Source organism: Dipodomys spectabilis, unplaced genomic scaffold (genome assembly GCF_019054845.1).
Source record: "Dipodomys spectabilis isolate Male_0828 unplaced genomic scaffold, ASM1905484v1 ptg000197l, whole genome shotgun sequence".
NCBI lineage: Eukaryota > Metazoa > Chordata > Mammalia > Rodentia > Heteromyidae > Dipodomys > Dipodomys spectabilis.
The window spans coordinates 246,783-307,730 of NW_024870874.1; the positions used below are offsets into that span (position 1 = coordinate 246,783).

General features: G+C 37.0%; 1 protein-coding gene and 1 non-coding gene across 3 annotated transcripts; one reads left to right on the forward strand and one right to left on the reverse strand.

Moving 5' to 3' along the window:
• Positions 1–22,572: 22,572 nt before the first annotated feature.
• LOC122121904 lies at positions 22,573–22,683 on the reverse strand. The gene has a single exon (XR_006150056.1). It is a non-coding gene; the product is annotated as a small nucleolar RNA SNORA44 (small nucleolar RNA).
• A 10,746-nt stretch (positions 22,684–33,429) lies between these two features.
• Tac1 (tachykinin precursor 1) lies at positions 33,430–41,559 on the forward strand. 2 transcript variants are annotated; one of them, XM_042696051.1, is made up of 7 exons: positions 33,430–33,446; positions 33,889–34,020; positions 34,948–35,044; positions 35,517–35,561; positions 36,037–36,060; positions 37,491–37,544; positions 41,034–41,559. In XM_042696051.1, the coding sequence occupies exons 2-7, from the start codon at positions 33,898–33,900 to the stop codon at positions 41,081–41,083; spliced, it is 393 nt and encodes a 130-aa protein (XP_042551985.1). In that variant the 5' UTR covers positions 33,430–33,446; positions 33,889–33,897; the 3' UTR covers positions 41,084–41,559. The 2 variants fall into 2 exon arrangements, with proteins under 2 accessions (XP_042551985.1, XP_042551986.1); XM_042696052.1 differs by lacking the exon at positions 35,517–35,561.
• The last annotated feature ends 19,389 nt before the right edge of the window (positions 41,560–60,948 follow it).

Below are 60,948 nucleotides of genomic sequence, written 5' to 3' on the forward strand. Positions count from 1 at the left end.
ATAATCACTTTGTAAGGAAAGTCAGAGACAAAGTTTTAGTTGATCTGTCTTAGGTTCCTTCCTTTCTCCAGACTTTTGAGTTGATAAATACTCACTGTTGTGACAGTACTTTGATGTGTTTGTGTCTCCCCCCACCCCTACATTATTTTCCCTGCTTTTCAAGTTTTCTCTATTGGAAGGTAAGTTCAAAACACTCAGTTTTCCACTGCAATAAGTAGAGCCTCAGCCTAATTGTTATTCCCTAAGTTCTCATGACAAAAATGGATATATCATTTTTCATGTTATTTATTCAAAATGTAGATAAATTGCCTTAATGATAAAACCACTAAAAACAATGCTTATGAAAATATTTTGATGATTTAGAAATGTTCTCAAAATATGATTAATGGGAAAAATAAAAATAACATAAACACTACAATATTAGTTACCTATGATACCTAATAGTGCTAATTATCTGTGAATTTGATGAATTATTTTAATTTAGTTTCATAAACCTTTGGTAATAAACATATAAAGCAACATAAAATATTAAAACAATATTAATATAGTGCCTGATTTCAGTTATATTCCAATCATTTGCAGTAACTTCTCCAGAGCTTTAAAAATGAACAATAACATACAAAACTATTCACATAATGCAATTAAATTTATAATATAGTGTTAGGTAAATACTGACTTCCACGTATTTCACTTCCCAGTTTCCCTTAATCTAACAATCACCTTACTAAGGATGATTTTTATTTTATCTTTTGAAATCTATGTGTAGTCTCTCTCATCTCTTTTCATCTCCATTTCTTTCTATCAACTTCTTTCTATCACAACACTGGCACCGACATACAGAGTTCTAAAATATTATTAAGTGTCTGGGTAATTATCATAGAACCTAGTGAGCACTCAAGTTGTATCAAGTATTTTGGGAGAAGAAAAGAGATAAAGCTGATTCTTCTCTCAAGCAGATTGCAATCTAACTAGGTTCTAATATACATATCTATGAGGATTTGGGGTAAGCCTAAATTTTATATAAAGCTATAAAATAACAATCTTAGAAGAGAGGAGATAGTGAGATTTGCAACTGCTATGTGTAATTTCGTGAAGAAAGTGGATTATTTCAGTTTAATCAGCATTTGAATTGTGTGATGAGTAAAGAGAAAGACGAGAGTTTAATAGTTCCGTTAATTAACATTTAATTAATATCCTTAATTAAATTTATTCCCATCATTTCCCTCTCATGAAAATATTCTATGAATAGGACTCCATGTCTATCGATGTCTCTTGATTAGCCAGGTATCACATTGACATCTGTGATACTCTGTCCTTTCAGTCAGGTCCAGGTACAGCTGTTAGGCAAAAACTTGACCTTGTAACTGTGGATCAATGGAACATTGCTCATATGTATCTTTTAAAATAGTCACTACAAATGTTTTGACCTGCAGGGATAATTATGAAACAGACTGAATGGTTCTACTTAATTTTTGTTGTAAAGAATACCAATTAGGTAATTGACCTGTAAAGGATTTTTCTATCAATATAAATGAGTATAAAAAGAATTCAAAGCCAGGCACTGGTGGCTCACACCTGTAATCCTACCTACTCAAGAGGCTGAGATCTGAGGATCACGGTTCAAAGCTAGCCCGGGCAGGAAACTCTTATCTCCAATAAACCACCAGAAAACCGGAAATGTCTCTGTGGCTCAAGTGGTAGAGACAGCACCTAGACCCAGAGTTCAAGCCCCATTACTGACAAAAATAAAAAAATAATAATTCAAGTGGAATCTGTTGTAATATGTGAAATATCTTAAAATAAATAATTTGTAATCTGATTAGTTGCTATTGAAACTCTCCTAATTTCACATTCTTACTCAGGCAGGAGTTTGAAGAACTATTTTTCGAGAAACAGAAACAACAGTATTCTTTCTTATGAAAAAAAGGTACTAAATTCATTCAGGGATGTGAATTGTTCTAGTAAGTGTCAGAGCATTCAAATATATGGTAGTAATTTCCCTCCATAAGCTAAATTATTGATTGCTAATGAGTGGGCTCATTAGAAAGAACACAAATGACTGTTAAGAATCCATATTTATGTCACTTCATCTTGTTACCAACACTCCCTGAAGTTTTCTTCCAAAGATAGGCTGTTATAAGAAACATATAAATTAAAGTCTCCCAGATTACAAGGCCAAGGACATTATCTTTGTTACTTTAGCAACATTACTACTGGCTTACAGCAGGTACTCAATAAATAAGAAATGAATGGATGTTCTAGCTTCTCCCAAAGAAGTGCCATGGAGTACTAGTTAAGCGAATATTACTAAATGCTGAAGGAAAATAGTGTTTGTCATCATTTAATTTCTGTGATTCTTGTTTAGAAAAAAGCAGTAGATTTTTTTTTGTTTCCACTCTTTTTCTTAGGTGCATAAATCTATAAGGGGAGAGAAAACAAATACTGTGTCTCAAATCTGACTACAGGATACTTTTCCTCTCATGGGATAAATTAATGAATATAAGTGAAATACTATCTTCACTTGAAATACTCCCAGAAGGAGATCCTAAAACAAGCATGAGTATCTTATTTGAAACATGATCCCAGAATGCACCAGTGGAGAATTAGAGTGAAATGGGAAAGGAAAAAGAGTAAAGAAAAAGCAAATTCTAAAAGAGGTTACTGATTTGGGAAATTAGGACTTAGTTTTGCTGGTTATCTTTGTAATTTTGGAAGCTCAATATCTAAGCACTAGATCCTGAGACAAAGGATTCAGAGACATTAGCATTTTATAATTTATTGCCTGCTTCCCTCTAAAATGACTGTACCAGTTTACAGTCCATGAATACTCAGACACCCACACCCTTGTAGTACTCTTAGCCAGAAACACAACAAATTCAAGCTACTTTATTATTTATGTTGCATTTCTAATAGGCTAGACCATCTGTATTCTTTTTTTTTTACTCTGCTAAGTACTCTGCTTATGTTAGCCTACTATATATGTTAAAAAGAGTTTTCATATTAGGGCTGAGAATGTGGCTTAGCAATAGAGTGCTTGCCTAGCATTCATGAAGTCCTGGGTTTGATTTCTGAGTATCACATAAACAGAAAATGCTGGAAGTAGCCCTGTGGCTCAAGTAGTAGAGGGCTAGCCTTGAGCACAGAGAGGCTCACGGACAGTGCCTACACTCTGAGTTCAAGCTCCAGGAGTGGCAAAATATAAATTAAAAAAGAGTTTTCATAGTTTGCTTTCATAGTTTGTTAATGTGGTTTGTTTATACTTAGAATGGTCTGACTGATCTACAGCCTTCTATGAAGTCCTACTAGCACAAGGAAGAGTACATTTAATTGCGTGAATTTACAAATTGTTGACTTTATAAAATCCTCTTAGTTTATAAATGCACAACAGCTGTTTTCATACTAAGTACTGATTGGTTTCCATCTGCAGTTCCTTTTACTGCTTTATACTCAAATCTGACCCAGCTGGAATTCAGGGTATTGTGCAAGGTAGAAAAATCATACAGTATGATTCTAATTTTCTGTTTATCTATACCATTGAAACAATGTGACATGTTACATAGATTCTAGATTTCATTTTCACTTACAATAATAAATTTTGAAGGCAAAATATTAAAACTTATATAAGGACATTTATCTATGTTTTAATTTTTAAAAAACAAAAGAGATGCACATAAAATTTGAGATTTATGTGTTGAGTACACAACTAACTGTTAGTCATCTCATCCTCTGGACTTTTCATTATGCCTCAAAATTTCATACTTTACAAAATATAAGCTTTAAATTTTGAGGCAAATGACCTCCTCTGCTCTAATATCAGCTCTGCCATTCACTGCCCATATAACTCTCAGCAAAACCTAATTGCTTTCTGGATCTTTGTTTTCTCATCTGCAAAATAAATGTGTTGAACTAAGAGGCCTTTAAACTGCCTTGCACTATTAAAATTGCAGATTTTGTTAATTTTTAAGCATTGAATTAACTACTTATTTTGACCCATTGCTCTGGGAGAAACTCAGAATATTAACTTGAATATGCAAAACCCTCCACAGAGCTCTGTGACCTCAGACAATTAGCTCAGCTCAGCTCAGCTCAACCACTATAAACTGATTTCTGAAGTCTGAAAGTAAGAATATGCTAAAGATTCTTCATGACTATAAACTTATGTTCCAAAAGTTGAAGAAACACACACACAAAACACACACACACACACACACACACACACACACACACACACACACACACAAATAGAGCCATCATCCTATAGAAAAGAATAAGAACAATACCTTTATGAATGTCTTGTAAAAATCTGTGTATACCCTTAACAGGATCCAAACTACAACTCAATTTCCTGTTGTTCCTTGACACAATTGATGGACAACTGATAATTTAGGAAATGTGACAAGTCGGGGTTGGTAAAGTACAGAAGTAAATTGATGTCATTTTTCTATTGCAGACACCAAGCAAAGTCTAGATGAAAGGGATATGCTAAAGTCAAAGATTAAAATGAGTTTCCTTAATAGATTCACAAATACAACAGCAGTTAGGTAGCGTTCCTCTTTCCCTCTAGATGTACTTTGTGTCTTTAAATCCTTTGTTTCAAGTGTCAAGAGAAATGAATTTCTTGGCTATATAATGTATTATTTATAAATATTTCCTTATACAGGATATAGAAAATAAAGCTATATATACTAATCTCTCTGAGTTTTCAAACCTTCTGACATATAATGCTGCTGTTCCAAAATGTGTTTTATGCTCCAATTTCCAGTAAATGAATCTATGATTCCAAGGAAACAGGGTTGCTATTAGTATTAACTTTTAGTGCTTTTCTGGAGATAACCATCCACATTCACTACAATGAAAAGTTTGTGAAAATAGTATAGTATGCTACAGCTATATGGTAAGACATTTCTCATGATTAATAAATCTATTTTCAAAGGTACCAAATTTAAAACATTATTCAGTGAGGGTATAATTTATCATCATCTTAGTCACATTGGCTGGAAAACTCCAGAGTATTTGATGAACTAGCTTCATTATGCATGTTCATGTCCTTTCCGCTCAAAGAGAAGATCTTACCCATCAGACTACATTTGGAAGCTAACTTTGAGAGGAAACCACCATGGTGAGGACCATCATGTTCTCCAGAGATACCAATCCCACCCCATTAAACACCTACTTAGTATAAATGAAATGGTAGAGACTTGATAAGAATATGATGGCAAAAGCACAGAGCATACAGCTGACATGTTCAACTTCCATGATAACACCATAGACAAAAGTACAGGCATTTAGGGCTTGAATCCTACCTTCACCACACATCATCTCTGTGGTTGATCTTAAGTAACTTACCTAACCTCCTTAGGCCTCTGTTTCCTCAACTGTTTTTCAACTGTTTCCTAAATGTTAAGTGCACATAACTACTATCAATTGTTTCTAGAGCTGATGAAAGATTTTGAGTGTTTTCATGTCTAGTATTTCATTCTTATAATCATCCTCTTAAAGAGCAATGCTTGTTCCTTCTCTGGGTAAGTATCCCACAGCAATCTGGCTGCACTTTCCAAAGTTCTGACTCCTCCTGCAAACAAATTCTCCATATTTCCTCTTAGGCTCTATGGATCAGGAGAAATTTTTCACCACCACTACCCCACAACAAATAGTAGCATGTTAGAAAAAAAGAGTTTTAAAGACAAGATATGCTTTTTACTGTCCATTGGATTAACTTGCAGATTTATAGACATATTCTAGTTATTACAAATGAAGGAAACTAGGTAGCTTATGTTTCTTTGGGTCTGGCTTACTTCACTTAATATAATCTCTTCCAAGCCTTTCCATTTCCTCACAAATGGGGCAATGTCATTCTTTCTGATGGAAGCATAGAATTCCATTGTGTATATATACCACATTTTCTTGATCCATTCACCCACTGCAGGACATATGGAATGCGAATAATTACACTTGGATGTGATTAAATAGCACTTTAAGCATTCTCACAGTAGAAGTAAGGATATTCTTAGGAGACATCACAATGGCTCAATAGCTATATGCATATGACCATACAAAAAGATCCTTATTTAAATGAACTGCACAAAATGGAAACAAGATTTTTTTTATTGTAGTGCTTACAGTTATTTCTTTTTTCTTTTTTTCTCCATTAGTTTATTCCCTGTTGCTACTGTTTTTTATTTTACTATTTTTTATTTCTGTACCTTTTGTCTTCTGTATAAGTTTATCTGATTTGGGGAAGGGAAAGGGAATTACAGAAACAGTGGGACAAATGGTCAACTATTTCAACAGTGATACTCTATCTTGGAAATGAACTTTACAACTTGGGGGAGGGGAGTGCAAAAAGTGGGAGAAAATGAGGGAGGAGGGTAACACCTGAAAAAGAAATGGGCTCATTACTGACTTATATAACTGTAGCTCTTCTATACAACACCTTTACAATAAAGTTTAAATTAAAAATATATATTGTATTTTTATAATTAATTCACTCTGTTGTTATTGTAGAGGTGATGTACAGAAGTATTAAAAACAAAAAACAAAAAGAAGAGAAATGCCGAAGGCAAATCCATGGTGGTTCTCTGCAGGTATTGTATCAACTCTGCAAATTTTTTGCTGCTTTTCTATACTATCTACAAAAGGCATCCTGGGCAAACATCGGAAGGAGAATGAAGATCTGAACGAGCACCTGAAATTTAGATTACATGTATATTATTAAAGGGGAGGTTTGTGCTTTTTGCGTCTTATACAGCTCCCGCTTTCACATGCCTTCCACAATGCCTGTCTCAACAAATATTTGTCAATTGCCAAAGCTAATGAAATCAGAGCGGAGGGGCTGGGAAAGTGGCTCAGTGGTAGAGTGCTTGCCTTAAAATAAGAGCAGAAACAAATGAGAATGAAATGGAAAAAAGAATGATATCAGAAGAGAAGGGGGAAAGAAAGACAGTCTTTCCATATAAGAGACACGTATCCCAACTTCTGCTGAACACCAGAGTAAATAGACTTTAACGCTTGGTTATGGAATGGCCAGGTGATGAGTCAGCTGAAGTTATAATCAACTTTAGCACCAGATGTCCCTCTCCCTCCTCTCATTTCTACCTCAAGAATCTTGTAACATAGCAAAGAACACTCTTCCCTCATCAAATCTTTTGGAAACTTCCCACTTTGATACATCCTCAGCAAGGAGGAAGTTGTAGCCCATCAAACCACAATCACAGATGAAGCATCTCTAATTGACAAATTTGCTTTGAATAAAGGTATAGCTTTACTCCATATTTGTTACCAATGCATTTTATCCTCTTTCACTACGCAACTACTCACTAGGTATTAAAGAGATGAGGCTGGTCATTAGAAAACATTAAGGGATAAATTTTTCTGCTTGTTGCTGACACTCTCTCCAGTTACCTCTGTGCCCTCATGAAGACACAACACAGCTCAACAGAGAGTTTATTACATTTTTTGGCCAAATAGGTAAGAAACTCAAGGGAGAGGCCAAAGATAAATATATACATCTAGGAGTCATCTACCTAAAGATGCTCACTGAAACACTTAAAGGAGATAAGTTTTCATCTGTTCACACTTCCATAAAAGGTGATTATCAGAGCTGTCATGGCTCGCAGAACTGTAGGTGTATCCGTTGGTGGCTCACAGCTAAGAACAGTGATATTCTATCAAAGTAAATATCTATGACTGGCCCCTGACATTAAAGGGATCACAATATATTGCTGATATCTTCAACCAGATACAAGTCAGAACTGAAAGCTAAAGCTCCATGAATATCTTACTGGCTTCCAGCTGAGAGGGACCACCTGTTGTGGCCTGCTAACTTATAAACAAACTTGTTGGCCCTAACCAGTTTTAAAACTAACTTGAGGTCTCAGTTCCTGCCGTGGGTGATGCAGCAAGTCATTCTTCTTGATTTACTCAGTGGGTGGTTGACACACTGTCTTGTATATATAAGGTACTACAGGAATGGTGAATCTGAAGAATTACTCATCTTTGCAGTCATCTAATAAATTTTAGAAGTGCATCCGGATGGAGAATAAAATGGTAGTTCAAATTTTCTTCATATTCTTTTCAATTTTAACCAAGATAAAGCAAAAATAGCAAAGCAATGTGTTAGAAAGAGCACTTTTCCACCAAATACTCTTTCTTCCCTTCAATATTTGATAGCTGGCCATAATCACAAGAAAGGCTGTTAAAATAAATAATAACTCTACTTTGTTAGGCTTTAAAGATAATATTCTAATTTTCTTAAGGAAAGCCTTATAATAAATTATCTCTATGGACAATATGTATTTATGCACTGAAAATATTTATCACAATATTGGGCATGCAAATATTAATATTAATGAAGTAAAATAGAAATAACTTCCCTGATTACAAGTTATCTCTCTCCCAGGAATACAACTACTCCCTTCTTTATGCATATATGAATCATTCCCATAACTTGTAAATTTGCAAAAAATAATTTAAATTTTGAAAGCATATCTTAACCAACTGTCTGTGAATGAAGTTATCAGATTCTGATTTGTTATGCGCTCATCTGTGAGTTTGTTTATTGGTTCCATTCTGCTTTAAATATGTTTTTAACACTTCCTCATTTAGTCCAACCATACAAAGATAATTGTTTCCTCAAATGTATTCATTTTCAATGTTATATTGAAACATTATATCTTTCTAGGATAAAATCCTATTTGGGAAAAATAAAGGTAAATATAACATAAATTAAATCCCCCTGGCTTTAAAAACTTGAATAGCGGGCTGGGAAGGTGGCTCAGTGGTAGAGCACTTGCTTTGCATGTGTGAGGCCCTGGGTTCGATTCCTCAGCACCACATAAGCAAAAAGAAAAAAAACCTGGAAGTGGCGCTGTGGCTCAAGTGGTAGAGCGCCAGCCTTGAGCTAAATTGCTGAGAGACAGTGCCCAGACCAGAGTTCAGGCCGCACGACTGGACCCAAAAATAAATAAATAAATAAATAAAATAAAAACTTGAATAGCACAAAGATTTTTGTCACAGATATTTGCATGAAGATACTATTGAGAATCTGAGTACATTTAAAGTACTAGATGACAAGGTATTCTGAGCACAATGGAATCTAGATAATTCTATTTCATTACTCAAAACTACACAGAAGGAACATATAATAAATTGTTTCGATTAACATTCACCAAGTCTATACTGTCATTGTCTTTTTCAAAGATAAAAATGTATCAAACCACATGCTTCTAGAAAAAAAGAGAAAGCTTTCTCTTCTCTGCATGATAATTTCTCTCCTCCACAGTTTTCAAAATGTTGATCTAAATATAGGTTTAAATAACTTCTCAGATTACCTGCTGCATTCCAAGATATTATCACACACTCACATTTTTCTTATATCAATATTAATGGAAAATGGCCCAAAATGAGACTTTAATTATAAACTAAATAATAATTATTATTATTCCAAAATACTAACATGTATCTGTCACTGGTGACTCAATACTAATGAAATTCATATTCCACTAGAAATAACAGAAAATTAAAACATGCAGGTTTACATGTGAAATAAGTGAAATAACAAGATAATGAAGCCAAAACCATGAAGTGACAAGGTGCACATTTTATTATAAGGCTTCTAGAAACACATATCACTTGATCATAACACTCAGACCAAAAGTTCAATCAATTTTGTGTCCTGTCTCAACAGGAACAACAACAGTGTCTCTTGGCATGCTCAAATCCACTTATATTTTAAATCAGGTACAGCATTATCTATTTGATCCCTCCATATTCTCTTGTTATCTCTGACTGAACTCTCTTCATCTATGATTTCTGACCTAGTAACTAGATAGAACGTTTTTCTATCTTCCATTAAGAAACTTGGGAGCCTGTTAATTTCTACTTGAGACGATAAGATAAAGGATAATCATGAGGAAAGTTATGTCCCTGAAACACCAGACATTGACCTAATGAACTGTGTTATAACTACATGTGGAATCCAGGCACCAGCGGCCTGTAATTCTAGCTACTCAGGAGGTGGAGATCTGAGGATTATGGTCCAAAGTCCATGGACTCTTATCTCCAATTCACCACCAAAGAGCTGGAAGTGGAGATGTGGTTCAAGGGGTAGAGTACTAGCCTGGAACAAACAAAGTTCAGGGACAGTGATCAAGCCCTGAGTTCAAACCCCAAGACTGGTGCACACATTCGCACGCGCGCGCGCGCACACACACACACACCCTACATGTAAGCAGCTGAAAATTGGAGGAAGCATTGAAGCCACACTACAGAGGACATCTACTCTCCTAACTTTACATAAAACCCACTGTAGCATTAGGTGATGAGACTGTGTTAAGAGTTGCACTCCTTATCCTTTTATTTCCTCCATGAGCCATGTTAACACCTACGGATATGAAGCTTTAGCTCTGCACCAGCAGACATGATAGTTAATATTGGGAGATTTTTTTTTTCAGTTGTGGGGCTTGAACTCTGGAGCCTGGATGCTGTCCCTGAGCTCTTCAGCTCAAGGTGAACACTCTACCACTTGAGCCACAGCGCCACTTCCAATATTGGGAGATGAAAAGGAAGCTAATAAATGACACAAGATGTATAGGAGTCAACTTTGAAGACTTGAAAGGTCCTACAATACAAGATTTTGAGGACAAGTGAAGACAGCAGATTCTACAAATTTTCTACTATTAGGAACTACTAAAAATGGCACAAAATAGTATTCTTTGTAGCTACAAAAGTAGCAAATCAATTTCTCACCACTCTTACGCCGTTTGGCAATCCCATGTTCAAGAAGCTATTGAGTCGTGGTTTTCCTGAGTGTGAAAAGTGATGTGATATGAAATTGCTCACAAAGAGCTGGTCAGTCACATAGGTCAAAAAAATAGAATTCACAAAATTCTAATGGAATGACATGTCATATCCTATTAATATGGTAAGTGATGGCTGAAATAATGAAACATCACTATTAAATTTGAACAAAATCCCATTATAAGAAATATTTCTATCCATTTACTCAAATGTTTCAGAGAAAAAATATTTATATTCTAAAATTACTGCCTTACAATGAAATGATAAGATGATAGCTGTACATTAGGACTTAATTGAATAAGAAAGAAAAGAGTGGTTAAGGAGGAAAAGGAGGAGGATGAAGAATAGGAGGAAAGAAAGGTCTAGAGATCTTGAAGCACCTAAAATAAATTCAAGAACTTCCACAAATGAAAGAAACATGATACTTGTCTTTGTGGGACTAGCTTATTTCACTCAACAGAATGCTCTCCAGTTCCATCCATTTTCCTGCAAATTACAAAGTTTTATATTCAGTCCATATCTGTAGTAAAGGCAAATTTCCTTCTTTGAAAATTCTAGAAAGGTGATCAGCTTTCTTACTTGCCTTGCAGGTACAAGAGACACTGAGAGGACTCTAATGTACTGGTAGAAGTCAAGCTTTCTAGAAAACTTGGAAATGGGAGATGGAAATGAAGAAAAGTTGTTAGGCAAACTCTGTGATAGGGAGGCAATGAATACAACCTGATGTTCTAGTGAACAGTCTACCTAGTCCTTTACCTAGATCCAGTAGGAGGAAACCGTCTTAGAAACAGAATGCTGAAAAAATAAACTCAGTTACAGAGTACATATTTATAGAGCTTATGTTTTTCCTTAAATAGTGGGGTTTGCTTTCCTTTTAATACAAAGTATAGATAAATCACACGGTTACATGACATAAAGCCTTGGTGAGTCCCTCAGGAATACTGATAGGACTCCGTCTCATAAGAAATAGACTAAATTGGGGGCTGGGAAGGTGGCTCAGTGGTAGAGCGCTTGCTTTTCATGCCTGAGGCCCTGGGTTCGATTCCTCAGCACCACATAAGCAAAAAAGAAAAAAGCCTGAAGTGGCACTGTGGCTCAAGTGGTAGAGCGCTAGCCTTGAGCTGAAGAGCCGAGGGACAGCGCCCAGGCCCAGAGTTCAGGCCCCACAATTGGACCCAAAAAAAAAGAAAGAAAGAAAGAAAAAGAATGGACTAAATTGATCCTGTAGGTGAGTATTTTACCATTAACAATGACTGGCCGCCCTCATAAATATGTCAGAAATCATTCTTTGGCTAAAAAGGCAAAGCATACAAGAAGAGAATTTTAGAAAATGACATTTCTTAAACTGAAAGATACACAGAGAGGAATCTCTGTCTGTGTCATCTCCAGCAGACCATTCATACGAATGATAAATAAAGCATCACTAAACCTCATTCACCACTCTACAAATTTTATATTTTAAATACTGAGTTTCAGAACAAATAGAAAGCCCAGAAACTCCTTAAATATAATCAATAAAGAAAAGCAAGAATATAATTTACAAACACTCTGGGTGGCATGTCTTACACACAGCTTTTTTTCAGCCACAATTGCCCTTAGACTGATTTTGAATCTCATCTACTTCTTTAACTTTAGTGAGGATTTATAGTCACAAATTTCAATAGGCTTATCCATCAGACTGTGCTTACTAAGCGAAGCATAAAGTCTAAAGCCATGAAGTGGCCTTTGTTATAGAAAACAAATGTGGTATTCTACAAATACACTGTACCTCCTAGTTTTATTAGCTTTCTAGTTATCTATCCAATATACTTCCCATAGATCTAACGATGTGCCTTGTCCTCTCTTCTAGTTTCCCCCATTCCTAGCCTCCCTCTTCCTGCGCTTCTCCCATCACCTGTACGTCCTTCACAAATCATACTGCCCCTAAGTCCAAGGTCTCTACCTGATCTGCTTCCGCCATAGCATCTTCCACCATCTTGGCATATGCATGTCTATGTCTCTCCTCTCTCTTTCCTCTGTTTGTGGCCATACTTTGAGGTTGGCCAAATATTGATAGCTTCTGCTCTTTGAAGAAGAGAGACACTTTCAATCAGTGAACGAAATGTTATTGCACATAAAAACTGGGCCCAAATCTTATGCACAAGTTTTAGAAGGACTGTGAAGGTACTTTCATATTTCCAGTCCACCTATGACAATATTTTATAAATTTTATAAATAGCTTAGAAGGGAGAAACTTACAGATCCCAAACACAAAGTAATATTAAGTAGATGGACCCATTAAATAGCTTGATCAGTATATATGGCATACATGCATTGCAATAACACACTGAATCTTGTAAATTGGCATAATTGAGTCAACCAGAAGTGTTAACTCTCCAGATCTGATCATTGCATACCGTGCACATGTATTGAGTAACCACATGGTGCCCATAAATTTGTCCATTTGAAGTAATTTTCAAAGATCAATAAAGATACATACTTAAAATGTTTAATTTCCCTATTATTTTTATCCCAGTAATGTGATATATAAGTACTGTCAACTAGGCTTGCTTTGGCATTACATGTATATAATATATAAACATATATATTATTGTAAAGGTGGTGTACAGAGGGATTACAGTTACATAAGTAAGGTAATGAGTACTTTTCTTTTTGAACAGTGTTACCCCCTACCTCATTTTCTCCCACTGCCCCCCTCTTCCTATCCCTCCTAAGTCATAAAGTTCATTTTCAACATAGTGTCTAGTGAGTATCACTGTTGCATTGGTTCAACCTTTGCCCCGCTGTTTCTGTGATTCCTCTTCCCTTCTGCAAATCAGATCATCTTACCTACAAGACCGAGAGTACAGAAATCAAAAGCAATGACAACAAAGCATAAATCAAAGGAGAAAAAAGTAATAAATAAGAAAGAACTGTGAACAGTAGTACTATATTATATGTAATATATATTATATATACACATATTTGCCTGACTAAATATTTTTACATCCCCACAGTTGTCGGCAATCCATAGCCGACTTCTCTGGTCCCTGCTTCTTCTGCCATTTATGTTAACATCCTACAAGCAAGTGCATCTTGGGATCTCCTAGTGTAGTAATGTGTGGCTATAGTTGGTTCTCTAGAACCACTGTGCTAGCCCCAACTAAGCAGTACCACATTTGTGAGTACAGGAAATAAATTTTCTATAACTGAATCTCTATTTTAATTCTCCATTCTAGCTGATCTCAGAAGGATGTAATTTGACTGCAGTTTTTTTTTTGTTTTTTGTTTTTTGTTTTTTCTTTTCATTCATGGGACTTGAACTCTGGGCCTGAGCACTATCCCTGCACTCTTCACCTCAAGGATAGGTCTCTACAACTTGAGCCACAGCACCACTTCTGGTGGTTAATTGGAGATAAGAGTCTCATAGCCTTTCCTGCCCAGGCTGGCTTTGAATCGCAATTCTCAGATCTCAGCCTCCTGAGTAGCTAGGATTACAGGCGTGAGCCACCGGCACCCAATGACTACAGCTTTTTCTTTTTTCCAATTAATTCAGGGTTCTTTCTTCCATCAGAAAACAACACACACACACATAAAAGAAAACAACACAAAAGGCAGGAGTGCTTTCTGTTTTTGTTTCTATACTGCAGACCTCTGCTCATCACTGTCTTGCTGGTGAATATCAGTTCACCTGGGCTGAACTTAGCTGTCTACATCCAGGGTCTCAGCAACTGCTGTTCATAGGGCACTTCTACCTTTGGTGGGCTTGAGAGTTGTGACTCATCTCTGTTACGAAAGTGGCATTTAATTTTTCTATCACAATAAAAAGTGACAACTTTGCTCTTCATTTCTTTTCTCTGTTTGGTTAAACTGATATTCAAACTCAGGCCACAGCCATTTGCATGGCTGGCAATGAACCTCTTGAGTCACTCTATCAGTCCAACAACTCTGCTCTTCTCTTACTTGCTAAGACAAACACTATCTCTTTAAGTTCATATAAACATGTAAAAGCTGAATAATACAATGCTCCTTTATACTAAAATACATTTTAAAAGATTAAGTGCAAGGAAGCCTTAAAGGAGTATAATTAGGAAATATTTTTCAATAACATTTCTTCCTTAGCACTAATTTTTAATACTTTTATCCAAATGATAAATGAGTGTGCTGGTTATAAACAATATTCCCTGAGCCCATCCTTTTCTCTCAACAGATTTAGTTGCTAGTGTTCCATGCTCCTCTCCATGCTTACAGCACATTTATCAATGCTTATTAAAATTCTAATGATATACATATTTTATTAATATTGATTGAAAATACTTGTTTTCTATGTGTCTTTCATATTATGTGCAGTCTTCACACATTTTTAATATTTAAATGAATCAGTATTTAGTAATATGTATATTTTATAATACTTAAGTGAGCTTTTAGGAATTAGTTCTTTGTTTTATCAATTCTCAATTCTTGGTATATTCCACTAACTTCCTACTACAGTTGATGGAGATTTATGCCACTGTACAATCATGCACTTCACAATTTGTACAGTTTTCCTTTTTCTTCATTATTGACTTTCCTGGTCTCTTTGACTCTTGGACCTCACCTTTAGCGCCTAGCTTTTTTAATTCTTATTCTTAAAGTTGGATATTCAAGCTTAGTCACTACTTTTCTGTTCTGTAGCCACTGACATTCGGTTGCTAAAGTGTACTAGAAATTAAAAATTGTGCTCATTACCTTACTTATGTAACTGTAACCCCCTGTGCTCTATTTTTACAATAAAAGCATTAAAACTGGAAAAATTGAGACAATTTACACTTTATGACCGTGTACAGATATTTTAATGCAAAAAATGTGAAGATTGCATTTCTTTTCTTCTTACTTTTTTTAATCTATGGCTGGGTTTAATTGCCTTAATGAGTGCTTCCTTTTTCAGAAAAAAAAAAAACATCATGTTTTATACATGTCCAGTGCCCAGGAGAGCAGGCTTTTATCTCTCTGAGAAGAGAGTATTGGGATTATTTTGCTTTCAAAGTTTGGTATATGGTTGATACACATTGACAAAGTAAAATTATAATACATAACCTTAGTTTAGTTCTTCAGTTTATCATATCAATTTCACTTTCTAGCTGCAACCCTAACATATTTAAGCAATTCATTACTTTGCACATTTAAATATTTGTTGCGCTTAAAATTTTTCTTAATTAAATGATTAATTATTTGAATTCCATTGACAAATTTCATAATCAGTATGAACTATATGTTCTAAAACAAAATTTAAGGAAGACAATAAGTATATCTCACTTTCTTAAACAACCTAATTATTTATATCTATAATTTTTCTGGCTTTTCAGCTGAGCAGCAATTGCTTAAAAGTCAAAGGAGACAGCAGTGGCTGCAGGCTGGCAAACCCCACCTCACAGGCTTGCAAAGCTCTCTGTACTTGCCCTGCAACAAAATTTAATAAACCTGATGTGACTAAGATTGAGAAGAATCAATAAGCAGAAAGTACAGAGGGCAGAAATGAAAAGAAGAATCCACTTCCTTCAAAAGAACCGATTGAACGGGAGAAGCAAACAGGTGAATTACAATGAGGTATTCGTTCCAGAACATATTGTATATTCCGCCAACACTGTCTTTGTAGCTTACTTCCTTCAACTGCTTAATGTTATACAGCACAATGGGCTGCATCAGGTTTAAATGACTGCATTTCCCTTTTAGGAATCTGAAAGAACTCAGAAGTACTCATAACACAAATCTCTTGTGTATGACACTCTGCTTACCTAGCTGGCAGGGGAGGAAAAATACTTCCACTTAGGTTAAAGAAGAAGCTGTTTATGGGCTGGGAAGGTTGCTCAGTGGTAGAGTGCTTGCCTTGCATGCCTGAGGCCCTGGGTTTGATTCCTCAGCACTATATAAGAAAAAAGCCGGAAGTGGTGCTGTAGCTCAAGTGGTAGAGCGCTAGCCTTGAGCTGAAGAGCTGAGGGACAGTGCCCAGGCCCAGAGTTCAGGCCCCACGAACGGACCAAAAAAAAAAAAAGAAGAAGAAGCTGTTTATTCTAGTAAGCTAGAATAAACACCAACCTGTTACCAAGTGTTTTCAGGTTATTAAATGTCATTTGATGAAACTGCTACTCTATTGTTATTCAAATGACTTTAATTACTAGAATGTATGATATATAATCATAAAAAATTTTCACTTGAGAAGGTGAGGAATTCAAATGGTCACTAGCATCACATATGTGAATTCACTTTATCCATGAGCACTCAGCAAGGCAAGAACTGGCACTGATGCAAAAACACATCATTAGTCACGGAAGAAGTTGTGCTGTAGTTCCAGAGTCTGGAAAGATGGTACATAATAAAGAATAAATTAGTTTTAGATAGATGATGTCTCTTTCTACTATCATTGTGAGCTTCTGTTAAATTGATCTTTCAAGGCCATGGCAAGGGTAGACAAATGAAGAGAAGAAGTCAAACATTCAATGCATAGCCTACAAAATTAAGAAAAGTGAGGGGAAGGGTGGATTGAGAGTGATGGGCGGGAATGTCCAAAGGGGTGACATTTATCAAGATGCATTGTATTCATTAACTGCTTTGTTGAATGTCAACTCCTTTGTACAATTACTTAAAGATAATAAAATATATTTTTTAAAAAATCCTTGGCTGGAGAAAACTAAAAGTGGACCCCAGCCTATCACCATGCACCAACATCAACTCAAAATGGATTAAAGACCTTAACATTAAACCTGAATCTCTGAAACTACTGCAGGACAGAGTAGGAGAAACACTTGAACTAATAGGCACAGGAAGGAACTTCCTGAACAGAGTCCCAGGGTCACAACAAGTTGGAGAGAGACTCGACAAATGGGACTACCTTAAAATAAAAAGCTTCTGCACAGCTAAATCTATCGCAACCAAGCTAGAAAGACAACCAACTAATTGGGAAAAAATATTTACCAGCAATATATCAGACAAGGGGTTAACATCCTGTATATACAGGGAACTCAAGAAACCTCCCAAACCTAACAAACCAATTACTAAATGGGCAAGGGAACTAAAGAGGGACTTCTCAAATGAAGAAATAAAAATGGCAAAGAAACACATGAGGAAATGTTCATCATCCCTGGTGGTGAAGGAAATGCAAATAAAGACAACCCTGAGATACCACCTCACCCCAGTCAGAATGTCCCACATCCACAAATCAGCCAACGACAAATGCTGGAGGGGATGTGGAGAAAGAGGAACCCTATTACACTGCAGGTGGGAATGTACACTTATACAACCACTTTGGAAAGCAGTCTGGAGGGTCCTTAGAAAGCTAAAGATTGACCTCCCTTACGACCCAGTCATACCACTTCTAGGCATCTACCCTGAACAACAGGAACCAGCATACAAGGACACATGCACCTCCATGTTTATTGCAGCACTGTTCACAATAGCCAGGATATGGAAACAACCCAGATGCCCCACCACAGATGAATGGATCCAAAAATTGTGGTATCTATTCACAATGGAATATTATGCAGCCATTAGAAATGACAAAATAATGGCACTTGCAGGGAAATGGATGGAGCTGGAAGGAATCATGTTGAGCGAGGTAAGCCAAGAGCAAAGAGACAAATGGTACATGGTCTCCCTGATAAGTGGATGCTAAATCCAAAATGTTAGGTGATATGACAAAACTAACAGGACTTAAGAAACAAAGAACTCCCACTCATCTGGTTGAACCACTACTAAATATCCCCATGCTGCTGATCACAAATATGGTATATAACATGTGAACACCGTTATATGTTACAGACTGTGATAGACAATTTGCTCCAGGAAAGTTAGAATGAACTTGTGACTTTAAATGAGCATCATTATTCCACAATACTGTGAAATTCCGGAAATCATGTAATCACTTAATCACAATCAAAAAAAAAAAAAGAACCTCGGGGAAGGTAGGGAGGGAGGGGATGGTAGAGGGAAAACAATGGAGGGGGTAACAATGTTCAAGAGGAAGTGTACTCATTACCTCAGTCATGTAACTGTAACCCTCTGTATAGTATCTTTACAATAAATAAAATATCTATTAAAAAATCCTTGGCTGGGTTGTCAGTAATAATTGTATTCTAACAAGAAGACCACCAGGATGATTAAACAGTGTGTAAATTGCATAATAGATATTCAGGGTAAGTAATCAGTAGAAACTATCACTAGTCTCCACTGTTCACATTTCTTTGGGTAACTGCTACTGTTGCCTTGTGCATGGGAAAGGTTAATATTGCACCATAGAGCCAACCCCTTATCTTTCATAAGACATCACTGAGTAACAGATTCAGATGTAATAATAAGAAATGAGCATTTTAATAAAGATTTGTGTTGTCTCAGTTGTGTTGTCCTACAACTATGTGAGAAATCTTCTCTATTTTCCCCCAAGAAACATCTCTCTTGCCCACGGCTGACACATCCTATCCCTCCTCCCTGTGGCATCACAAGAGCTCAAGAATTACCTGAACTTGTCTTCTTGGTCTCATTAGTCATCAAAGGCCTTGGAGAGAGGAAGTAGGCTCATCCTGCTTCACCTATCTCCTCATCACCAGTGTCAATGTTTTCCTAAGACTGTCAGTATGTAATAAATCAATTTTTTAAAACAGAACCGTATTTTAAACATTTGGAAAAGTTTAAAATCCAAGTCAAATGTCACTTCTCTTATAAATTGTCCTGAAGTTAAGAGGAGCCAGGCCTAAGAGAGTTGATTAGAACTCAAGAGATCTGTTCCTTCCAAAAGCAAGCTATGTATCCTTAGAATCACCTTTGGTCATTGGTCTTATCATCTGAATAGTGGCAAGATATCTTCGAATTCTAAAGTTCTATCATAGATTTCTGCAAATACAAGAGGCAAACAGCGAAACAAATCTTCCCTTCATTTCATTTTCAAGATATCACTCAAATCCATTTGTTTAAAGTAAGCTATGCTTTAATTATGCTATCTAAACTCAGTAAGTTTGCATTCATAAGACAGAGGTCAGTGTCAAAGGCTTAGATACATAATAAAGAAAAGTAAATACATATTGGGTGTGCTTTCATTTACCGAAACTGAGTATAAACTAAGTGAATTTCATTTACATGTGAAGATAAAACTCCTTGCTAGAAATCTTCTCCATATTATGACATGACTCTCAGTGAGATGTAAATGTTTTCCTGAAACATGTGAATACTACATTTGAAGTAAATAATACTTATTTAATCATGACTGTACTTGAATAAATGCTTATTTTTCCTAGGTACATTACTATGTGTTTTGCAATGTAATAGCATACGATTATAATAATCTACAATATGGATATATTACATATTCACATGTGTTCACACACACATACACACATGCACACTGAGAACTAGATGTTAATTGTATGCCTGAGGTCAAATAAGCTAGTAAATGATAGAAACCAGACAATAAAACAGCTCCATCTTCCTATAATATTTATCTTTCTCTCAATGCCTAATTGATATTATGTATGTATATACACATAAAATTGATATCATTTTTTCTTCTTTATGTTTTTTATTGTAAAAATAGTATACAGAGGGGTTACAGTTAGATGAGCAAGGTAATGAGCACATTTCCTATCAAGCATTGTTACCTCCTCCTTTGTTTTGCCCCTACTATCCCTTCCCTCCCGACCTCTCTCCACCCCCAATTTGTAAAGTTCATTTTCAACATAGTGTCTTGTGCATGTCATTCTTACAATGGGTCAACTTGTATCTTTGTTTCAGCATTTTGTTATTTCCCTTCCCCTCCCCAAATTAGAAAAATGTGTGTACAAGATGCAGGGCACCGACATCAAATACAGTGAAAACAGGGGTTATACCATGTGGGAAGAACATACAAAAGAAACAAAAATAATTACATAGTACATTTTAGATATGTTAAAAACAATAGCAAGAAAGAAAAAAACAAGTTGGGTCTCTATCTTGGGGTTCATTTCACTTAACATCATCTTATATGGTTATATGTACATAGTAAAAATTGTTATCAATTTGAAAACATATGCAATGAATGCCTTAAAGTATTAAAATCTCATTCAACTAAAGTGATGGAATAATTTTTCTTTTGTATTTCTAGCACGGCCTTAAGAAATGTTGTTGGGACAAAGTTGAAATGAATCTACCACTAGAAAAAAAATTTAAATTAGACATGACTAAACTTTTTTTTTCTCTATGAAGTTGTGTTCTGACAACTTACCTAGAATGATGATGGGACAGTCCAAACTGAAGTCAATGGAAAAGAGATTGGTAATAAACTTTTAAAAGGTGCTCTGAAGTCCTAGTTGGTGATAATTTGATTTATCATTTAATCCGAATTTTTTGCATTCCAGTTAGCTAGAAAAGAGGAACTCATTTGACTTCTTCTGAAATTATACCCTGATAATTAAAAATCCATTTACCCATAATGCTATCATTTCTCCTGGTGGCTACCATGAATGTAGAATAACAAAGTTATAATTTTATATAAAAATTAATCCAGGTAATTGCCTCCAGGATAACTGTATTATTGGGATGGCTTTCTGACTAATTTTTATGTATTACTAACAATGATTTATGTTCTATATAAGAACCAGAGTGGATGGCTTCAGGCCTTTTTATTTTTGTTTACAGGAAAACACATACATCAGTGTGTCACATTGCTTTGTGGTTTGAGAAGTCATGGATCCAGGGATTGAAGATTATCACAACTCTATAGTTCTGGGTATTTTCTCAAACAAGAATTTATTATTTAAGTCATTACAAAATTAGCAATTTTCATTACCAACGTTTGAAACCTTTTTCTATCTCTACCTATAAACGAGATCTCTCCATGTCCAAAATCTTGGAAAAAAAACCCTGCATTCTACTAATAAATTACACCAGGCCTTTCCTGGGCTCTGACTCGGTGCTTTTCTAATGGGTTTTCCTGTTGGTTTAACAGTGAGTCCCTGATTGTGGTCCTTTCTTCATTCCTTGCTCAGTATTCCTTCCAGACAAGTCTACTCAAAACATCATACGGTGTGGCTCTTTTAAATAGGATTCCAAAACTTGCTCTTTAATTAATTACCTTTATACACAAACACATCAAAACAACTAGTTTTGTAATTAAGGATACATACTCACAGAACGTTTCTTGATTCTAACAATGGAATTGTTATTATCACAATTGTGAAGTTTATTTCTTCAGTTTTTATTAATGCTGTTAAAGATGTGCTACAAAGTACTGTTAATACGTTTAATTACTAAGGATATACTAAATTATGGAATATACCTTAATAATAAGTATGTTCTTTCAGGACTTGAACCCAGGACCTTGTGCTTCCCAAGCAGGTAGTCTTCGACTTAAGCCACACTCCAGCCCTTTTAGCTTTATTTTTCAAATAGCATCTCATTTCCTACCCACCTCTCAACCCATCAAGACCATGCTCCTATTGTGTTTCTTTTTTCTTCTGTGCTTTCAATCTTGTTTGAAACAAGCCAAGAGCTAGCCTCAGTAGCATTTTCCCTCCTTTCAATCACCAAGACCAGCATTCAGATCCTACGGGAAAGGAGAAAGGGTCAAGCTCTTTTAAGTAGCAAAATTTTTCCTAAGCCTATCCAGCATGAAATACAGAACAGTTCCCTTGGAGTTTTCAATACCAGACACTATAAGAAAACACAGGGGGAAACCTGCAGAACAAAAGGTAAATATGAAAACAAAATGTAGACTGATCCATCAGACCCACCGACGTGAAAGCTGCTGGGTCACACCTGAACTTAGGTTCAGTCTCCCCACCCCAAGTATGAATATATTATAGGAAGGGTGAATGGCAACTACAGACAGTCAAAGTCAAAGTCTCTCCAAGCTGTTCTAACCTGCAGTTGGAGATCCCATCAGCCACAGCCCTTGAAAACATGCTGTTTTGTATTTCTTGGCATAACAGGCACACACCACTGTGCTGATATTTTTATTGGTTTAGATGGGAGGATCTCATAGACTTTTTGCTTGGGTTGAATTTGAACTGTATCCTTTCAATCTCCACTTCCTGTGTAGCAAGATTGCAGACATGAGCCACCACGCCCAGCTTGTCTTACTGTCTTAAACAACGCATATTCCAGCGCTTTTTCATAAGAAAATCATCTCTAAGCAAATAGTGTTCTTCATAGTTTTCATTTTGTCTATTAGTTACTCTAATTTAAATATTACTATTCAGTAAGGTATCTGGTTCTCTGGACCTGTTTTCTTTTGAAATGAGGTCACACCAACTCAAATAATCATTGACAGACAGGTGGTCTGATTCCACCCATGCACTAGATCAAAACACAATGAGTCTTCAGAAAGACGGAGCTACCTTTAAAAATTGTCAAGGCTAGATTAAATTAATAATGCTGTCAAATATTTTGATAAGAACATCAAAATATTCCAAACAAAAGGGAACGTATTTTTAAGTGGAACTAGAAAATAGAACATGTTTATCTATTGGATCAGGTAACATTTTTACTAGGAACAGGTATTATTCACCAGAAATATATTGTATAATAAGAGCTATAGTCACAGGTAAGCAAACAATATTTAAATACAATTTGTGGTGAATGTGATAAAATTATAGAAAGGTACCCTGCCTAGATAACATGATACTTATGTCTTTATGAGGCAGATACTTTACTTGAGAACAGCCTTATAAAGAGCATGGACTCTGAATGTTCCAATGTAGAGATCAGAAAACATTATGTAACACAACCAAGAGCAAACATTTTCATGTTTTGCAGGCTCTTTGTTCATTGCAAATAATTTTCTCTGGTCTTGGAGTACTAAAACAGCCAACAGCAATAGCTAGACTGACAGGCATGACTGTGTTAGAATAAAACTTTATTGAGAGAAATAGGTAATGAGCCAGATTGGGGCCATACTTATTTGATAGAAAAATATATCTATACTCCTCAAAAGTTATTTGTTACATCAAAATACCTACTGTCTTATGTCTTAAATAATCAAAGTTGAAAACATTTTATCTAAATCTCTAGTGTTTGATCTTTTTTAAAAAAAAAAAAAAGAGGAAGAAGAAGAAAAGAAATTAAGACAAATGAGGTACAGACAATGAGTTTCACAAATTGATTTAGAGCAGAAATAAAAATCAGAAAATAGTCCCCCACCCCAAACACCCAGCACATTAAATATCCTGAGCTTTATAGTCTATGCATTAGGGGAAAGCCAGTGGCATAGGCTGAATCCAAATAGCTGAAGTGCAAAGCCCATTTGGTAGAGATATTAATGGAAGCAGGATCATCAAGGTAGCTGTGGGCCCTCATTGGTAAGGAGATACAAAATGACAGGGATATTTGTGAAGGAAAGGCTGTGGTGTAGCTCGTACTTCCACTAGCAAATGTTAAAATCATTTGTCAGCTGAACTACTCAACTGATGCCCACAGAAAGACAGCTCATCTCTTACCACATCCACAATGGATGTTCCTCTGTTTGGCTCTGAAAAACATGCTTATCTGCTTTATGGTACCCACTGCATCTAAATGTGACCCTTCCCATTATTAAACTAGCTCAAAATGATTTATTTACCAATTTTTAATTTCTATGACCTATTATGAACTTGCCCTTTTGCAAAGACAATTGGGTCAGCTGTGTCTAATTTTAATTGAATTTTTGACCTTTATGGATCCAGTTTAGCCAAACTGATATCTGATTAGGAGGATTCTTTCAGCATGCTCATTAGTCTAGCTTGCTACTTTACAGTTTGCAGATTCATGTTGAATAAAGAGATTATCTTCAGTCTCCTGGCCAGAATATATCATATATATTTCTTAACTATATCCAGAAGCCCATGGAAAGAGAATACAGATATTGAACATTTTTTAAGATAGCTGTCTTTATATGTATATATTTCAAAAGCCTCCAAACACCTAATCATTTGATTCAAAACTACTCGTGATGAGGCATTAATAAGGTTTTAGAAAACAGCTATGAGCTTTAATTTTCCCGCAGAGCAAGTTATTTTGGCTAGGTAATAGCATTTGTTTGTGTTTAGTCTAAACAAAGAATTTATTTTAGTTGACCTTGTTGTGTGTTTTCCTCCCAATTTCTGCCTCCTTCCAATATTTGCCACTTTGGTTCTATCTAATGAATATCCTTACCCTTCTGGCATCTGCTTAAGCTGTTTTTGCTTCTAAGAATGGACTTCTACCCAACTGCCACCTAACTCACTGTCTGTTACAGTTTCTGTTGCATTTCCTGCCTCTAATTTCTCTGAACCCTTCTGAGACAAATAGCCTTAGTTATATATCTCTGTATTCTCAGCAAATAGCAAATGGCAAATAGCAAACATTGAAGAAGGGTTATTAAATATGTTCTCTGATGCATATGCAGAGGGTTGGAATATGCATATGACTAAAGAATATAACAAAAGAAATAAGGATTTAAAACACTTGACTATAAAACTTCAGAAAAACACAAAAGAGCACAGTAATTCAGAAAATGCACTGTAAGGAAGGCCTATGAATATCAAAATGGCAAAAGCAATAACTCCCTTATTAATAATTTTTTAATCAAACAGAATAAATAAAAACATGATCCAGGCCATGCACCAATAACTTACACCTTTAATCCTAGCTTCTCATGAGGCAGGGGTCAGGATGATTGTGGGTCAAGGCTAGTCTGGGCCAAAAGTCTGTGAGATTCCACTTCAACTAACAGCTGGGCATAATGGTGCATACCTGTCACCTGTGGTTGATACCAGGAGGGTTATGGTTTTAGTCCAGTCAAAGGAAGAGGAAGAGGAGGAGGAGGAGAAGGAGGAGTAGGGGGAGGGGGAGGGGGATGAGGAGGGGGGAGGGGGGAGGGGGGAGGGGGAGGAGGGGGAGAGGAGAGGAGGAGGAGGAGGAAGAAGTTGTTTTTTTGAGACTCCATCTTAATAGAAAAAAAGCTGGGCATAGTAGTTCATGCTTGTCAGCTCAACTAAGTCAAGAAACATAAAACAGAAGAAGCATGGTCCACTCAGGCCTGGGCAAAAATCAATATCCTGTCTCAAAAATATCTATTGTATAAGAGTTGGAGACATGGTTTAAGTGCCAGAGCATGTACTTAGCAAGAGCGAAACCCTGAGTTCAAAACTCCAGGACTGACAAAAAACAATCCAGTTTGATACAGTCTGACCTTGAGAGACTCAATTTAGATCCATGGGCACAAAGACAGGAGATTAAAGAATGAAAAAGTCAGGGAGGAGCTCTGTGTGGAGTCTTTGAGGAACTTCCATACTGCTTTCCAAAGTGGCTGAACAAGTTTACACTCCCACCAACAATGCAGTAGGGTTCCCTTCTGTCCACATCCCCTCCAGCATCTGTTGTTATTAGAGTTCTAGATTATAGCCATTCTAACTGGGGTGAGGTAGAATCTCAATCTTGTTTTGATTTGCATTTCTTTTATGGCTAGAGAGATTGAGCATTTCTTCATGTTTCTATTGGCCATTCTTATTTCTTCTTCAGAGAAGTCTCTCTTTAAGTCCACTTATTAATCGGGTGGTTGTTTCTTTGAGGATTTATTGTTAGGGGATTTAATTTTTGAGTTCTAAGTATATTTTAGCTATGAGACCCTTGTCCGTTGTATGGCTAGTGAAGATCTCCCAATCTGTAGGCATTTACCCAAATTATCACAAACAAGGCTATACTAAAGCTACCAGCACAACTATGTTTATTACAGCCTTATTTACTATAGCTAAGATATGGAACCAACCCAGATACCCCTCAGTAGATGAATGGATCAAGAAAATGTGATGTGTGTGTGTGTGTGTGCGTGCGTGCGTGCGTGCGTGCGTGCGTGTGTGTGTGTGTGTGTGTGTGTGTGTGTGTGTGTGGAATTCTATGCCTCCATCAGAAAGAATGACACCGCCCCATTTGTTAGGAAATGGAAAGACTTGGAAAAAAATATATTAAGTGAAGTAAGCCAGACTCAAAGAAACATAGGTCCCATGATTTCCCTTATCTACAATAACTAGTATATCTCTAGGATAAGCAGAAGAGGTCAAAAGCTATGTACATATGACCATATAACCTGATGCTAAGCAAAATGAACCCAAGATAGGGACACAAGAGGTTTTACCTTTGTTGCTGTTCTTTTTAATGTACTTATAATGTACTATGTGATTTTTGTGTTTTTTTGGTATGCTCTTCCCCCATAGTACAACCTCTGTTGTCACCGTATTTGATGTTGGTGCCCTGCATCTTGTATATACATTTTCTTAATCTGGGGAGGGGAAGAGAAATAACAAAATTCTGAACTAAGGATCCAGGGTGACCCATTGTAACAGTGAGATGTACACAGCAGTATGTTGAAAACAAATTTTACAACTTTGGGTACAGAGGGGAAGAGAGGGGAGGAAGAAGTTTAGGAGGTTGGGAGAAAGGGATGGTAGGGGAAAAATAAAGGAGGGTGTAACAATGCTCCATAGGAAATGGACTCATTACCTTGTTCATGTAACTGTAACCCCTCTGTACAGTATCTATACAATAAAAATCTATTTAAAAATTTTTAAAAAGAATGGAAAAAGTCACCTTTGCAAATAGTGAGCAAAAGTAATAAATTTCACATTTAAGAAAAGCTTATATGAAACAAAGAAGGGCATTAAAATTCAATGAATATCCTATAAAATTCAGAAAACTGAGGGAGTAGAGTGGGGAGGGTTGGGGAGGAATAGTAAAAGGGGAGACTGATCAAAATTCATTGCATTTATAAACTGCTTTGTTGAATGTTTAATACAAAAAGATGAATATTATAAACATTTATGTATCTAGTAATAGCCCATAATTGTTTGTTTGTGTTTTTGTTGGTCATGGGACTTGAACTCCGCCTGAGCACTGACCCTCAGCTCTTCAGTTCAAGCCTAGTACTCTACCACTTGAGCTACAGCGCCACTTACAGTTTTCTGGCAGCTTATTGGACATAAGAGTTTCACAGATTTTCCTGCCTGGGCTGACTTTGAACTGCAATCCTCAGATCTCAGCCTCCTGAGAAGCTAGGATTACAGGAGTGAGCCACTGGAGCCCGGCTCCATAATTGTTTAAATGGGTGTAGAATTCCACTTCCACAAGATACAAAGAGTTCCTCAGTAATATGCATGCATTTATTGCTCTAATTGAATGCATAAAATAATTAAGATGACAAGCGTGACATTATACCACAATGGAAAATAAAAACAAAAGCTAATAAAACAAGTGAGAATGTCCATGAGATGGCAAGCAAGAAATCAGGTGATTATAGAAGTAAGATTTCCATGTAAATAACAGGTAAAAGACAAGGCAATGTACCAGAGAGAAGAGAAAGTTCTGTGCCCTGTAGACAATATATTCTTCCAACATAATATTAACAGCCCCCATGTTCCAGACAAATTTCTAAAGTTCTGGATTCTGGTTTCACAAAGCAGTGGGAAAAAATGAATACAGTGGGGGGAAAATGCATGTATCAACTTGGTACTGATTTTTTAAAAACTTAGAAACACATGAGATAATGCAAGAAACTCTTTTAGGCCATCTCAAATATGTATAAAAGAAATTAAAAATTATTGTTTCTAGCAAAATTGAAACTTACATTCAGAAAGTCAAAGGTAGTATTTAATTACTGTAATACCTTCAAGAACCAATAGTAAACAAAGGAAGAAATAAAGAGCAAATCAGCAAAATCCATCATAAACAGTGCTACCATACTGCACTTCTAACTCAACCATAAGCCCCAAGAAGCTTTACTAGTGAGCTGACAACATCTTGATGACCTCTGATGGTGCTACACAAGGAGAGAAGAAAAGTAAGTGGGCAGATGAGTGCTCTCTTCCTGAAGACAGTAGATATAAGTGGCAGAGAGACCGATGACATGTAGAAAACTAGAGCAGAGTCTCCTTAAGGGGACTGGAAACACAAACATCTAAATCTTAGAGTGCTCTCCTACGGGACATGCAAAGTCAAGTCAACCAGGGAAATGATATGTAATAAGACAGTAAGACACTGCTCAAAAACACAAGGGAATAAGACTCTACTCAGACTGTACTCAGCCTCCTCCATCTCTCACTCCCAAATAATAAAAAAATACAAAATTACTAGCCCTGAAACACAGTAAAAATCTGTAGGAACAAAATCAAATGGTAACTACCATTTGATCTGCCCAGTGCCATCCAAACAATATCAAAATGGAGAGAATGGTTTAGAATCCATGCAACTATATTAGATGCTGAATTTTTCTGGAGATTTTTGGAAGCAGAAGCAACAGGGAGAAAAGTTGACTTTTCTTTTCTTAAAAGATGACCTGCAAGTGGCCACCAGACAGATGAAAAACTGCTCAGTATCCCTAGTCATCCAGGAAATGTAAAACTATAATAGGAAGTTACCTCACCCAAGTAAGAATGGCTATTATTGAGAAGACAAAAGATAGCAAGCTGATAAGAACATACAGAAAGAGAATCCTTCACATAGATTCTGGTAACATAAGTTATGGGGAAATGTATGAAATTTCCTCAAAACTTGAAAATAAAACTGGCGTATGAACCACAAGTGCTAGCATTGAGAAAATAGATAAATGTACATATGTAAGTATATATGTATGTATGCACTGTATGTGCATCTCCAAAAGAAATGAAATTAACACGCCAAAGAGACATATGCACTCAGGTTTCCTACAGATCTCTTCATAATAGATTTAAAAATCAACTTAAGTGTCCATCAATAGATGGATAGATTTAAAATGTGGTGCAAATCCACAAGAAAACTGTGAAATTCTGCAAATTGCAAAACATGAAGGGGAAAGCAATATCCAACCCATAGACTTTATAAGTCATCAATCATTTTGAACATGGCAGATACACACATATGCTGCCTAAGGCTATCTACTTATATTGACTATTTTGTATGACTGGTCATAATGTTATCAATGGTCAAGTGGATCTTGGCAGAAAAAAAGGCTTTTCATCCCTGATTGACCTAGAAGTCATGATGCTTAGTGAAATGTGCCAAGTACAGAAAGAAAAATACTAGGTAATCTCACTCATGAGCAAGCCTATGAAAATTGCTTATCTTTTCAGAAACACAAGAAAGAAGATGGTGGATATCAGAGTCTGAAGAGAGGAAGAAAGTCAGGGAATAGGGAGACATTGCTCAATGAATTCCAAGCTACAGTTAAGCAAATGTATAAGTTAGCCAGGCACTGGTGATTCGTGTCTGTAATTCTACTTACTTGAGAGGTAGAGATCTGTAGGACTGAAGTTTCAGGCTAGTCCTGTTTCAAAAAGAAAAACAAAAAAACAGCATGGTAGCACAGGTCTGTCATCAAAGCTATGGTGAAAACTGTAAGTCCAGGATAGCCTGAGCAAAAAGTAAGACCTGATCTCAAAAATAACCAGAGAAAAAAGATATGGAGGCACAGTTCAAGCAGTAGAGTCATTAACTAGTAAGTATGAAGCTGAATTCAAATCCCAGTACCACTAGAAGAGGAAGGAAGTGGGTGGACAAGGAGGAAGGAAGAAGAAAAGAAGAAGAGGGAAGAAGAATGAATAAGAAAGAAGGGGGGCTGGGAATGTGGCTTTGTGATAGAATGCTTGCCTAGCATGCATGAAGCCTGACTCTTCAGTATGACATAAACAGAAAAAGACAGAAGTGGAACTGTGGCTCAAGTGGTAGAACAAAAGAAGCTCAGGAACAGTGCCCAGATCCTGAGTTCAAGCCTCAGGAGTGGCAAAAAATTCAAATTAAAAAATAAATTTTAAAAAGAAGGAAGAAGAAAGAAGAGAAAGAGAAGAAAGCGGGGAAGAGGGAGGAGAGGGGAGAAAGAGTAGGAGAAAGGGGAGAAGTGAGAAGAAGAGGTGGGGAGGAGGGAGAAAGGGGAGGAGAAGAGGAAAGGGAAAGGAGGAGAAAGGAAGAAGGAGGAGGATCTTACTAAACAACAATTCAATCATTGATTGTCAAGTATAAAGAAGAAATCTCCAGATACTCAAGCAAAAACCTAAATCACATAGAAGACATAGGGAAAATTCCCCAGAACACTCATCCCTACAAGACAATGAAAGAATGACCATGAAATTTAGCAAACTTTAATCTGAAAACATTGCAATTAATTAAGATAGCAATTACACATACAAGGCACTGGCAGATATTCACTAGAATGAAAGGCATCAGAAAATACAATATGTATGATTTTTTTCTCAGAGAAGGAAAATTTTCTTGACAGATGATAAACAGTCAAATAAGAGATGATTAAAAATCTACTTAAGAATAGCAACACAAGTTTTAAAATCTGGCCGTGAACAATGAACATTTAAACATAAATGAAAAGTAGACAATTAATAAAGTAAGGCAGCAAAACTCAATCTGAATGTTACAACCAGAATAATGTTAAAGTAGTCTCAGAACTTCAAAGTGGAGGCGAAAGGGAAGTGAGATGGGAGAAAACTCACGCACTTTTTCTAACAATGGTATCATAGCTCCCATGTAGGTATCTTTGTGTTTATAAGTACATGATTCTACTTTTATAAGTACGTGGTTATGATTTCCCATAATAAAAGTCTGAAGAGAAAAATAAAATGTTCACATTGTGGGGTTAAGTCTGAACAATGAAATACATGATCAAAGTCAGTCAGGTGTCTGCGACTCAAGCCTATAATCTTAGCTACTCAGGAGGCTGAGATCTGAGGATTGTGGTTTGAAGTTTCAGGAAAGTTCCTGGATTCTTATCTCCAGTTACACACCAACCATCTGGAAATAGAGCTGTGACTTATGTGGTAGAACTCTAGCCTTGAGCAAAAAGCTGAGGAACAACTCCTAGGCCCTGATTCAAGTTTAAGAATTGGCAACAGAAGAAGAAAGAAGAAAGAAAATAACAGCAGCAGGAGGAGGAGGAGGACAACAAGGACGAGAATGAGGAGAAGGAGGAAAAAAAGTCATGGTCAATGAAGAAATGAGGAAATGTTATTGGTGTGGTATGGTGTGTGTGTGTGTGTGTGTGTGTGTGTGTGTGTGTGTGTGTGTGTGTCTGTGTGTGTGTGTGTCCCTACTGAGGCTGGAACTCTGCCTGACTTTTTAAAATTATTATTATTTTTAATATATTTTTATTGTAAAGATACTTACAGAAGGGTTACAGTTATATGAGCAAGGTAATGAGTCCAGTTCCTATTGAGCATTGTTACATCCTCCTTTATATTTCCGCTATCATCCCTTTCCTTTCCACCTCCCAACTCCTCCCTTCCCTCTCCCACCCACTTTCTGTCACAAAGTTGTAAAGTTCATTTTCAACTGTCTTGTACATCTCATTGTTACAATGGGTCATCCTGTATCCTTATTTAGGAAAGCCATAGTCATACGCAGAATATAACTTGGTCTGCCTGACTTCTGCCCAAAGCTGGTGTTTGACCACTTGAGCCACATCTCCACTTTCTGCTTGTGGGTGGGTGGAGTGTTAATTGGAGATTAAAATCCCAAGCTAGCTTCAAACTTCAGTCCTCAATGTCAGCCTCCTGAGTTGCTAGGATTACAGGCCTAAACCACCAGCACCCAGCTATTAATGGTTTCAGTTGCAAACTTTTATTTCCCTTACACATTATAGTAAAGGCATAACTAATAAAAGAAAAAAGATACGATACTAAGAGTAAACAATTCCACCTACAATGCAGATGCCATATCATTTAGCTTAATTTGAGAAGAAGGACAAGTTTGTGGGCGACAGACAGATATTACTTATCTAATTATATCATCAACCACCCAGTTAGTCTCTTTGCTCTGCTCACTTTTTCTATGGAGAACTCTGTAACTGTTGAGCAGAGTCCTTTAGGAATGCCCGTGTTGCCAGCTGGTTTTGCCATCTTCTGGAAGAACGGGTAGGGGAGAAACCTCCACCTCCCCTTCCATCCCGCGCTCCTGATGAGCAAGGATGGACATTAGGGAAGAAAAGACGTGTCACTGATGTAAGACTAAGGCTGCGCCACGGTTCGAGTCTCTTTCTCGCAGATGCAAAATGAATCCTCCATTCTTTGCAATCCCCCCCTTGTAAATGCTGGGTTAATGGCAGTGTTCTGGCTGATGGAGGAGAGGAAACACCTGAGTGTGCAAGAGGGAGCGAGGAGGGACCATTCTCCCGTTCCAACCAAAGTGAACCGCTCTCGGTCTTTCTGCACCGAGTTATTCAGCGGTTCTCCGAAGTGCAACTTGGCCCCGCGTCTCCGAGAGACAGAAAAAGTTGCCCGAAGTCGGAGCGGTGAGTCACGGGCTGGCGTGGGGTGAGTCACCGCAGGTGTCTCGGAAGAGGGTCCGGCCGGAGAGGGAGGCGCGTCCGATGCCCCGGGGGAGGGGACCGGCCGCGTGGGAGCGAGGGCCAGACCTGGAGTTGATCAAATTGCGTCACGTTGCACCCGACCCGGTCCAGATGTTCCGGACACCGACGGGTTACCAGCTCGGAAACTCTCGATCACGCAGGCGAAAGGAGAGGAGGCGGCTAATTAAATATTGAGCAGAAAGTCGCGTGGGGAGAGTGTCACGTGGGTGCCCCGGGCTCGTCACGCCTGAGATAAATACCGCGAAGCCCCGGAGCAGGCAAAAGAGCGCGGAGCCGTTCCTCCCTGCCCGCAGCCACCGCGCGCGGAGCCGCCCGACCGCGACCGGACCCACCGAGCCCCGGACCCCCTCCCACCCCCGAGGGCCGGTGGGCCGCAGTAAGTACCGCGCCCCGCTGCGCCCGCCCGGGCTTCCCGGCCCTCCCAGCCCGGAGCACCGGTCCCGGGCTGCAGCTGGCGGCGCACGCACGGGTGCAACTGGAGCCCCCTTAGAGAAACCGGTTTGCCTCCCTTTGTCTCCCGCCTGCAGTCTCCCGGGCTGGGGGAGGTCACTAGGTGTGGGGGTCTGGGGTGCTGAAACTCAAGGAGAAAAGAATTTGAGAATGTTGGGGTACAGGCGGGATGTTTAGCTCCGATGGATTTTATCTTGGCACAATCAGAACCGAATTTCGTTCTGGGGCTCCCCTAAACTCTTGCATGGCCACCCTAGATGTGTGTGTGTGTGTGTGTGTGTGTGTGTGTGTGTGTGTGTGTGTGTGTGTGTGTGTGTGTGGTGTGTAATTTCCCTCTCTCCTCTGGTCTTCCTCCCGACTCTCTCCAGAAATCCAACATGAAAATCCTCGTGGCTTTGGCCGTGTTTTTTCTCGTCTCCACTCAGCTATTGGCAGAAGAAATGGGTGCCAATGATGATCTAAATTATTGGTCTGACTGGTCGGACAGTAACCAGATCAAGGTGAGACCCTGTCCGGTCCGTTATGATCCGACCTGTGAGCTGTTCTTCCCGTGCTCCCCAAACTGTTCTCTTCCCCTTCCATGCGACCCGGGCTAGACTGGCGGGAACTGAAATGGCCAAAAGACGCATTGGAGGCGCGCGGTGGGCTGGAAATGGGGCGCCATCCCCCGGGTCCCGCAGGGGATTGGGGGCGCAGAAAATAAGTTCCCTTCTGAGGGGTTGCTTATGGGGTCCAGGAACCCCCTGAATGAGTGAGGGGCAGCATGTTCCAGATGAACCCGTGCCCTCACAGGGTTGGAAACCCCACAAGGGGTCATCTCCTGGTAAGGGAGATTTCAGGGGCTTCCTCCAGGTGCATTGCCAGAGCGTTTAGAAATGCTGGGTTAGAACAAGAGAGCTGGGGAGGTGCGGGGAGGGGGGCAGGAAGGGCGGGAAGGGGGTTGAGACGCTAATTTCCTGACTTCACATTGAATGTGAGCGCACCTTAAGTGAAAATTGCCTACAGCGGGTCAGTTGTAAAATATGTGCACCTTCACCCCAATTCCAACGTGCAGGCACCTGTGGGCATGTGGGCCAGTGAGGGGCTCCCCAAGTTCATCTCAGAGACAAAACAAGTCCGATGGCAGCGCACTCGGTGGGTGAGGGTGTCCAAGATGCGAGGACCAGCAGAAAGCACTCAGGGTTGCAAGACACTGCTGCGTTGCTCCCACCTAGGCGAGGCTGGCTTCCTGGAAGAGGCAGCGGGCCTGGGGTGGGTGGAGACGGAGAGGCCTCTGTGACAGCCCCTTCTGACCACTCTAAGCCAAGACTGAGAGCAGCTGGGAAGCGACCTCAGCTCGCGAGCCACTGGAGGGCACCGTGGGAATGAATGATGCGGGTCACTGTGCGCCTCACAATGGATTTCTCTGTGCCCTGTTTCCCCCCCAGGAGGAGCTACCAGAACCCTTTGAGCATCTTCTGCAGAGAATCGCCCGGAGGCCCAAGCCTCAGCAGTTCTTCGGATTAATGGGCAAACGGGATGCTGGTGAGATGAGCCACAGTCCTTATCTAGATCTCAGGGGCAACGGGCCCCTTCTGCTGGCTGGTTTCTGAGCGCTCAAGTGTCTCCCAGTCTTTGAGAAGAGATTTCCACCCTAAGGGAGTTGTGATTCCCAGGGCAGGGCTGGCCTGTAACTCCATGACACACACACTACCTAGTGATGCAGGGAGAGATTCATTTCTCCTGCGTCACAGTATTAAAGCAAGAAAGGAAGAATGATCCTTAGTTAAGCACTTCCCAGACTAAAAATCCAAATCACAAAGAGGGAGAAGACAGGAGCTTCTGGGAGTGTGCTCTAAGTGGTCCTAGGGCATGTGGAAACTGACTTGGGGCGTTCTCTGGGGCTCGGCTCGAATGTGCTGCTCCTTGCTGCATGATAGAAATATTTTCTTTCCTTGAGTTCATTGCACCATCTCTGGAATGTATGAATAGTTAATATCAATTCATCTCTTGTCAGATTCCTCAATTGAAAAACAAGTGGCCCTGTTAAAAGCTCTTTATGGTAAACATTCCTATAACTATTTTACTCTTGTGAATGCACACGTAAGAAAGTGAAGCAAATATTGTGCTGAACTCAAGCTGTTTAAGGCCTGTTTATGAAATAGCATCTCTGTCTCTCTCTCAATGTGTGTGTATGTGTGAGCATGTGTGTATGTGAGCTGAAATGGGGTGCAAACCTCAAAGACAGAAGATGAGAGAGCCTTACACTTAATAACAAGGCCTCAAGCATCCCACAGCTCTAGATTTGAATCTGTGGTCCATAAGAAGCATTTAATAAACATTCTTTTTGTTTGTTTAAATATTAGGCTTTTATTAGTAATTAGTTATTATTTATAGTTCTGCTATTCATCATATATATACACATATATAAAGCATCCCATATTTTGAAGATCAGTTTATTTTACAATTCTTTATTAAAGATACAAAGTAACTTCTTCAAAAAGTTTTCTTAATAAACATTTTTTACTTTCTTCTAGGACATGGCCAGATCTCTCACAAAAGTAAGTTCAGAATTGTTTTGACACTTATCAAATGCTAATGCTAATTATATTAAATTCTACTGTATTATCTTATTTTCAGACATCACTAAGGGCCTAATGTATTTAGCTAAAACAATATAAGAAAGTAACTCACCCACAATATGATTAAATAAATGAGTAGTATTATAACATCTGTTGTTTAGGCATATTATACTTACCAAAAAGATGCAGTACATTGAGAAAACAAAAATGAAAGTCCTTTAGCACCTGTAAACTGCTAGTTTCAGATTTTAGTACTAAGGTTAGAAGTCCATCACATGCATCCATCTCCCATCTCTACCCTCCATGTGCACTTACACTGCAGGAACCCCAAAATTTATAGACACATTTTAACTCAGTGACATGACCCCCACAGTAACCTCATGTGGAGGGTAACATCCAGAATCCAATTAAGTAGAATGGGTGAATTAGAATGGGTGAATTATCTGAATAGGGAATCCACAACTGAAGTAAACATGGATAGAAATGCAGCTCTAATCCCATATTTCAATGGGAAACCTCACTCTGTAAATCACTGTCTTAGGGCAGAATTATGGCTTTGGAAGATCATTAAGTTCTCCTTTCCTTGTTAATGACTCCAGTCCATAGGGAGTCCCCAGAGTCCATTTTAATCACAGGGTCTAGTTACATGCCCTGTCTTGGATTCCATTCACTGAGATGTTGGGTAGGCATTAATCAATACAGGAGAAGCTCTGCTCTCAACTAATAAAGCAAAACACCGAGAGGAATCCTCTCAGTAGCCTTAACATTATAACCTTTTTATAAAGAGTTCATCTTTGAGAATAAACAATTGTTATTCATATTGTCTTCCTAAGGATTTGGTTATTCAAGCAAATTATACATAGTGAAATTCAATATAATAAAAGCAAATTTACCCTACAAATGTCAAAATTAATATATTTTCCTTTAAAAAGTATTTTAAAAACTTCTAATAAAATAGTGGCCTTTTGGAATATGGCAGTCATCAAGGATAGATATCTGATTTAACTAATAATGGTCACTTGCTAAGAAATATAATATATTCAGTCACATCATGAAATAGCTTGGGTATTATTCTCACCCAAATGTAAATTGACTCTCCTCAAATCAAAGTGACCTCAAGAACCAACAATGGTCAAAATTTAAGGTAATAGATAAAAATATAAAAAGGATAAAAGAGAGTGCTAGCATTTAAATATAGAACTGACAAAATTAATTTCAAGCTATTGTTTTAGTGCAACGTGTAAGACTTATAAGGAATCTTCATTTCGTTGGGCTTGTCAAAATTCAAAATAGATATATATTTATTATATAGGCATATATTCAGAAGCTTGCTTTATTTTGTACTAGTCATAACCATTTATTTCCTCAAAGACATACATATTAAAATACCCCTAAATGTATTTTTTCAGGGCATAAAACAGATTCCTTTGTTGGACTAATGGGCAAAAGAGCTTTAAATTCTGGTATGTATAAAATCATGACTAAAAATAGTATCGCGAAGCTACTTCTGTTATTTTTGTCAAGTATAGTTTTGAAAGTATTGTACAGGAACAATATATTTAAATCAGTACTTTTGGCAAGCACATTTAATGGAAGCAATCTAGCCAAAACTGGATTCACAGCTGGTTAATGTCAATCTATTTCCTTCAAATCACCAGCTTTACCAGTGTCTACCCCATGTAGTCATACCCACCTTTAATCTTTGGTCAGATCTAGTCCTCTCCTTACAGTTCTGTTCCATAATTAATATTCAACCTTACTGAAATAAGGGGGGGAGGGAAGGATGCAGGGAGAGATGAAAGGATCAAAGGGAAATGTGAGAATTTTATAAGACATTAGATTTGGTAATATTCCAATGCAAAAAAATAAACAAAGCACACAAAATTCTTATACAAATATTTTGCCCTTTAAGAAGTTACAGAAGTCAAAATTTAAATGTCCTGATGGATGTTGGTGAGGATGAGAGTAGTATGGTCACTTCCAATCCCTTCATACAGGAGCATGTTCACGTCATCCTTGAGTGCAGCTAGCTCCAGCTGCAAAACCTAGGAAATTCTCATGATACATTTTTAAATCTGAGCAATCATTTCACTTAATCTAAAGGTTGTATTTTTTTTCTTCTCCTTAGTTTATATCTTCTATGTGATTCTCCTATGACATATATATAGACTCTTTAAAAAAAAAAAAACTCTTATTCATCACATTATTTTCAAGGCTAAATAACTCAATAATGTTTTTTATGGAATTCAAAATTTTAAGTACATCCAAACCTTGGAGATCTTAGTCTAAATTCCTTGAAATGGCAATTTAAATTCTCTTTGTTTTATCATATTACATTAAAATAGTACTCATTTAACTAGCTAGAAAGTCATCAGCAATTCTCTTACTTATTTATAATATTTTTATTCCTACAATATCTGTATGCTGTGCTGATTTTATTCTTGAGTATTTGCATTCACACAAAATAATCATACTAGTATTTATACTATTTCTTTACTTTGAAATTTTTGGTACTACCTTTGTACTTACTCAGCAAAAACGGTGGGCCTCCTCAACTTTTAGATTTTAAAGATGTTGTTAAGTGTATCCAATGAACATCTTGCAATTGTTTTATTAATATATATTTTGTTCCATCTTTTGGACATGGGATACAAATTTAAACCACAGTGGTATTGGTTTGTCTCTTACATACCTGTGGATCTCTTAATAATGGTATAGGTCATTAATAATCCATCTTCAAAACTGATTTTCAGAGCATATTTAACTTCACAAACAATATGGGTACTGTGCAAGTTAGAACAGATTGGATGTACAATATGTAATACTATAATTATAGATAATAAAAATAGGATGCACTATAATGAATTGGGATCAATTTTTAACTAAGACTTTATTCTTCCATTTTTATTATGAAAATATAGGAAAAATAGGAAAGATATAATATATAATCAACTGGGGATTTTTACATATACTGTTGATACAGGATTAGCATTATCTTTTTGCATAGCTACAGCTCCTTATAATAATCTGATAAATGTGCAACTCCTCAACAATTCAGACACACAGAGGAGTTGGCATGTAGTTTCAGAGAGCTCAAGGACTAATTAAGAGCACTACTCTTGGAAGAAGAGGACATTATGTCCCAGCTAAATGGTTACTCTTTCTTTAGGTACTTCAATTAGCATTCATCTCATTTCTGAGTGGAACAAAGTTGTCTTACCTAAAGCTTATAAGGAACTGGCTTGTGCTAATTATTCTTCTAATAAGAGAGGATGAGAAATGAACTTCACTGTCCATCAAAAATGGTCAATTTGGAGCTCAACTTGTTCTGTCTCTGATTTGCATGCATAATTGATGCAAAACACTTAGCTTATTGTTCACCTCATATCAGTGATTGGTGAACTTTATAGTTCAGTCTTAGAAGGGGGAATGTGATAACTCTGAGCCTTTTACCCATCTGTGCTCTCAATAAACTCTTCTCACTGAGAAGACTATTTAGATGAGTTCCTGATTCTTAGTAACCCATTTTTCTGTTTTGTGTTTTTTCATTTTTTATTTAAATTCAGTATTTTGTACAGGGACCACCAGTTTTCTAAATGCACATTAGATTCAGTATAATGCAAATTGAAACATAAAGTATGAGCTAAGATGATGAAAAATATCTCTGATTATATGACTGATCCTTAACTTTTATAATTACAGATCCCATGAAATTATACATGATTAATATACTAATGTAGTTTAACAATTTTATCTAGAGAGTCAAAGTATATAAATTACTGACTAACTGATGTGTTATATACCTTTTGATGTGTAATTAATCTTGTCAGGGTGCTAGGAGGTAAATTAAACTGACCTGTATTTTGTGGACTTACATTTTCATACAGAAAATGAAGTTGTTTTTCATCTTAAGGATAATCTATCATTGAAATATACCTACCCTCACATACCTCAAACAGAGATAAACATTTCTGAAAGGAATAAGTCATAAATATTTTAGGCTTTATGTGCCATGGGATCTCTGTAGCTACTATTCAAGTCTGCCATTTTATAGCCAAAGCAATGATACATAACACATAAATAAATCAAAGGTGTCTGGGTTCCAATAAAGCTTTCCTTATAAGAAGAAATGGTAGGCTAGATTTGACCTGTGGCCTCTTCATTTTTTAACCCATATCTTATCATGAAAATTCCATGTTTCACATTTACCCTATTAACATTGGTTACTTTCAGCCTGATTCTTTCTATAATGTACTGTATCTGCTTGAAAAAGCTGCTGAAAATCCTCAGCACCACATAAGCAGAAAAAGCCGGAAATTGTGCTGTGGCTCAAGTGGTAGAGTGCTAGCCTTGAGCTAAAGAGCTGAGGGACAGTGCTCAGGCCCAGAGTTCAGGTCCTACTACTGACCAAAAAAAAGGAAAAAGAAAGAAAGAAGAGAGAGAGAGAGGGGGGGGAGGGAGAGAGAGAGAGAGAGAGAGGGAGAGGGAGAGGGAGAGGGAGGGAGGAAGAGAAGGAAGGGAGGAAGGAAGGAAGGAAAGAAAGAAAGAAAGAAAGAAGGAAGGAAGGAAGGAAGGAAGGAAGGAAGGAAGGAAGGAAGGAAGGAAGGAAGGAAGGAAGGAAGGAAGGAAAGGAAGGAAGGAAGGAAGGAAGAAAGGAAGGAAGGAAGGAAGGAAGGAAAGAAAAAAGAAAGAGAGAAAGCTGCTGAAAATCAACATTGCACTATATCCTGGAAATACATTGTATAAAATAGATTGACAAAGAATTCAAAGGATTTATGGTCAAATCTTCTAATCAGAATAGAGAATGAGGCAGGATTGCAAGATGTACAAATCAAATTCCTAGAAATACTTTTTGAATGGGGAGTAGATCCTTACCACAAATTAACCGATGTGTCCATAAATTTGACTCCTTCAGTGAATCCTCTTAAAACATCTTCTCCTCCTGTTTTCAGTGGCCTATGAAAGGAGTGTAATGCCGAATTATGAAAGAAGACGTAAATAAACTATGTAAAATGTATTTATTAAGCTTCATTTGTGTCAATGGATAATGAAAGGTAAAATAAAACATGCACTATGATGAATAATTATTTATTTAGTAACAGTTGTTGTTATGAGTTAAAGACTCAGAAAGTGTTTATTTTTCTTATTGTGTCAATGTGTGTTGTAAACTGGTGTTGTAATGATAATTCTCTCAAAGTTAGATATCAATGGTAATTTCTCAACAAAGCACAGTATCCAATCCAGTTGTAAACACTTGCTAGTGACAGTCAGTCTCCAGAGAAAGAAACGGCTGCTCTGAAGCATGAGTTACTGCTGAAAGGGAGGCACTCCTGCCTGTTCCTGTTCTCCCACTGATTGCTTTCCTCGTGAAAATATACTGAGTCTGCTATCAATTTGTATTTGTATCCTTGCAGCATGCATCATGTTCTGTGACTGTATAGAGATGTTCTTAAAGGTTTTAATGTGATTCTAATGTATTCATTCATTGTATGATGTGTTGTGATAGCTCCCATTTTAAATAAAACAAAAAATATCTTCAGCATTTTTGTTGTACTCTTTCATTAATATGTATGTCAAATCAGTAGCCTCTCTCTTACTAGATATGGACTGTATAAACATATGAAATGTGCTTTGGTTAAAACGCAGTTTCTCTCTCGCTCTCATTCATATACACAAATACATCTACATACATGATCACATACATAACTATGAGCCCCCCCATACACTTTTTTGTGTTAAGTCATTTGCATAAGATGATTTGTGGGAAAAAATAAATGCTTTTTGGAAACTGAAAAAAGTGAAGGCTAACTCTAGTTAAGTATGCCCATGATTTCTGGTTACAGATAAACATCTGTCCTATTTTGCAGATGAATTCCACTGGTTATTTCCTTATTGAGTAGACCTTCACTTCAGCACACTACCACTTCAGCTATATTTAAACCCCAGTATCATTGCACATGAGCCCCACTAACAAGTACCTGTGAATTGCTAACAACTCTGGCTCTGTTGAGCAGATGCCTGATGAATAAACACAGGAAACTAAGAGACAGGAGTGCATATATTAATCCAGGGAGAAGGATGGATAAGTATCCTTGTAATTCAGATTGTTCCATGTGTGAAATAGTGACAGGTGGTAAAACAGTGCAAGAACAGCACCATTCAGTAAAATAAAAGTTTATAAATTTAGTCTGTACTAGTGACTTCTGTTCATCAATGAAACTATTTATAGGAGAGGAGAGTCATGGCATATTTAAACTTCTGTGTCTTTACTGAAATGATTTGCTTTTAATAAGAAAACCTCTAACTTGATTTTCTTTATTACATAATACATTTGAATATTATAAAGTATATAGTGAAGAAAATGCAAATCATCTAGAGCTTCACTTGTAATATTCTAACTGCCTGAAGTAATTACAAAAATCAATCAAAATAGCTAAAGCTGTACATATATTTAGCCACTTAGTGAAGAAGTATTAACATTATTATTACCATAATCATGGTAATATACAAAATAAACCTTATGGAAGTGTTAGGATCAGAGATTATGAGAGGAATCAGGATGGTGAAGGAATTATTGAGGAAATAGCAGAATAACATAATATCTACCTATGAAGTTGCTTAAACAAGAAAGTATGGTAGTCACTTAAAATTATATTATTGTATACTTAATTATATGGAACAACAGATATGGTATATTGTCAGATACAAATCAATATTTCAGTGATATATATATATATATATAATATATATTTCTGTATCCCTATTGTGACTAGAAGAGCAATATAATGAATAAGAGTAAGTGTTTCAGAGTCAAATTATTTAATTCTGGTTCCATGGCTTAATGATTTTTGATGATTAAAAATTCCTTTTATCTTTATTTATTTTCCTCAGCAGCAGCATTGGCACTACAATAGTACCCATTATAGAGAACTTAAGCTAGTGCTGAGTGAAATGATACATGTGAAGCCTGAAGATGTGTGAAACTGAATACAGCCTCTCTCTCTCTCTCTTTCTCTCTCTCTCTCTCTCTCTTTCTCTCTCTCTCTCTCTCTCTCTCTCACACACACACACACACACACACACACAGAGAGAGGAACAGAAAATGCTATCTGTTGGCAAATGACTCTGCGAAAACAAGTCCAATATTTAGCCATTCAAATTTTGCCTGCACACTAAATAACAGCAGTTGGGCGCAGCTTTTAAGTATTTTCCTCATAAATCTAAAGCTATACCACAAATTCTGCAGCGCTTTGTGTTGCTGCTGGCTGCATGAGTTAGTGTCTTCTTCCTGATTCTGAGATTCTGTAAATCTCCACAGCACAATCCCACAGTGTTGCCTGGAGAAACTCAGTACTGAGACCTCCCACTTACTTGTTTACCCTCCAGGCCCAGGAACATAATAACAGTCTGAATAGAGAGCAGTTGAGGGCTGCAGCTTTGATTTGCACTCATAAACTATTCACCATTACTTTCCTTGGTGACACATTTCCTTTATTCAGTACCCTTTCTAAAATATTTTACTCTATTATAAACCATCCAAAAGATTGCTTCATTTTCTCTTTCTTTTGTTTTTTTGTTTTGTTTTATATTGGTCAAGAGAAATGACACTCAATTTGAAAGATTTCAGGAGTGTTTCTAAAATTCAAGTTGGATTTAGTAAAGTGGAGGCCCAAGTCTTGTTAGGGTCTGTGGAATAATTCAGCTACTCAGTTTCTTCCACAAATTAAAGCCGTTTGCAAACAGAAAATTTATACCCACCTTCTTTGAAGGAATTACTAGAGGAATTGCTACTACAAGAAAGCAAAATCTAGGAAGACATAATTAACTAGAAACAATGAACAAAGAAAACATTTTAAGAACAGTTTAAAAAATCATTTTCAGAATACTGCTAAAACAAACAACAGGTAGTGAAGAGTACTTGGCCAAAAGGGAGGGAATCTAATACACTATTAGTGGGAATGTAAGCTTGCTCAACCACTCTGGAAAGCAATATGGAATTTCCTCAACAAAACTAAACATACTAAACTAAACAAAACTAAACACTCTATGATCCAACAATTCCACTCCTGGGCATTCATCCAATGGAACACAAACAAGGTTACAGTAAAGCCATCAGCACAACCCTGTTCATTGGAACATTATTCACCATAGCCATGTATACACACACACACACACACACACACATATATATACATACATAAGTAAGTGTATATACATGGGAATTTTACTCATCTATTAGAAAGAATGCTATTGTGCCATTCTTAAGGAAATAGAAAGTCTTTGAAAAAGTTATATTAAGTGAAATATGCTCAGACACAGAGGAACAAAGATTCCATGGTTTCCCTCATTTGCAGTAGCTAGAATGTACCTATAAATCTGTGTGTATACATGGGAATTTTACTCATCTATTAGAAAGAATGCTATTGTGCCATTCTTAAGGAAATAGAAAGTCTTTGAAAAAGTTATATTAAGTGAAATATGCTCAGACACAGAGGAACAAAGATTCCATGGTTTCCCTCATTTGCAGTAGCTAGAATGTACCTATAAATCTGTAAGTAAACACACTGGACGGTGTGGTAACAAATCAATTGGCTGAAGTATAGAAGACTCTATGGAGATAATATAATCTTTTAGAAAAACGGTGGGGGAAACAGAAAATGGAGGCAAGAATTCATTGTATATACCACAAAACTAAGAAAAGAAGGGAAAAGGGTAGGGGAGGTAAGAATGTTGAAGGGGTGACACTGATCAAGATGCAATCTGTTCATAAACTGCTTTATTATATGCCACCTCCTTTGTACAACTATATAGAGATAATTTAAAAAATAAAAAAGGAAGGTTAAAATGTGTTTGTGACTTTAAGTATCATTATTCCGCAATACTGTGAAATATGGGAAATTTATGTAATCACCTAATCTCAACTAAAAATAAATAAATAAAAATAAAAAAGAATACTGCTAAAGTGTATGTGTATAGGTGTGTTAAATCAGCAATTTTGAAATAAAATTCAACATATCACATAGCAGCTAGGAGAGAAGGAAGGACCAGTGTACAAAGAATAAATGCATACTAAACTTCTTATTTTGTTGAAGAATAGCACATAAGCATTCTGAACTTTTTTCCAGAAAGTGCTGATTTCTGTGCAGGAACTAAAAGTGTACAAAAGACAAAACTGAAAGAATGGATGAATGCATAGCTGTCAAGAAGAAGGAAGAAATGCAAGATACAAGTAATCCCCAGAGAGCAAGAAACATTTTTTAATTTTGCAAATAAAAACTAGAACAATGAATTAAAACCTACAAATGTGATCAGTTTTATCAGACCTATTAAGAACGTGCTGGCAAGAGTGGTTATTCACCTGTAGGAAAATAAAGCTAGATCCTTACATATCACCCTGCATTAGAATCAACTCCAAATGGATCAAAGACCTCAGAGTCAAAGCAGACACCCTGAAAACATTACAGAAAGGAATAGGAGAAACCCTAGGTCTCCTTGGCACAGGCTGAAATTTTCTTAATAGAGACCCAGAAACACAATAAATCAAAGAAAGGTTGGACAAATGGGATTGCATGAAGCTGCAGACCTTCTGCATAGCAAAGGACATAGCTAGCAAGATCAATAGAAAGCCCACAGATTGGGAGAAGATCTTCACTAGCCAAACAATGGACAAGGATCTCATATCTAAAATATACTTGGAACTCAAAAAATTAAATACCCCAACAACAAATCCCCAAAGAAACAACTGCCCAATAAATAAATAGGCTAAAGACTTAAAGAGAAACTTCTCTGAAGAGGAAAGAAGGATGGCCAATACACACATGAAGAAATGCTCAACCTCTCTAGCCATAAAAGAAATGCAAATCAGCTGGGAAGGTGGCTCAGTGGTAGAGCGCTTGCCTTACATGCATGAAGCCCTGGGTTTGATTCCTCAGCACCACATAAGCAAAAACGAAAAAAGCCGGAAGTGGCGCTGTGGCTCAAGTGGTAGAGCGCTAGCCTTGAGCTGAAGAGCTCAGGGACAGCGCCCAGGCCCAGAGTTCAGGCCCCACGACTGACACCCCCCCCCCCAGAAAAAAAAAGAAATGCAAATCAAAACAGCATTGAGATTCCACCTCACCCCAGTTCGAATGGCTATAATCAAGAACTCTAATAACAACAGATGCTGGAGGGGATGTGGCCAGAAAGGAACCCTACTGCTTTGTTGGTGGGAGTGTAAACTTGTTCTACCACTTTGGAAAGCAGTATGGAGGTTCCACAAAAGACTCCACAGAGAGTCTATGACCCAGCAATCCCACTTTTGGGCATTTACCCAACCGATCAGAAACAAGGCCATACTAAGGCTATCAGCACAACTATGTTTATCACAACATTATTTACCATAGCTAAGATATGGAACCAACCCAGATGCCCCTCAGTAGATGAATAGATCAAGAAAATGTGGTATATATACACAATGGAATTCTATGCCCCCATCAGAAAGAATGACATTGCCCCATTTGTTAGGAAATGGAAAGGCTTGGAAGAGATTATATTAAGTGAAGTAAGCCAGGCCCAAAGAAACATAGGTCCCATGGTTTCCCTTATTTGCAATAACTAGTACATGTGTAGGACAACCAGAAAAGGTCAAAAGCTGTGTACATGTGACCATAAAAGATGATGTTAAGCGAAATGAACCCCAAGATAGGGACATATATATCTTTTTTCTTTCTTGCTATTGTTTCTAACATATTTATAATGACCCATGTGATTTTATTGTTGCTTTGTATATTCCTCCCCCCCCCCCATGATATAACCCCTATTTTCACTGTATTTGATGTCAGGGCCCTGCATCTTGTATATACACTTCTCTAATTTTGGAAAGGGGAAGGAAAAAAACAAAATGCTTAAATAAGGATACAGGTTGACCCATAGTAACAATGAGATGTACAAAACACCATGTTGAAATGAACTTTACAACCTGGGGAGGTGGCAGTAGTTGTGGAGGTAGGAGGGGAGGGATGGTATGGGGAAAACAAAGGAGGAGGCAACAATGCTCAATAGGAAATGTACTCATTATCTTGCTCGTGTAACTGTAACCCCTCTGTACAGCATCTTTACAATAAAAAATACAAAAAAAAAAGAATCACCTGATGACCTTATAAAAAAGAATGTGAAAAAAGTCATATGTTCAGCCTTCCTTTATGTGCTCTCTCTTTCTCTATATTTCTCTCCCTCGCTCTCTCTCTCTCTCTCTCTCTTTTCTCTCTCTCTCTCTCTGAACACACAAGATACACTAGATACTCTCTTCCCCCAGAAACACAAATATAGCAATATGTGTGCCACGTTTCTTCCCATCTTATTAGGGACTCAGAACTTGGGGTGTTTACTGGGGATTGTCATACAAATACCCTCTGGCTAGCATAAAGTATAAGGTTTATATATGAGGAATAAATGTTTGAAAAGTCAGAATTTTTCATAATAGGTGGAAGATACATCATCCCCTAGGAGCTCTCAAAGACTGAAAAGTTGTTTCAAATGTTCACCCTTGCAATTAAGCTTATTTTAGAATTGTACTCTATCAAAATTCCAGACAGGAGCGAGTGTGTCACACCTGCAATCCTAGTTACTCAGAAGGCTGAGATCTGAGGATCATGATTTGAAGCTGGCCTGGGCAGAAAAGTCCCGATGAGACTCAAAACTGGAAATGGGGATGACTCAAGTCACAGTTGATTGCTAGCTTTGAGCACAAATAGCTCGGGAACAGAGCCCAGACCCTGCGTTCAAGCCCTACAACTGACCCCTCCCCCCAAAAAAATTCTAGACTCCCAGAAGAAAAACAGTTGTTTAGCACAAAGTATCTTCTTTGGAAAGATAGGCACAGGGAAGCTCATTCTCTAAGGAAAGTGTTATATCAGTGAGGAACGAATTATGCAGTGATTTCCCAGATGCCAACCAAGCCCTAAGCTTACAAGCTGGTCTTTTTAAGGATAGAGGTTTCAGGCTTGCCATGTTAGTTCATTTCTGAAGTCCACAAAGGATTGTATCAAAGCTTGAATAAGAAACCAACATAGTGTTCAGGAGAACCTATAGCTATACATGAATTTCTTGTAAAAGCAAAAAGGTTGGAATTTAATAAAATATACTGAAAAGTCCAATAAAAGCAGATTGTGGAATTAAGATAAAAATAGTAGTACGGAGGTTCCTCATAAGACTCCACATAGAGCTCCCTATGAACTGGCAATCCCACTTTTAGGCATTTACCCAAATAATCACAAACAAGACCATAGTAAAGCTACCAGCACAACTATGTTTATCACAACATTATTTACCATAGCTAAGATATGGAACCACCCCAGATGCCCCTCAGTAGATGAATGGATCAAGAAAATGTGGTATATATACAAAATGGAATTCTCTGCCTCCATCAGAAAGAATGACATTTCCCATTTGTTAGGAAATGGAAAGACTTGGAAAAGACTATATTAAGTAAAGTAAGCCAGGCCCAAAGAAACATAGGTCCCATGGTTTCTCTTATTTGCAATAACTAGTATATGTCTGAGACAAGCAGAAATGGTCAGATAAGTTGATGTTAGGCGAAATGAAACCCAAGATAAGGACTCAAGTGGTTTTTCTTTCTTGCTATTGTTTCTAACATATTTATAAGGTGATTTTTTTTGTTGGTTTGTATGTCCCTCCCTCACGGTATAACCCCTGTTTTCACTGTATTTGATGTTGGTATAATTTGGGGCGGGGAAGGAAAATAAACAAATCGTTTAAATAGGGATACAGGTGGACGCATTGCAACAATGAAATGTACAAAATGCTGTGTAGAAAAACTAACTTTACAACTTTGGTAGGGAAGGTAGGGAGTGTAGTTGTGGAGATGGGAGGGCAGGGATGGTAAGGGAAAAACAAAAGAGGAGGCAACAATGCATGATAAGAAATGTACTCATTACCTTGCTCATGTAATTGTAACCCCTCTGTACCATATTTTCACAATAAAAAACTTATTAATGAAAAACATTTAAATATTAATAAAAAGAAAAATGATAACAAAAATACAACATAATAGATTGGCTCTTTGAAATAAGTCATTTTAAAGTGATAAACTTTGGAAACATAATTAAAAAGAGAAAAGGTAAAACTTGACATTGGCTAGAAATCAGCAATAGATAGTTTGAAATATTAATAAAATATGTAATTCTATACTGAATGCACCATTGTGTAGCTAAAGTATAGTTTGGGGACAACAGCCATTATAAATATTAAATAATGGATAATTAAACTAAACTAATATCTGTGACTGAATTTATAGCTTTTTCATTAACTACAATCCTTCACTACACTGACATCCAAAGACAGTAACCTACACCTTTTAATAGAGAATTTCAGCTAAATCATCAAAAATAATGTTTATCTATTTTATTCAAACTGTTTTATAAGTAAGAAAAGAAAAATAGTGCAGATTAATTATTCAACACAATTAACCAAGTCAGTCTTGCCCTGAAAGGAAACTACCCAACTTCTTAAGATCATTCTACCCTAACACAAAAACAAAAAGAACACTAGAAAATTGTAGATCATATCCTCTTAGAACCACAAAAAACAAACATAAATAACAAATTTATATATTTGCTATTTAAGTAGTGTATAACATATAAGTTTGTAACATATGAATGCATAATATTATATGTTCCTATGTCATATGATACTATATATACTATGATACTATCATATACTTTCATATGCTATGATACTATATATGCATATCTATTCCTATTTTAATATGTAAAACTACATAATATACATATGTGCATTAATGATGAAGTAAGACTTTTGCAGAAATATGTCATTAGTTTAGCAATGTAATTTATTAATTTTATAATTCAGTAACATATTAAGGACAAAGAAGATCTCTTATTCTTTTCTGTCTATACCTACTCTCTTCCAGATACGTTTTTGGAAATATTGACCCTAAAACTTCTATAAAAGTGCAAGTGTCCTGAAATAGTCAAAATAATCTTTTGAAATCATGTACTAAGGGAGCACCAATGTCAACTTGACTAAAAAGTTAGAGTAATCAAGGTAGAACTTATCTGGCATAAGGACAGAGATGTAGATTGGTGAAATAAAATTGAGGATCCAGCAATAAAAACTGCACTTTTGTAGTCAAATGATTTTTGTAAAGCATGTTTAACAATTCAATGAGGAAGAGTATTCTCTTTACATTTAGTTGGTTTCAGGACGACTAGATATCCATATCACATGCAAACATGAACTCTTAGTGTCTGCTTATATAAAATGTCTAGAATAAGTAAACCAAGAGAAAGTAAATTAGTGGTTACCAAAAAATTAGAAAGTTTGAAGAAATGAGGGATAACTGCTAAAAGTTCCTTCTGGGGTAATAATGATGACCTCAAATTACTTTCAGCAATGTGCAGAACTCTGGGAACATACTAAAACCCATTCATTGCTCACTGGCATGTCCATGGTCTGCCTAGGAAATATCCTATTAGCGATGTGCATAAAACAATGCAAGGTAAAACCGAAGTCACAGTGCAGAACCATGTGAGCCACACTCTAGTTCTCTATAGCCTTGTGGTAGGCCATGAAAATCCCATTCCCACTCTCCATGTGACTATAACACACAGTGCTGGTGACTGAAGTCTGGGAAGCATTTCCAAATCCTTCTATCCTGAATAAAACAAATGCTGTGGATTGTGTACACAGGGTATACACAACCAATGTGATTCAATCATTTACACATTTACTTATCAAACACTCACTCATGCAACACATTATGGTGTCATTCTTTTTATGCAGGCCTTTACTCAACAGTAGCCATGCAAAGGTAAAATATACATGCAAAGGTAAAATATACTTTTGATAATAATGAGCTGGTTCCCTAGCAAAAGTAGTGAGAATAAAAGGAAGAAATTAAACATTGACCCTATCTTTATGCAACAAACTCATAAGTAGTTTCTCAGTTTTTATGGAGTCTAGCTAACTAATGAAGATCAAAGGTTAAAACTAGAATCCCACTGTTTCACTTCCCCCAGGGAACCAGTACATCCAGCCAAGACATATGAATGGCTGTTGGTATCATAAAAGAGAAACCAGCAGGTCAATGAGTGACGTGATGGAATTGCAAACATTATCCAAGAACTCTTGCTCCCAAACTCAAAATTGGCCTCTAATACTAGCTACTCAGAAGGCTGAACTCTGAGGATAGAGGTTTGAAGCCAGCCCAGGTGACAAATCTGAGGTTCTTATGGCCAATTAATCAGCAAAAATCCAAGAGTAGATGTGTGACTCAACTGGTGGAGTGCCAGCTTTCAGCCTTGAGCCACAAAGCCAAGTAAGATGTGAGACTCTGAGTCCAAGCCATAGCATGCATGCACACACACACACATGCACACACACACACACACACACACACACACACACACACAAACATATGAGATCATCTTTCTTGACTCCATGTTTATAGCAACAGACCAATAGCTGATTTTTAAACTATTTTTTAAATCTATAAGTATCATTGAAGTTATAAACAGACTCTTTTCTAGAGATATAGTTGCCAATGTACTTGGAAAACAATTTTTTTTTTCCATTTTGTATATAACACTGAAACCACTTTTACAAATTGACTGCATAATGATACTGATTGGACTCCTGAAAGGAAGAGTAAGTGTGTGTGTGTGTGTGTGTGTGTGTGTGTGTGTGTGTGTGTGTGTGTGTGTGTGTGTGCGGGGGGACTTTCTAGGTCCATTTTAACTTTGTTGACTGACTTGTTTCCAAAAATTCATGGACAAACCCATAACATTGGATTGAAGTCCCGACCTTTTGTCACATGCCCTTGAAACCAAAACACCCTAAGAGAAATAACTTATATACAAAATATTATTAAGTTGATCTACTCAAGCTAAAATAACTTGACTTAATTGTCAATGTAGGCTTTGGAATTTACTATAAATTTATCTGTAAAGATTCCCACTAAGTGCGATACAATATAACTATGTTCAGTTTATCTCAGACAAATGTATTCAAAATGGATCTTGATATTAAAATCACAGACTGTTAGAGATAAAGGGATTCTCTACACCAATGATTATATTTACGAAAAAAATGAAATAAAATGCCTGTTAATAAGTGAAAAAAAGAAAGAAAGAAAAGATAAAAGCAAAATATTTGAGGCAAGAAATATTTTTTAACACTAAAGAGGAGATAGGACTAAAGACAAATTAAATTGGTACCTCCTGAGAGAGGGAGACATCTTACTAGAAGATATTTCCTGCAGAGATTTTCTTTTCTCTTCCTCCAAAACTTCATGTACAAATGTTGTTGCCTATATAACCTTTTTTTCCAAACTAGTTAATACATTCAAAAGAAAACTCTCATCTCAAATAAATTGCAGAGATATTTTCTAATCTTTGCATATTGAATCATTATTAGGCATAAAGAAATACTTATGGTTGTTGTTCTTTTCTAACACATAATAATGACCTCTTCTAAATAGATATTCTATTAGATGAATACATTGTTCTGCATTTATAACCATTTTTCAGTCTTGATTCAATTATGTTGGGCTATAAAAGTATATTGGATACACAGAAATACTTCAGATGATTCTTAAAATTTTTACTGTATATGCCTTGCCTGGAGCCCAAGTCTTTTACGTGATCTTAATCCATAATGATAAAGGTTGAATTTGCTTTGTATTGTTTCCAATGGGTAGAAGTACCCTAAAGACTCACTCACTCATTCACCACACTCCATCATATAGCTGTACAACATTGAGATAAGGGCAACATGGAGACATGCCAAACAGGACCGGAGACTGACATGTGTCTAACAGAAGGATGAAATATGTCCAAATATGTATTAATTGCCATGAAGACATACAGAGATTACAAAAATGGCAGAGGCCTCTTGCTCTCTGGCAAGCTATAACATCTAGGATAGTGAGGGCCCTTAGCAGGTACTCTTGCTTATTGAAAGGGGAGAAGAGATGGATGGATGCAAAAAGGAAATGTCACATGACCTTAGCTCGGATAAGGAAGGAATCTGTTCATTGGGAGATGTATACAACAATTTCAAGAATCAAGATTGTGTGTTTGACTGTTACCTGAATTACTCTAATTCAGGTTTGTTCGGCAACAAGTACCCAGCATAATCTTCAACTCCTTCTCCACACTTTCGTGTTACAATCACTTGAGAAATACCATCCACAAACATAAAAAGCAAATGCCATCCCAGGTGCTCAGGGAAATTTGTTGAACTATAATCAAACCATTAAATGACTGCTGTTCTTTTCAAGGAGTTACATCGGGGTGTTATGCACACAGCCTCATGACAGTAACATTGTTTAATACACACTTAGGAATCTGGAAACTACCTTAAGAACCTGAATCAGCTACTTTTAAACATTCACAATGGTCACATTTTTCTACTTTAAAAGTGTCTTTGATATCTAGGATATTTTCTCAACCTGAATGTGCAAATAGATCAGTTGAACAAAGTTTTACTGAATATCTTAAAGAGATATTCCAATTACAATCACAAAATACTTGCTCTACATGTTAGCAAAGGCTATGACGTGGAAAAGATATTCGTTCAAATGAATTTCATTTACATTTTATTGAAATAAATCTTCAACTGCCCACTACATTGTAATAGAAATTTTATTTTTTAAGTTTTTTATTAGCACCTATTAGTTGCAAAGAGATGTTTCATTGTGATATTTCCATACAGGCAACAATGTACCCTGATCTACCCAACCCCTCCTCTACTCTCATTCATTCATCTTCTTCTCCTTCTTAAAACATTTTCAACAGATTTCACTGATCTGTTTTCAGACATATCAAGTACTTTGCGTATATTCACCCTTTCCCAACCTCTCCCTTGGTGCTCTCCCATCCCTAGCATCTTGTTCCCAAATAGAGCCTGATTTACTTTCCTGTCATTCACTTTTAAAATGTTAATGTGCATTGTTGTATGGGGTTTTTTTTTGTCAGTAATAGGGCTTGAACTCAGGACCTGAGCACTGTCCCTGGGCTCTTTTACTCAAGTCTCTGTCACTTTGAGCCTCAGTGCACTTCGTATGAGTATTTTTTAAAAGCTCAATGCTATTACAACTTTGGTGTTGCTAGACATTCAATGAAAGCTTGGGTAAAGGTATGACTAGCAACTTAAAAGTCTTCTATATTTGTTTATTCATTTATTTATTTTTTTAATTTAATTTAATTTTATTTGTGAACATACTGTACAGAGGGGTTACAATTACATGGCCAGGATAATGCGTACATTTCTTACCAAGCATTGCAGCCTCCTCCTTTGGTTTACCCTTCACATACCTTCCCAGCCTCCCCCCTCCCCCCCAATCCCAATCCTTCTCCTTCCCCCCCCCCTTCCCCCCCCCCCCCACTGACGTTGTAAAGCTCGTTTTGGACATGACAACTTGTACTTCTCATTGTTGCAACAGGTCCACCTGTATCCTTAAACAACTGGTTTTTCCCCATCTCCTCCACAAGTTATACTGACATCAAATATAGTGAAAGCAGGGGTTATACTGTGGGGGAGGGACATACAAAGCAACAAAGAGATAATCTTATAAATGCGTTAGAAACACATGCATGAAAGAAAAAAACATTAAAATACATATCTAAGGGTTCATTTTCCTGACATCACATTATCTGACCTATTCCGCTTGACTCATACATATACTAGATATTGCAAATAAGGGAAACCATGGGACCTATGTTTCTTTGGGCCTGGCTTACTTCACTTAATATAATTTTTTCCAAGTTTTTCCATTTCCTAACAAATGGGGCAATGTCATTCTTTCTGATGGAAGCATAGAATTCCATCGTGTATATATACCACATTTTCTTGATCCATTCATCTACTGAGGGGCACCTGGGTTGGTTCCATATCTTAGCTATGGTAAATAATGCTGCAATAAACATAGTTGTGCTGGTAGCTTTAGTGTGGTCTTGTTTGTAAACATTTGGGTAAATGCCCAAAAGTGGGATTGCTGGGTCATAGGGGAGTTCTATGTGAAGTCTTTTGAGGAACCTCCATACTGCTTTCCAAAGTGGTTAACAAGTTTACATTCCCACCAACAATGAAGTAAGGTTCCTTTATGTCCACATCCCCTCCAGCATCTGTTGTTATTAGAGTTCTTGATTTTTGCCGTTCTAACTGGGGTGAGGTGATATCTCAATGTTGTTTTGATTTGCATTTCTTTTATGGCTAGGGATGTTGAACATTTCTTCATGTGTCTATTGGCCATCCTTCTTTCTTCTTCAGAGAAGTTTCTCTTTAAGTCTTTTGCCCACTTATTTATTGGGCAGTTGTTTCTTTGAGGATTTGTTGTTGGGGGGTTTAATTTTTTGAGTTCCAAGTATATTTTAGATATGAGACCCTTGTCCATTGTATGAGATGGGAGCTGCTCAAGCTGATCTTAAGCCCTCAGATTCAATTGATCCTCTTCTCTTAGCCTACTAAATAACTGACCACAGGCATACACTACTATAGAAGCTCTAATTGCCATTTTTATGAGTCATTTGTTAACAGGCACATACAAAGGACCAAAATTATTTAAATTAGTGAAAAATTCATGCATGTCTCTGCACTAGGGAAAAATAGCTTGGCAAACCTCTAACATAAGACTTCAGAAGTCACAGGAGCACTTTATTTATTTATTTATTTATTTGTGTGAGATGACTCAGAGAAGGCTCTTAACTTTGCTCTCAGATAGTTAGTTTTCTTGTTGCTTCTTCTTGTATAATACCACAGAAATACTTCAGAGGCAGCCAGACAACACCTTGTTGACAGAACTTTGGGACTTTAATAAGAGAACTCCCACAGAGCCATATTGCATCCACAACAGGAAGTCTTTTAAACCAGTAGTATTAATTGGAATCGGAAAATCTAATCTACAAAATTATGAGATAACAAATGAGTTTGGTGTTAAAACCCTACATTTGTAGCAATTTACTAAGACAACAGGAGGAAGTTTATACATATGTGCATTTAAATATGTAAGTATATATAACATGCATATTTAAGTATAGATGTAAGTATAGATAACTTACATATTTAAATGTGTATAAAGTTGAAAAATGTCTCAAGAAAAAGATACTCTTACTGAATAAATATGCATGATAATGTCTTTATTATTTCCTATACTATTTAATTTAATTTTAATTTTTGGTCATTGCCATTAACTTAATTTTATAAACCATTAATCAGTTGTTTCCATTAAAGAAATTAGCCTGGATATTTTGTACACTGTGGACGTGAACTAAATATTGTGCTATCCTTGCAGAACAGGACAACCAACCAGAAAAATGTACCCAATAAAACAAAGAATTGGAAGTAAAACATAGAGAGATGACAGAAAGAGCTAAAGCTTTTCCACAGAGGAAAAATAACAGGAAAAAATACAATTAGCCATGAAGGTTCACTGAATGAGATTTGAAAGGTGAAATGAGGCAAAAGTAGTCTTATTTCTGTTGTGACTGCTAGTGACGGAAGCTGCAGAAATGTGAGCTACTAGAGACAAATGTGACAGTGAGACACAGGCCTGCAATGCACATCTCAATGAAACTTTCGTTTTAACAATTCATGTCATTGAAATACAAACGCTAGAAACAAAATGAAGATGAAATCAATAGAAAAATAATAGTGGCTTGAATTTTTAACATACCTTTGATAGGTTTGGTCGGGATTAAAAGAGAATGTGAAAGAACTGAGTAATAGAAAGTAAGATAAACAACAGATGCTTTGGGACTCAACTTGCTAGAAAAAGCAAAATGACTAGCTATACCAATGCTGGACATAAAGAGGCATGTTAATTCAGTGTTGTCTAACCAGAGCCAAACACACATCCAAAACAATTAGAGTGCAACCTCACAGCTAACAGCAAAGTCCAAAATACTCAAAATAGACTCAAGATTTAAATACTTAAAATTTTGGAACTGAAGAAATTAGAGTACATACTTTGTAATCCTGAGATACTGAAAGCTTTTTTATTATTTATGTATTATTTCTTATTTTTTATGGTTCTAGGATTTGAACTCAGAGCCTTGCATTTACTATGCTAGTACTCTACCATTTGAGCCACAACCCCAACCCCAGAAAGCCTTATACTAGAAAACCTTATTTATACTAGAGACAAATACAGAAAGTAAAGATAGATAGCAGGTCAACAAAGATTAAACTGTTTGGAAATGGTCCATGTAGCACGAATATACATTATATTTATATATTAATTATAGTGTCAAAATAAACAGAAAAGGAGCATAAAGAAAAGTAATAGAGGAATAACTTTGATCAAAGTACATTATTTACATTTATGTAAATACCACAGTGAAGGCACTTTATACAACTAAGTTTTGCTAATTTTTAATGGTAACATGTGACAAGAAACAAAAATCTGCTTTATATGTAACTTATATACTTTAGAATGTCATCTTGATTGTGTGAACATTTTCAAATTAAATAAATTAGAAGATTAGTTGCCTTCGTTTCCATTAGCGTGGCGATTAACTGACTCTATTTTTAGATAACTAAAGCAAAATAAATAAATAAATAAATAAGCCAGAGGGATATTCCAGAATTAACAGAAAAGGTGAAAAACCAATCCCAGACCAAAGAAAGAAGGAGGGAGGAAGGGAGGAAGGGTGAGAGAGAGAGAAAAGAGAGAGAGAAAATCTCTAGAGAGAGAGAATCTCTAGAGAGAGAGAGAGAGAGAAAGTGTCCAAACTAGACAATTCATTATACCATTGGTGGAATAAATGAACAAATAGGTAAAAAAGCCCTCAACTTTTTTGTTGTTGTTGTCGGTTTTTGTTGTTGTCATGGGGCCTGAACTCTGGGCCTGGGTGCTGTCCCTCAGCTCTTCAGCTCATGGCTAGTGCTCTACCACTTGAGCCACAGCGCCACTGTGTTTTCTGGTTTTCTGGTTTTCTGTGTTTTCTGGTGGTTTATTGGAGATAAGAGTCTCACAGATTTTCCTGGCCCTGCTGGCTTTGAACAGTTATCCTCAGATCTCAGCCTCCTGAGTAGCTAGGATTACAGGCATGAGCCACTGGCTCCAGGGACCCACAATGTTTTTAAGTCATTATATCATTCCCCTGAGAACTTCCGCCAAATGAAATCAAGAATACTGGGGTGGGGGAGGGAAAGCACCGAGTAGTATACACAAATGGGTGGTAGAACCCCTAGAGGAATTGAGTGTTTTGCTTTGTTTCCACACCAAGGATTGATAGATGTTGAAAGATAATCACGGGCAAATAGTCATTACTACAATCTATTCAGCAATTCCATGTCTACTAGAGATGTCTGAAAACTAGGTTGTCAAAGCAGAAAAAATACATCATTATTTCGACTAGGTATGCAGAGCAACCTACACCATTTTATATCAATGGTGATGGGGAAAGAGTCTTACACAGAAAGTAATAACATACACAATCTGCCCTCAAGCAGAGACAAGATATCCTGATTGGGTCAATTGCCATGTTTGTATTTTCTTACTTTGTGCTGTTTGCCTGTGTTTTGTTTTAAATAAAGTAATGAAAGGGTAAGATCACTTGAGATGACAGTCCTGACCTGTAACATGACACTTTTAAAAGATTTATATTCATTAATCTCCCAACAAGTGTCAAACCATCTGTACAGCTTTCAATGTTTGTTCAGAATGCTGAGCCTGGAGGTTTCTTTGTATTTCAGGAGTGCAGCACCCAGGAAGCAGGGAGAGAAAAATAAAAACAGGCTCCAGCAACACCACAGTAACATTCCCAGCAACTGTACTCCCCCTCCGCCCAGTCTCCACGCTGTGAGCAGAGAATGGGATTACTGCTGTAGCTTTTACTTTTGTCAATTATAGGTAGAAATGGCCATCAGAGAATCATAGAATGCTGGGGCTGTATGACTGAATCTTATAAGGCTATTTGCTCATAGCTGAAGAAATTGACATCCACAGAAGTCAGGCTGTCCCTCAGTAAAATGGGGACAGAGCCTGCTTCTTCATGGTCCTCAATGTAATTATTTGACAGGAGCTGTGGGAACACCCTTTCCTTTTCTTTTCATTAAAAAAAATCTTTAAACAGTTGTGCAAAGAAGTTGCCATTTAACAGACATTTATGAATACAATGCACCTTGATCAATTAGTACTCCTTTCAACATTCTTGCCCATCCTTCTCAATTCACCCCTTCCCTTATTTTTCTTAATTTTGAAGGATATATATTGAATTCTTGATTCATACTCTCCCTCTTCTCCTGATTTGTCTGTCTACCCCTGTGTCCTTGGCCCAACCCAACCCCTTGCAAGTACCCATTTCCTGGTGTTTATTTTGTTGAACTTCGCCTTTGTTTTTCTAAGCATATTTTTTTTCTTGTTTTGGGTCCGGTTGTGGTGCCTGAACTCTGGGCCTGGGCACTGTCCCTCAGCTCTTCAGCTCAAGGCTAGCTCTCTACCATTTGAGCCACAGCGCCACTTCTGGCTTTTTTCTTTTTGTTTATGTGGTGCTGAGGAATCGAACCCAGGGCCTCATGCATGCAAGGCAAGCACTCTACCACTGAGCCACCTTCCCAGCCCATCATATTTTTTTTCTTAAACTCAGGCAAATTTCAAGTGTGAAATTTGAAAGTTTCTACTGTTGCATCACCAATTGCTACTAACTTAGTGGTACAAGACAACTCTCACAGTGCACTGGTTGCTCATACCATAATCCTGGTTACTTAGGAGCTAAGGTGTAATGATCATGGTTCAAAGCCAGCTCTGGTGGGAAAGTTAATGAGATTCTTATCTCCAAATAACTACCAAAAATCCTTTCCATTTCTTTACCAATAGTACAATATCATTCTTTCTAATTGATAAGTTAAATTCCATTGTGCACATATACCACATTTTCTTGATCCATTCATTTATAGATGGAAGGAGCTATGATGAATAGTACTACAATTAACATGGTTGTGCTGGTGGCTTTAATGTGTTCTATTGCACAAATATCCAGGAGTAGAATTGTTGGGTCATATGGTAATTCTATGTTTAGCTTTTTGAGGAACCTCCAAACTGCTTTCTAGAATGGTTAATAAAAAGCTTACTTTCCCACAAGCAGTAAATTAGAGTTCCCTTTTGACTGCCTCCTTGCCAGAATTTGTCATTGTTTTCTTGATAATGGCTTTTCTAAATTTTATTAAGTGAAGTAAGCCAGACCCAGAGAAACAAAGGTTACATGGTTTCCTTCATTTGCGGTAGAAAGAATGTGCCTATAAATCTATAAGTAACACTTTATATGGTATGTAATTGTTACAAATAAATTAACTGAAGTATAATAAACTATATGGAGAGCACAGAGAGCATTTTAGAAAGACTAAACAACAAAGCCCAACAAAATATACAACAGGAAAGGGGTATGTGCAAAAGGAGGGGGGGGGTAGAACCAAGAGGAGAGGGGTGGACAAATGAAGAGGGAAAGTGGAGGTGGGAGAGAATGGAGTGAAAAATTCATATACAGCACAAAATTCAGCAAAGGAAGGGGAAGGACTGAGCTGAAGGAGTCTCAAAATTTTAAAGGAGGTGACATTGATCAAGATGCATTGTATTTATACACTGCTTTGTTAATGGTACCTATTTTGTACAACTAATGAAATATAATAAAAAATATTTTTAATGTTTATACCAGACAGAGGGGTTACAATTACATGAGCAAGGTAGTGAGTACATTTCCTATCAAGTATTGTTGCCTCCTCCTTTGTTTTTTCCCTATAATCCCTGCCCTCTCATCTCGATGACTACACTCACTCCCCTGCTCTCCCACCCTTCCACCTCATCCCCCGCCAAAGTTGTTAAAGTTCATTTTTCGATATAGTGTCTTC

What these genes read in the sequence shown, in the direction of transcription:
- Tac1 (XM_042696051.1), top strand. Translation starts at nt 33,898, where the DNA reads ATGAAAATCCTCGTGGCTTTGGCCGTGTTTTTTCTCGTCTCCACTCAG. An exon ending in CCTGTTAAAAGCTCTTTATG is followed by an intron (nt 35,562 to 36,036) that starts GTAAACATTCCT and finishes ACTTTCTTCTAG; the next exon opens with GACATGGCCAGATCTCTCAC. An exon ending in TGGCCAGATCTCTCACAAAA is followed by an intron (nt 36,061 to 37,490) that starts GTAAGTTCAGAA and finishes GTATTTTTTCAG; the next exon opens with GGCATAAAACAGATTCCTTT.